This window comes from Coregonus clupeaformis, chromosome 30 (genome assembly GCF_020615455.1).
Source record: "Coregonus clupeaformis isolate EN_2021a chromosome 30, ASM2061545v1, whole genome shotgun sequence".
NCBI classification, from domain to species: Eukaryota; Metazoa; Chordata; class Actinopteri; order Salmoniformes; family Salmonidae; genus Coregonus; species Coregonus clupeaformis.
Window position 1 is genome coordinate 9,058,411 of NC_059221.1, and position 61,252 is coordinate 9,119,662.

General features: G+C 43.7%; 1 protein-coding gene across 1 annotated transcript; it reads right to left on the reverse strand.

The window, feature by feature from the left end:
• Positions 1–14,293: 14,293 nt before the first annotated feature.
• Positions 14,294–36,609, reverse strand: LOC121545992 (tumor protein p73-like). The gene is made up of 5 exons (XM_041856949.2): positions 36,494–36,609; positions 36,084–36,250; positions 31,115–31,250; positions 29,953–30,046; positions 14,294–15,905 (listed from the first exon to the last, which is right to left on the reverse strand). The coding sequence occupies exons 1-5, from the start codon at positions 36,586–36,588 to the stop codon at positions 15,519–15,521; spliced, it is 879 nt and encodes a 292-aa protein (XP_041712883.2). The 5' UTR covers positions 36,589–36,609; the 3' UTR covers positions 14,294–15,518.
• Positions 36,610–61,252: the final 24,643 nt, after the last annotated feature.

Sequence of the window (61,252 nt, forward strand, 5' to 3'; positions counted from 1 at the left end):
TGTGGGGTATGCATGGGTGTCTGAGCTGTGTGCTAGTATTTTCTCAAGTCCCTCTTTGTGGCACCTGACCACACGACTGAACAGTAGTCTAGGTGTGACAAAACTAGGGCCTGTAGGACCTGCCTTGTTGATAGTGTTGTTAAGAAGCCAGAGAAGCGCTTTATTATGGACAGACTTCTCCCCATTTTAGCTACTGTTGTATCAATATGTTTTGACCATGACAGGTTACAATCCAGGGTTATGCCAAGCAGTTTAGTCACCTCAACTTGCTAAATTTCCACATTATTCATTACGAGATGTAGTTGAGGTTTAGGGTTTAGTGAATGATTTGTCCCAAATACAATGATTTTAGTTTTGGAAATATTTAGGACTAATTTATTCCTAGCCACCCACTCTGAAACTAACTGCAACTCTTTGTTAAGTATTGCAGTTATTTCAGTTGCTGTAGTAGTTGACGTGTATAGTATTGAGTCATCCGCATACATAGACACACTGGCTTTACTTAAAGCCAGTGGCATGTCGTTAGTAAAGATGGAAAAAAGTAAGGGGCCTAAACAGCTACCCTGGGAATTCCATTAAAGAACACCCTCTGTTTTCTGTTAGACGAGTAACTCTTTATCCACATTATAGCAGAGGGTGTAAAGGCGTAACACATACATTTTTTCAGCAGCAGACTATGATCGATAATGTCAAAAGCTGCACTGAAGTCTAACAAGACAGCCCCAACAATCATTTTATCATACATTTCATCAGTTATTTGTGTAAATGCTGTGCTTGTTAAGTGTCCTTCCCTATAAGCGTGCTGAAAGTCTGTTGTCAGTTTGTTTACTGTGAAACAGCAATTTCCCTGGTCAAACACAATTTTTTCCAGAAGTTTACTAAGGGTTGGTAACAGGCTGATTGGTCGGCTATTTGAGCCAGTAAAGGGGGCTTTACTATTCTTGGGTAGCGGAATGACTTTAGCTTCCCTCCAGGCCTGAGGGCACACACTTTCTAGTAGGCTTAAATTGAAGATGTGGCAATTAGGAGTGGCATATGTGTTTATGCCAGATGTAAAAGGTAATACATTTTAAAAGTTTATTCGACAGAGGACGTTTACAAGGTCCTAGGAAGGTCTGGATTGCTGTCTTCTGACTTAATAAAATAAATAAATAAGTAATGTAAACATATACAGTACATATTTCTTAAAGTAATTCTAGTGCCCGATTTCGGGGACTGTCAGTTTAAGAGGTTAAATGATCAATATTTAGGCTATATTGAAGCGTTCTAGGTGTGCAAGGAATAGCCGCTCGGATTGGAGAGGAGGCAGAGCGCGTGTTAAGCTTTCCTTAATTAACTGGGCCTGCCGGGAGCATATGTGGCCAGATTATTATAGGACGACTTGGGAGAATGATGATCTGCAACAGACAGCGCATTCAGTATCAGAAGTAAAAATACAGCCAGACCGGCCTGCTACTATGCCTTTCTATAAACTGTCGAGAGTAGACCCACAACTGATCCAAATGGAATGAAACATTCACAGGGTTTTTGCACCGTTATTCAAATGACATTTTCACTACAGCCTAGAGTAGAACTTTGTACTCACTTGAAAACAGTAATGCAATTATTCGTTGCATTGTGTTTTAGGCTAGTCTAGGTAGGATAATTGTATTGTCCCTAAACAAGATCAATAGGGAACTTTTTGTGTCTTATGTCCTCACTGTTCTTTCATGCGCAATGATGCACCTGGCCTCTCCGCTGTTTATGTACATTTACATTTTAGTCATTTAGCAGACGCTCTTATCCAGAGCAACTTACAGTTAGTGAGTGCATACATTCTTTTTTATTTTTCATACTGAGCCCCCGTGGGAATCGAACCCACATCAGCTATTCCTATTTGTTCTTGTGGATTCATATTGAAAATGTATGCAACTTTGAATGCTTTTATGCGTTGTATGATTGCTAGTTAGCATATTTCAGATCTGTACAAACGATCCACCCACCACTATTTTTCACTATGAATTGTGGATAAAGGGCAAGATAGTGTTAGACTGGTAGACTATATTGACCTGTGGTATAGTAAAAATGAGCACATGGAAAATCGTAGTGCATAAGGGAAGTACGAAAACGCCTTGATATAGGGGAGGGGGCATGCAAGCAGATGAGGAAATTTGGCTAGGATGGAAGAAATTATATAGTAAAACCTGCAAAAGACCGAATGTAAACCTGTGAAGAAATGCACTACCCTACCCTGTGCCCAATAAAAAACCTCACAACCCTCCCCAAAGCAAAAAAATAAAGTTTGACAACCCTCCCCTATTTTGGACTACCCCCTTTCGGTCCGTCAGCTGGCTCATAGTTCAATGGTTGTGAGTTCTAATCCCACATGGGGCAGATATAAAACAAATCTTCAAATCCTTTATTTACAATATTTATCCCGTGCCCACACACTTTTAATTCGGTCGGCCTGGGAGTAGTTGTAGGTTTCTATACAGTACCCAAGAGCAATCTGTGAGTTAATTTTACTGCATGAACACTGGATTTAATTGAGGCCCTACATTTCATTTTCAATGTTACGTTTTTGTAGCACCCCGTGGGGGATTTGAACTTACGCCGCAAGTGGCAATATATGTCAGAAATTTAGCGCTTTACCACTGTGAGATAACTGTCCAGAGCAATAGTTCCTTGCGATGCACATTATTTTACTATCAGAGCATGCCAGTGAGAAACAACTACGTTTACCCACCCCCAAAATGAATATTTATGAGCAGTCCCCCACCCACAAATTTCACCTGAATGCATTTTGTGAAAATCAGAAGGGGTTGGGCAAAGGCTGAAATTGGGGTTGAGAGTTACCCTTTAAGCATTTTGGGTCAGTATTCATAATGTTGTTTTCCGATCATGTGTGGATTTAGGTAATTTCAACATGAACATGCCTGTGTCCACATTGTACCTGACCCTACTGTATGTGAAAAATGTATCTATAGCACTACTGCCATGTAGTGGCCATTTCAGGAGGTTGTAATATCTACTTCACTTGTATTCTTTACTGTCCCAATCAGAAGGCAAGTGACTATCGTGTCTGTAGGCTACCCTTGTGGTGACTCTCAGTAGATAGTAAATGTACACAAAGTATAATTCAACACAACAGTACTGGTTATTTTAATAAACACACTAGACTACAATGTAAACAACCAAGAATATGATATATCAGACATATGACATACACTGTGTACAAAACATTAGGAACCCCTGCTCTTTCCGTTATATAGACTGACCAGGTGAATCCAGGTGAAAGCTATGATCCCTTATTAAATGTACTTCAATCAGTGTAGATGAAGGGGTTAAAGAAGGATTTTTAAGCCTTGAGACAATTGAGATGTGGATTGTGTATGTGTGCCATTCAGAGGGTGAATGGGCAAGACAAAAGATGTTAGCCTTGAACGGGGTATGGTAGTAGGTTCCAGGCGCACCGGTTTGAGTGTGTCAAGAACTGCAACACTGCTGGGTTTTTCATGCTCAACCGTTTCCCATGTGTATCAAGAGTGGTCCACAACCCGAAGGATATCCAGCCAACTTGACACAATTGTGGGAAGCATTGGAGTCAACATGGACCAGCATCCCTGTATAACACTTCCGACACCTTGTGGAGTCCACGCCCCGAAAAATTGAGGCTGTTTATTCTGAGGGCAAAAGGGGATCCTAATGTTTGGTACACGCAGTGTATATCCAGAATTAGGAATTTAAACATGTGTTTGTGTCACGGTTTCGGCCGAGGCTGCTCCTCCTCCTGGTTCGGGCAGGCTTCGGCGTTCGCCGTCCCCGGAGTACTAGCTGCCACCGCTCTATGTTTCTGTATTTGATTGCTTTTGTCTGTCTGTCACACCTGTGTCTGTTTGGGTGTTGATTACGTGTCTTATAAGTTCCTTGTTTTGCTCTAGGGTAATTGTGTGTTGTTATTTTGTTGCCACTTTGTCGATGCTACGTGTTTGTATTCCGTTTTGTTTCATGTTTAGTGTTTTACGCGTGTGCGTAATTTTCCCTCGCCACTTCGTGTATTTTCGAGGTCGGGGTTTTCTACTCGTGTGTTTTAGACGATTAAAGTCTCGTTGGACTAAACCTCTGTTTCCTGCGCTTGACTCCTCCACCACATCCACATCGGTTTAGTGACAGAACAACACACCATCATGGAGTCAGCAGGAACAGCGGCGGCACCCGAATCCCTGCTGGACCGGATCAACTTCCAGGACGCCATGATCCGGCAACTCGGGACCGTCATGGACGAGGTGTCCAACACTCTGTGCCGATTGGTGAATCAAGAGGTGGCCAAGGACCCTTACAACAACTCATCACCAACGGCCAGTCCTCCTCTCTCAGCACCGGAACCCAGAGGCATTCGGCTCTCGCTCCCGAGGGCATATGACGGTTCTGCAGCCGGGTGTCAGGGATTCCTCCTGCAGGTGGAACTTTACCTTGCCACCATACACCCGGCGCCCTCGGGATACGAGAGCGTCTCCGCCCTCATCTCCTGTCTCTCCGGCAAGGCGTTGGAGTGGGCCAACGCCGAATGGAGGGGAATAGACGCCGCTACCATCACCTACGCGGAGTTCTCCCGCCGCTTCAGGGCTGTCTTCGATCATCCACCTGAGGGGAAAGCGGCGGGAGAGCGTCTATTCCACCTCCGACAGGGGGAAGAGGAGCGCACAGGAGTTCGCACTGGAGTTCCGGACACTAGCGGCGGATGCGGGGTGGAATGAGAGGGCCCTCATCGACCAGTACCGGTGTAGTCTACGAGAGGACGTTCGCCGGGAGCTGGCCTGCAGGGACACCAACTTGTCGTTTGACCAGTTGGTGGACATTTCCATCCGTCTGGACACCCTGCTGGCTACCCGCGGACGTCCCCGAGTGGGGGTCGTCCAGTCCACCCTCCAGCACCCCCGAGCCGATTCCCATGGAGCTCGGGGGTGCTGGCGCTAGAGAGAGGAGGAGAGGGAACCCGAGGGGGGCCATCCCTGCACCACCTGCGGTCGTGGAGGACACACTGCGGCCAGGTGCTGGGGAGGGTCTCCTGGGAGAGGTGACAACAGGCCACGCACTGGGGAGTCATTTCAGGTGAGTAGGCGCCCCACTTACCCAGAGCTCTCTGTTGGTCACATGAGTATTCCTGTGAGGTTTCCACAGGTGGCACCTCATTCCCAGCATAAGGCGCTAGTAGATTCAGGCGCAGCTGGGAACTTTATTGATCGGGCATTTTGTAGTAGGTTAGGAATTCCCCTTCGGCCGGTAGAAGCTCCATTTGCTGTCCACGCCTTAGACAGCCGGCCGTTGGGGTCGGGCCTGATCAGGGAGGTCACAGCACCACTGACGATGACGACGCAGGGGGGTCATGAGGAGATCATTCAGTTTTATCTGATTGACTCTCCTGCGTACCCCGTGGTGTTGGGCCTTCCCTGGTTAAGCACCCATGATCCTACCATAGCGTGGCAACAGAGGGCTCTTATGGAGTGGTCTGCCCAGTGTGTAGGGAGATGTCTAGGTGTTTCCGTAGGGGCGACCTCGGTAGAGAGTCCGAACCAAGTGCTCGCACTGCGCATTCCCCCGAGTATGAGGATTTAGCACTCGTGTTTAGCAAATCGAGGGCAACACGGCTACCTCCTCATAGACGGGGGACTGTGCGATAAATCTCCAAATAGGAGCGGCTCTTCCACGGAGTCGTGTGTATCCCCCTGTCTCAAGAGGAAACAGCGGCTATGGAGACATACATACAGTGGGGAAAAAAAGTATTTAGTCAGCCACCAATTGTGCAAGTTCTCCCACTTAAAAAGATGAGAGAGGCCTGTAATTTTCATCATAGGTACACGTCAACTATGACAGACAAAATGAGATATTTATTTCCAGAAAATGACATTGTAGGATTTTTAATGAATTTATTTGCAAATTATGGTGGAAAATAAGTATTTGGTCACCTACAAACAAGCAAGATTTCTGGCTCTCACAGACCTGTAACTTCTTCTTTAAGAGGCTCCTCTGTCCTCCACTCGTTACCTGTATTAATGGCACCTGTTTGAACTTGTTATCAGTATAAAAGACACCTGTCCACAACCTCAAACAGTCACACTCCAAACTCCACTATGGCCAAGACCAAAGAGCTGTCAAAGGACACCAGAAACAAAATTGTAGACCTGCACCAGGCTGGGAAGACTGAATCTGCAATAGGTAAGCAGCTTGGTTTGAAGAAATCAACTGTGGGAGTAATTATTAGGAAATGGAAGACATACAAGACCACTGATAATCTCCCTCGATCTGGGGCTCCACGCAAGATCTCACCCCGTGGGGTCAAAATGATCACAAGAACGGTGAGCAAAAATCCCAGAACCACACGGGGGGGACCTAGTGAATGACCTGCAGAGAGCTGGGACCAAAGTAACAAAGCCTACCATCAGTAACACACTACGCCGCCAGGGACTCAAATCCTGCAGTGGCAGACGTGTCCCACTGCTTAAGCCAGTACATGTCCAGGCCCGTCTGAAGTTTGCTAGAGTGCATTTGGATGATCCAGAAGAGGATTGGGAGAATGTCATATGGTCAGATGAAACCAAAATAGAACTTTTTGGTAAAAACTCAACTCGTCGTGTTTGGAGGACAAAGAATGCTGAGTTGCATCCAAAGAACACCATACCTACTGTGAAGCATGGGGGTGGAAACATCATGCTTTGGGGCTGTTTTTCTGCAAAGGGACGAGGACGACTGATCCGTGTAAAGGAAAGAATGAATGGGGCCATGTATCGTGAGATTTTGAGTGAAAACCTTCCATCAGCAATGGCATTGAAGATGAAACATGGCTGGGTCTTTCAGCATGACAATGATCCCAAACACACCGCCCGGGCAACGAAGGAGTGGCTTCGTAAGAAGCATTTCAAGGTCCTGGAGTGGCCTAGCCAGTCTCCAGATCTCAACCCCATAGAAAATCTTTGGGGGGAGTTGAAAGTCTGTGTTGCCCAGCGACAGCCCCAAAACATCACTGCTCTAGAGGAGATCTGCATGGAGGAATGGGCCAAAATACCAGCAACAGTGTGTGAAAACCTTGTGAAGACTTACAGAAAACGTTTGACCTGTGTCATTGCCAACAAAGGGTATATAACAAAGTATTGAGAAACTTTTGTTATTGACCAAATACTTATTTTCCACCATAATTTGCAAATAAATTCATTAAAAATCCTACAATGTGATTTTCTGGATTTTTTTTTCTCATTTTGTCTGTCATAGTTGACGTGTACCTATGATGAAAATTACAGGCCTCTCTCATCTTTTTTAAGTGGGAGAACTTGCACAAATGGTGGCTGACTAAATACTTTTTTTCCCCACTGTAACCGAGTCCTTGGCACAGGGATACATACGGTCCTCTACTTCCCCAGTCTCCTCGAGTTTCTTCTTTGTGAAGAAGAAGGACGGGGGATTGCGCCCGTGTATTGATTATCGTAGTCTCAATCAGATCACAGTTAAATACAGCTACCCACTTCCACTGATTGCGACGATGACGGAATCATTACGCGGAGCGGTTCTTCACAAAGTTGGATCTTAGGAGCGCGTACAATCTGGTGCGCATTAGGGAGGGGGGATGAATGGAAGACAGCATTTAGCACCACCTCGGGTCATTACGAGTATCTCGTCATGCCATACGGGTTAATGAATGCTCCTTCAGTCTTCCAATCCTTTGTTGACGCAGATTTTCCGGGACATGCATGGGCAGGGGGTAGTAGTTTACATCGATCGACATCCTAGTGTACTCTGCTACTCGAGCCGAGCATGTAGCCCTGGTGCGCCGAGTGTTGAGAAGACTGTTGGAGCATGACTTGTATGTCAAGGCAGAGAAATGCCTGTTCTTCCAGGAGTCCGTCTCCTTTTTGGGTTATCGGTTGTCCGCGTCTGGTGTGGAGATAGAGGTAGACCGGGTATCGGCCGTGCGTAATTGGCAAACTCCAACCACTGTAAAAGAGGTGCAGCAGTTCTTGGGTTTTGCTAATTACTACCGGAGGTTTATTCGGGGTTTTGGACAGGTTGCAGCTCCCATTACGTCCCTGCTAAAGGGGGGTCCGGTTCGTTTGCAGTGGTCGGCTGAGGCGGACAGGGCATTTGTCAAACTGAAGAACCTGTTCACCTCGGCTCCGGTGCTGGCGCATCCGGATCCTCTTTACCATTCCAGGTTGAGGTAGACGCGTCCGAGACCGGTATTGGGGCAGTCCTGTCACAACGGTCCGGCGCGCCACCTAAACTCCGCCCCTGTGCTTTCTACTCTAAGAAGCTCAGCTCGGCGGAGCGCAACTATGATGTTGGGGACAGGGAGCTGTTAGCCGTAGTCCAAGCCCTAAAGGTGTGGAGGCATTGGCTTGAGGGGGCTCAACACCCTTTCCTCATTCTGACTGATCACCGTAACCTGGAGTACATCCGGGCAGCTAGGAGATTGAACCCTCGTCAGGCTAGGTGGAATATGTTCCTAACCCGGTTTGTTTTTAAGATCACATACATCCCAGGGTCCCAGAATGGTAAGGCAGACGCCCTGTCCCGGCGGTATGACACGGAGGAGAGGTCCAACGAGCCTACTTCCATATTGCCGGAGTCTTGTTTGGTGGCTCCGGTGGTATGGGAGGTCGATGCGGAAATCGAGCGGGCACTGCGTACCGACCCTACTCCCCCCGAGTGTCCTGTGGGGCGGACGTACGTTCCGCTCGAGGTCCGTGATCGTCTTATTTATTGGGCTCATACATCACCCTCCTCTGGACATCCAGGTATTGGCCGGACCGTGCACTGTCTTAGCATGAAATACTGGTGGCCAACGTTAGCTAGGGATGTGAGGGTTTATGTCTCCTCCTGCTCGGTGTGTTCCCAGTGTAAGGTGCCTAGACATTTGCCCAGGGGTAAGCTACATCCCCTGCCCGTTCCACAACGACCATGGTCCCACCTATCGGTGGATTTCGTAACAGACCTACCCCCCTCCCAGGGGAATACCACCATATTGGTCGTTGTGGATCGGTTTTCCAAGGCCTGTCGTCTCCTTCCCATGCCGGGTCTCCCTACTGCCCTACAAACCGCTGAGGCCCTATTTACCCATGTGTTCCGGCACTATGGGGTCCCCGAGGATATTGTGTCTGACCGAGGTCCCCAGTTCACTTCCAGAGTTTGGGGAGCGTCATGGAACGGTTGGGGGTCTCGGTAAGCCTTACCTCGGGGTACCACACAGAGAGTAATGGGCAGGTGGAACGTGTCAACCAGGATGTGGGTAGGTTTTTGAGGTCCTATTGCCGGGACCGGCCGGAGGAGTGGTCGAGGTTCATCCCCTGGGCAGAGATGGCCCAGAACTCTCTCCGCCACTCCTCCACCAACTTAACACCTTTCCAGTGTGTTTTAGGTTATCAGCCGGTCCTGGCACCGTGGCACGAGAGCCAGATCGAGGCCCCTGCGGTGGACGAGTGGATTCGGCGCTCGGAGGAGACGTGGGGACGCTGCCCATGTCCATCTGCAGCGTGCCATCCGTCAACAAAAAGGCGAGCGCCGATCGCCACCGCAGTGAGGGACCGGTGTAAGCACCGGGAGATCGAGTCTGGCTCTCGACTCGAAACCTGCCCCTCCGCCTGCCCTGCCGGAAGCTGGGTCGGCGGTTTGTGGGGCCCTTCAAAGTCCTGAGAAGATTGAACGAGGTGTGTTACAGGTTATAACTGCCAATTGAGTATAAAAATATTAACCCCTCGTTCCATGTGTCTCTTCTCAGGCCGGTGGTAGCTGGCCCACTCCAAGAAGATGAGATAGGAGAGACCCCTCCGCCCCCTTTGGACATCGAGGGGGCCCCGGCGTACAGGGTCCGGACCATCTTGGACTCGAGGCGCCGGAGGAGTGGTCTCCAGTATCTCGTGGAGTGGGAGGGGTACGGTCCGGAGGAACGGTGCTGGGTGCCCAGGAGGGACATACTCGATCCATCCCTCCTGACTGAGTTTCACCGTGGGCATCCCACGCGCCCGGGTCCGCGTCCTCCTGGCCGTCCCCGAGGCCGGGGTCGGCGCGCGGCTGGATCCGCGCGTCAAGGGGGGGGTACTGTCACGGTTTCGGCCGAGGCTGCTCCTCCTCCTGGTTCGGGCAGGCTTCGGCGTTCGCCGTCCCCGGAGTATTGCCACCGCTCTATGTTTCTGTATTTGATTGCTTTTGTCTGTCTGTCACACCTGTGTCTGTTTGGGTGTTGATTACGTGTCTTATAAGTTCCTTGTTTTGCTCTAGGGTAATTGTGTGTTGTTATTTTGTTGCCACTTTGTCGATGCTACGTGTTTGTATTCCGTTTTGTTTCATGTTTAGTGTTTTACGCGTGTGCGTAATTTTCCCTCGCCACTTCGTGTATTTTCGAGGTCGGGTTTTTCTACTCGTGTGTTTTAGACGATTAAAGTCTTGTTGGACTAAACCTCTGTTTCCTGCGCTTGACTCCTCCACCACATCCACATCGGTTTAGTGACAGTTTGTCTAATGTCTCTCTACAGTCCCAGTCAAAAGTCTGGACACACCTACTCATTCCAGGGTTTTTCTTTATTTTTATTATTTTCTACATTGTAGAATAATAGTGAAGATATCAAAACTATGAAATAACATATATGGAATCATGTAGTAACCAAAAAAGTGTTAAACAAATCAAAATATATTTTATATTTTAGATTCTTCAAAATAACCAGCTATTTTGAAGAATCTAAAAAGCAGCCAACAAGTGACATTCTCTCAACCAGCTTCATGAGGAATATGCTGAGCACTTGTTGGCTGCTTTTCCTTCACTCTGTGGTCCAACTCATCCCAAACCATCTCAATTGGGTTGAGGTCGGGTGATTGTGGAGGCCAGGTCATCTGATACAGCACTCCATCACTCTCCTTCTTGATTGAATAGCCCTTTTTTTGGGTCATTGTCCTGTTGAAAAACAAATGATAGTCCCACTAAGCGCAAACCAGATGGGATGGCGTATCGCTGCAGAATGCGTGTGCAAAGCTGTCATCAAGTTAAAGGGTGGCTACTTTGAAGAATCTCAAATATAAAACTTTTTGGGTTACTACATGATTCCATATGTGTTATTTCATAGTTTGATGTCTTCACTATTATTCTACAATGTAGAAAATAGTAAAAATAAAGAAAAATCCTGGAATGAGTAGGTGTGTCCAGACTTTTGACTGGTACTGTAGAGAGACATTAGACAAACACATGTTTTTCTACATTTAAGAAAGAAGTTGCTCAAACATGTTCCTGTAAATTACACTTTTTAATATTCACTATTTACAAGAAAAAGCAACCTCAAATAAGAAATGGATGGACATCAATATAAACAGCAATATTGTTACATTGTTACACCTGTGTTATAAAAAAAAGACACTTGACACGATCTCTCCATCAGTATCAAAACAAAGTGACAATCTACCATTTACAAGTTATGACATTGGCCTAATACTGATTATAACATTACATTATTTTTATCCTCTATTCTTTTAAATAGCAATAAAGTAATTGATTCTGTTACCGGCTAATCTCTCGTGGACAGACTACGTAAACATAGCATCTGACCAATTACGGAAGACTTTTGTTCTGGGTTAATCAAGATTAGTTACCAGCTTACTCTTTGGCATTAAGGGAAGGTATCTGTTCTTGTGGACTCAAGGACTGCTTTCCACTGAGTATTGGAAATGGCATTTTTCACAAAATGAACATGAACATATGACAAATGTATTGTCATGGACTTTCAACTTTTGCCAATGTCCTATGCACAGGATAAGAGTGTCTGCTGTCAAATGGTGTCCAAATAAGAGACCACACAACATAATGAACATTTTGGCCCACTTTGTGAAATGAAACTGGAGTCATTCAGTGCAACCCAACTTCATGCTAAACCATCAAGTACAAGTGCATCGTGGTAAAGTATGGTATTCAATACTGAACATGATCTACTATACATGACTATTTGAATCAATATCTACAAGCAAGTGCCATGCCAGTGGAAGATAATATAAGAACACATACAGAAAGGAAAGGCTTAGTATGTAAAAACTGTTTATATCTAATGTTATGATTATGTATCTTCACTTGAGATATATACAATAACAAAATTGAAATCCAACTTCATACAATATATAATGCTATATAAGAAATGTAGTGAAATACATCTACTGAATGAATTGTTCATCTGGTTGTGCATAGCAGGGTTTGAATCATTACCTAAATTCATGAATTACATGTAACATAAATTTTATAGCACATTGGGAGTGTGTTACTACTAATAAAGCGTTTGAATACTACTAACAACACATTTGAATACACATTTTTATTTTATGTTAAAGTCTGGGATTTTGATAGCTGATGGTCAATTCTCTGATTGTCCTTTTGAAACGGGAATCAGTGTGCTGCTAACAGCTTAGCTCCTCCACTGTCCGACCGCCCCATACTGGGCTCGAAACAGTGATCCTCTGCTTCGCAACACACGTGACCGCCTTCCTTGACAACTTTCCAATGGTTTGAGCCACCCAAAAGGTAACGATTGGATGGCTCCATCCGCAACATTTCAAGCTAGCTGTGGATTGTATTTACTGCATGTTCTTAACTCAGTTACACTTATACACTCACTGCCATGATTGTCTACAAATTAATTCAGTCAATCTGATTAATGCCATACGCATTGCCCACCAGGTACAGTTTAAGTCGGAAGTTATCAGTTTAACAGTCATTAAAACCCGTTTTTCAACCACTCCACAAATTTCTTGTTAACAAACTATAGTTTTGGCAAGTCGGTTAGGACATCTACTTTGTGCATGACACAAGTAATTTTTCCAACAATTGTTTACGGACAGATTATTTCACATATAATTCACTGTATCACAATTCCAGTGGGTCAGAAGTTTACATACACTAAGTTGACTGTGCCTTTAAACAGCTTGGAAAATTCATGGCTTTGGAAGCTTCTGATAGGCTAATTGACATCATTTGAGTCAATTGGAGGTGTACCTGTGGATGTATTTCAAGGCCTACCTTCAAACTCAGTGCCTCTTTGGTTGACATCATGGGGAAATCTAAATAAATCAGCCAAGACCTCAGAATTTATTTTTTAGACCTCCCCAAGTCTGGTTCGTCCTTGGGAGCAATTTCCAAACGCCTGAAGGTACCACGTTCATCTGTACAAACAATAGTACGCAAGTATAAACACCATGGGACCACGCAGCCGTCATACCGCTCAGGAAGGAGATGCGTTCTGTCTCCTAGAGATGAATGTACTTTGGTGCGAAAAGTGCAAATCAATCCCAGAACAACAGCAAATGACCTTGTGAAGATGCTGGAGGAAACAGGTACAAAAGTATCTGTATCCACAGTAAAACAAGTCCTATATCGACATAACCTGAAAGGCCACTCAACAAGGAAGAAGCCACTGCTCCAAAACCACCATAAAAAAGCCAGACTGCGTTTTGCAACTGCACATGGGGACAAAGATCATACTTTTTGGAGAAATGTCCTCTGGTCTGATTAAACAAAAATAGAACTGTTTGGCCATAATGACCATGGTTGTTTGGAGGAAAAAGGGGGTGCTTGCAAGCCAAAGAACACCATCCCAACCTTGAAGCACGGGGGTGGCAGCATCATGCTGTGGGGGTGCTTTGCTGCAGGAGGGACTGGTGCACTTCACAAAATAGATGGCATCATGAGGAAGGAAAATTATGTGGATATATTGAAGCAACATCTCAAGACATCAGTCAGGAAGTTAAAGCTTGGTCGCAAATGGGTCTTCCAAATGGACAATGACCCCAAGCAAACTTCCAAAGTTGTGGCACAATGGCTTAAGGACAACAAAGTCAAGGTATTGGAGTGGCCATCACAAAGCCCTGCCTCAATCCTATAGAACATGTGTGGGCAGAACTGAAAAAGCGTGGGTGAGCAAGGAGGCCTACAAACCTGACTCAGTTACACCAGCTCTGTCAGGAGGGATGGGCCAAAATTCACCCAACTTATTGTGGGAAGCTTATGGAAGGCTACCCGAAACGTTTGACCCAAGTTAAACAATTTAAAGGCAATGCTACCAAATACTAATTGAGTGTATGTAAACTTCTGACCCACTGGGAATGTGATGAAATAAATAAAACCTGAAATAAATCATTCTCTCTACTATTATTCTGACATTTCACATTCTTAAAATAAAGTGGTGATCCTAACTGACCTAAGACAGGGAATTTTTACTAGGATTAAATGTCAGGAATTGTGAAAAACTCAGTTTAAATGTAATTGGCTAAGGTGTATGTAAACTTCCGACTTCAACTGTACCTGAGCGTGACTTTCCTAAACATGCATAGCTCTATCTAATACTGATACCGCTTTGTTTCAAACAACAGATACATCTACTTTGATCTATTTAGCCTGGCCAATTGACTGTACAGGGTGGGTTCGTCATTCCATACAATTGTATCGACAATCAGGGTAGTTATCCAATGTGACACAGGAGAGAATCATTTCGTAGATGCAATACATAAACTACTATAGATACTAGACTCAGATAGTACGAGTTGCCCACCGATCAAAACAAAGTGTTAGTGGGTTTGAAATGTAAGATAAATGTGTGCTTCCGATATGTAACTACGATGCTCTGACTCAGGAGTGATAGAGAATAAACACAATACGATGATCGTGACCATGTTTTGATACACTCGTGTATGTACTACATTTTAATTTTAAATTGAAACTCTTCAGTCTTTTTTAACAGTTATACCTTAAGGAATCGAAATACACATTAACCTTTTTAATTTGACGACAAATCTAATACAACATTTTACAGAACATATGTACATATTTACAACAAAACAAAAACAATAAATAAGTCCACTTAGATCTAATTGAGTACAGGTATATGATGGCTTGTTCAAAGGAAACGGAATTTAGCCAAAAAGATGACATTGTAAGAATTTTTGTTTTAGGCTCTCTGTACTGACTTAGTTGTGACTATGTCAACTGAGTTTGTAAACTGTACTAACTTAGTTATATAAAGGTAAATGTGGTGTGAATGTGGAGTTAACTAAAGATGTGTGTCAGCATGCTTGGTCTGTAGCAGAGGACCACATCGAAGCGTCAATGTCTCCAGAAACATCATGGTTGATCAGCTGCACAATGGGCTCGTCACCATGCCATTATGTCAATAGCACAGTCCAGAGTTCCAGCCGAGACAGATATGGTTGTTATGTAGTTACAAAATCGTCTAATAGAATCCAATGTTTTATAATAGTGTCATCTCAGTCTCTATCTCTTGAATGGAACACGAGTGCAATGAAACATTGGAAAGGCCCACAAAAAAAAACACACAAAAAAGGCGCTACATATTGTTTGTCCTCAGCCCCTGCAAAGTAATATACAAAAAACAAACAACACCAAACCAGAGCACTGATGAATGTCAGAACAGAAAAGTCATCACTCTCCCTCTATTCCTCTCTCTCCCTCTCTCTCTTATTGAACACAAGAGTCCTGTTCTCTTTCTCTCCCTCTATGTCTCTCTCTCTCAGCGGATGTCGCTCTCCATGAACTCCTCCTTGACGGAGTGCTTGTTGCTGCACGACACTTTGCAGTCGGGCATGTCAAAGCCGAAGTCGGCCCACTCATCTGCCGCAGATGCGACTGCCTGTGGCCCGCCTCCCGGGCGGTTGGATGGGATGGTGATGGTGTGGCGCACGCGGAAGTGCACAGCCTCCATGATGCGCTGGCGCTGTAGCTCGCCACCGGGAACGATGGCCACATTGCTGCTGGAGCGGAGGAGCTGCTGGCCGTAGTTGTTGTGGTGATGGTGGGAAGGGGGTTGAGGTCCCAACCCGCCCCCCTGCTTCATGTCCTGCAGTCCCCGCCAAATGGCCAGGCGGAACTGCTCGGGGATCTTCAGAGCACCCAGGTCCTAGAGGGGTGGGGTGAGGAGAGAGAGAGAGAGAGAGAGAGAGAGAGAGAGAGAGAGAGAGAGATGAGAAAAGGAAAATATTAACAGAATGGGAGACAGAGAGAAAAGAAAAGATGGAAGATGGTAAAGACGTAGAGAGTGAGAGAAAGAAAGTAGGAGAGTGAATGGTAGAGACAGAGAGAAAACTATAGCTAAAACTATAGTTACTTTTCAAGCTAATTTTCAAGCTAGCTATTAAGCTAAAACAGAAAAGGCTATCAAATAGCTGAGAAAAACATTTTTGCTACTTGTACTACTTTTCTTTTACATTTTAGAAGAAGAAAATTAGCTGCTGATTTTTGGGGGGGATGCTGTTGCAGGAAAAATACGGAGAGTGGTACGTAGTAATGTGTTGTATTGGTTTTGCCCCAAACATAACTCTTTGTATTCAGGACAAAAAGAGAATTGCTTTGCCACATATTTTGCAGTATTACTTTAGTGCCTTGTTGAAAACAGGATGCATATTTTGGAATATTAATTTTTTGTACAGGCTTCATTCTTTTCACTCTGTCAATTAGGTTAGTATTGTGGAGTAATTACAATGTTGTTGTTCCATCCTCAGTTTTCTCCTATCACAGCCATTAAACTGTAACTTTTTTTTAAATCACCATTGGCCTCATGGTGAAATCCCTGAGCAGTTTCCTTCCTCTCCGGCAAATTAGTTAGGAATGACGCATGTATATTTGTAGTGATTGAGTGTATTGATACACCATCCAAAGTGTAATAATAACTTCACCATGCTCAAACGGATATTCAGTGTCTGCTTGTGTAAATACATTTTTATAACTTCTTTGAGAGGCATCGAAAAACCTCCCTGGTCTTTGTGGTTGAATCTGTGTTTGAAATTCACTGCTTGACTGAGGGACCTTACAAATATTTGTATGTGTGGGTACAGAGATAAGGTAGTCATTCAAAAATAATTTTAATTGCACACGGAGTGAGTACATGCAACTTATGTGACTTGTTAAGCACATTTTTACTCCTGAACATATTTAGGCTTGTCAAAACAAAGCGGTTGAAAGTTATTGACTAAAGACATTTCAGGTTTTCATTTTTAATTAATTTGCAAACTTTTTGAAAAACATAATTCCACGTTGACATATGGGGTATTGTGTGCAGGCGAGTTACAAAAAAATCAGGATGTAACAACAAAATGTGGAAAAAGTAAAGGTAACAACAAAATGTGGAAAAAGTAAAGGGGTGTGAATACTTTCTGAAGGCAATGTAGATCTGTATGTGACTTAGCTGAGGAGGAATTTTGAGAAAATAAAACCTGTACATTTCATAAGAGCGGTAACGGAACCCACCACACTTTTTTTTTGTAGATATGTAGCTCATATAGACAGTGAGGTATTGAAAAGAAGACCCATAACTTAAAATATTCTTAGAAAATCAGTGCAATGGAAAATTGAAATTCTAATTGATAGCCTATACTATGGAGGAGGGAGGACTGTGACCTAACATCAAGTGGCTTTACAGGTATATGTCATTTGGTTAAGAAACTATTGAAAAATAAATATGTACGTGAAAAAATTACTTCAGCTGTAATAGGATACATACAGTGGGGAAAAAAAGTATTTAGTCAGTCACCAATTGTGCAAGTTCTCCCACTTAAAAAGATGAGAGAGGCCTGTAATTTTCATCATAGGTACACGTCAACTATGACAGACAAATTGAGAAAAGAAATACAGAAAATCACATTGTAGGATTTTTTATGAATTTATTTGCAAATTATGGTGGAAAATAAGTATTTGGTCACCTACAAACAAGCAATATTTCTGGCTCTCACAGACCTGTAACTTCTTCTTTAAGAGGCTCCTCTGTCCTCCACTCGTTACCTGTATTAATGGCACCTGTTTGAACTTGTTATCAGTATAAAAGACACCTGTCCAAAACCTCAAATAGTCACACTCCAAACTCCACTATGGCCAAGACCAAAGAGCTGTCAAAGGTCACCAGAAACAAAATTGTAGACCTGCACCAGGCTGGGAAGACTGAATCTGCAATAGGTAAGCAGCTTGGTTTGAAGAAATCAACTGTGGAAGCAATTATTAGGAAATGGAAGACATACAAGACCACTGATAATCTCCCTCGTTCTGGGGCTCCATCCCGTGGGGTCAAAATGATCACAAGAACGGTGAGCAAAAATCCCAGAACCACACGGGGGGACCTAGTGAATGACCTGCAGAGAGCTGGGACCAAAGTAACAAAGCCTACCATCAGTAACACACTACGCCACCAGGGACTCAAATCCTGCTTAAGCCAGTACATGTCCAGGCCCATCTGAAGTTTGCTAGAGTGCATTTGGATGATCCAGAAGAGGATTGGGAGAATGTCATATGGTCAGATGAAACCAAAATAGAACTTTTTGGTAAAAACTCAACTCGTCGTGTTTGGAGGACAAAGAATGCTGAGTTGCATCCAAAGAACACCATACCTACTGTGAAGCATGGGGATGGAAACATCATGCTTTGGGGCTGTTTTTCTGCAAAGGGACCAGGACGACTGATCCGTGTAAAGGAAAAAATGAATGGGGCCATGTATCGTGAGATTTTGAGTGAAAACCTCCTTCCATCAGCAAGGGCATTGAATATTAAACGTGGCTGGGTCTTTCAGCATGACAAAGATCCCAAACACACCGCCCGGGCAACAAAGGAGTGGCTTCGTAAGAAGCATTTCAAGGTCCTGGAGTGGCCTAGCCAGTCTCCAGATCTCAACCCCATAGAACATCTTTGGAGGGAGTTGAAAGTCTGTGTTGCCCAGCGAGAGCCCCAAAACATCACTGCTCTAGAGGAGATCTGCATGGAGGAATGGGCCAAAATACCAGCAACAGTGTGTGAAAACCTTGTGAAGACTTACAGAAAACATTTGACCTGTGTCATTGCCAACAAAGGGTATATAACAAAGTATTGAGAAACTTTTGTTATTGACCAAATACTTATTTTCCACCATAATTTGCAAATAAATTCATAAAAAATCCTATACAATGTGATTTTCAGGAATTTTTTTTCTCATTTTGTCTGTCATAGTTGACGTGTACCTATGATGAAAATTACAGGCCTCTCTCATCTTTTTAAGTGGGAGAACTTGCACAATTGGTGGCTGACTAAATACTTTTTTCCCCCACTGTAGATACTCAAAGGGGAGGAATTTTCAGAAAAATTAAAGGTGTACCTTTCATAATAGAGGTAAAGGAACCCAATGCACTTGTCTGTAGATCTGTAGCTCATATGGATAAGACGGTATTGAAAGTTAGACCTAACTTAATGAAAAATGGCAAGTTACAACGTATATTTGTAGCAAACAGAGCGAGCAGTGGCGCGAATGAGAGCCATGAGCTACCGCTTGCTCCTCATCTCCCTACAGTGCAGTGGTGCACATCAATTATATTTCAGATAGTGTCAACATAATACACATTTCATGCATTTGGAGTAGAATGTCTTTTTAAAAATCACCAGAAGTGACCTTGTCATTCTATTAAAAAAGGCAGTGGCTACGGATAAGGAGTTTTCGCCCATGCCGAGTTCTAAGTTGACATATGGAATTGTTTTAAGATGGTAATATATGGATCATTTAGCTATTAGAGTTAGAATTTTAGGACCCCTTTAGCTATTCCCCAAAAATATATAACAAATATTTGATAAAATATAGAATTTGGCACTAAATAACACATTCATAAATAAATGTCAAAAAAGACAGTACAATTTTTTATCACAAGGAACAATGCTTTGAACTGTCTGTCCTATATCTAGGAGATATAAGAAAGCTCTGGAAATATTATGATATATATTTTTTTACACATATTTAATCCCTTTTTTTGGTAGGCACAGAACTAGTATTTGATCCCCTGCTGATTTTGTACGTTTGCCCACTGACAAAGAAATGATCAGTCTATAATTTTAATGGTAGGTTTATTTGAACAGTGAGAGACAGAATAACAACAAAAAAATCCAGAAAAACGCATGTCAAAAATGTAATAAATTGATTTACATTTTAATGAGAGAAATAAATATTTGACCTACTCTCAATCAGAAAGATTTCTGGCTCCCAGGTGTCTTTTATACAGGTAACGAGCTGAGATTAGGAGCACACTCTTAAAGGGAGTGCTCCTAATCTCAGCTTGTTACCTGTATAAAAGACACCTGTCCACAGAAGCAATCAATCAATCAGATTCCAAACTCTCCACCATGGTCAAGACCAAAGAGCTCTCCAAGGATGTCAGCGACAAGATTGTAGACCTACACAAGGCTGAAATGGGCTACAAGACCATCGCCAAGCAGCTTGGTGAGAAGGTGACAACAGTTGGTGCAATTATTCACAAATGGAAGAAAAACAAAAGACCTGTCAATCTCCCTCGGCCTGGGGCTCCATGCAAGATCTCACCTCGTGGAGTTGCAATGATCATGAGAACGGTGAGGAATCAGCCCAGAACTACACGGGAGGATCTTGTCAATGATCTCAAGGCAACTGGGACCATAGTCACCAAGAAAACAATTGGTAACACACTACGCCGTGAAGGACTGAAATCCTGCAGCGCCCGCAAGGTCCCCCTGCTCAAGAAAGCACATATACAGGCCCGTCTGAAGTTTGCCAATGAACATCTGAATGATTCAGATGAGAACTGGGTGAAAGTGTTGTGGTCAGATGAGACCAAAATCGAGCTCTTTGGCATCAACTCAACTCACCGTGTTTGGAGGAGGAGGAATGCTGCCTATGACCCCAAGAACACCATCCCCACCGTCAAACATGGAGGTGGAAACATTCTGTTTTGGGGATGTTTTTCTATTAAGGGGACAGGACAACTTCACCGCATCAAAGGGACAATGGACGGGGCCATATACCATCAAATCTTCGGTGAGAACCTCCTTCCCTCAGCCAGGGCATTGAAAATGGGTTGTGGATGGGTATTCCAGCATGACAGTGACCCAAAACACACGGCCAAGGCAACAAAGGAGTGGCTCAAGAAGAAGCACATTAAGGTCCTGGAGTGGCCTAGCTAGTCTCATGACCATAATCCCATAGAAAATTTGTGGAGGGAGCTGAAGGTTCGAGTTGCCAAATGTCAGCCTCGAAACCTTAATGACTTGGAGAAGATCTGCAAAGAGGAGTGGGACAAAATCCCTCCTGAGATGTGTGCAAACCTGGTGGCCAACTACAAGAAACGTCTGACCTCTGTGATTGCCAACAAGGGTTTTGCCACCAAGTACTAAGTCATGTTTTGCAGAGGGGTCAAATACTTATTTCCATCATTAAAATGCAAATCAATTTATAACATTTTTGACATGCATTTTTCTGTTTTTTTTGTTGTTGTTATTCTGTCTCTCACTGTTCAAATAAACCTACCATTAAAATTATAGACTGATCATGTCTTTGTCAGTGGGCAAACGAACAAAATCAGCAGGGGATCAAATACTTTTTTCCCTCACTGTACATACACTTAGGTTGGAGTCATTAAAACTAGTTTTTCAATCACTCCACAAACTTCTTGTTAACAAACTATATTTTTGGCAAGTCGGTTAGGACATCTACTTTGTGCATGACACAAGTAATTTTTCCAACAATTGTTTACAGATTATTTCACTGTATCACAATTCCAGTGGGTCATAAGTTTAAATACACTAAGTTGACTGTGCCTTTAAACAGCTTGGAAAATTCCAGAAAATGATGTCATGGCTTTAGAAGCTTCTGATAGGCTAATTGACATAATTTCAGTCAATTGGAGGTGTACCTGTGGATGTATTTCAAGGCCTACCTTCAAACTCAGTGCCTCTTTGCTTGACATCATGGGAAAATCGAAATAAATCAGCCAAGACCTCAGAAAAGAAATTGTAGACCTCCCCAAGTCTGGTTCATCCTTGGGAGCAATTTACAAATGACTGAAGGTACCACGTTCATCTGTACAAACAATAGTACGCAAGAATAAACACCAGGGGACACGCAGCCGTCATACTGCTCAGGAAGGAGACGCGTTCTGTCTCCTAGAGAAGAACGTACTTTGGTGCGAAAAGTGCAAATCAATCCCAGAACAACAGCAAAAGACCTTGTGAAGATGCTGGAGGAAACAGGTACAAAAGTATCTATATCCACAGTAAAACTAGTCCTATATCGACATAACCTGAAAGGCCGCTCAGCAAGGAAGAAGCCACTGCTCCAAAACCACCATAAAAAAGCCAGACTACGGTTTGCAACTGCACATGGGGACAAAGATCATACTTCTTGGAGAAATGTCCTCTGGTCTGATGAAACAAAAATAGAACTGTTTGGCCATAATGACCATCGTTATGTTTGGAGGGAAAAGGGCGTGCTTGCAAGCTGAAGAACACCATCCCAACCGTGAAGCACGGGGGTGGCAGCATCATGCTGTGGGGGTGCTTTGCTGCAGAAGGGACTGGTGCACTTCACAAAATAGATGGCATCAGGAGGAAGGAAAATGATGTGGATATCTTGAAGCAACATCTCAAGTCATCAGTCAGGAAGTAAAAAATTGGTAGCAAATTGGTCTTCCAAATGGACAATGACCCCAAGTATATTTCCAAAGTTGTGGCAAAATGGCTTAAGGACAACAAAGTTGGAGTGGCCATCACAAAGCCCTGACCTCAATCCTATAGAAAATGTGTGGGCAGAACTGAAAAAGCGTGCGCGAGCAAGGAGGCCTACAAACCTGATTCAGTTACACCAGCTCTGTCAGGAGGGATGGGCCAAAATTCACCCAACTTATTGTGGAAACTTGTGGAAGGCTACCCGAAACGTTTTAAATACTAATTGAGTGTATGTAAACTTCTGACCCACTGGGAATGTGATGAAAGAAATAAAAGCTGAAATAAATCATTCTCTCTACTATTATTCTGACATTTCACATTCTTAAAATAAAGTGGGGATCCTAACTGACCTAAGACAGGGAATTTTTACTATGATTAAATGTCAGGAATTATGAAAAACTGAGTTTAAATGTAATTGGCTAAGGTGTATGTAAACTTCCGACTTCAACTGTACCTCCATACTCCATTTTTCTTTTTACCGTTTACATTCAGACGAATCCCGTGACACTTGTGGCAGTCGTAGAACAGAACCGAGAACAGCATCATATTTGTGAGAGCCTACTTTTTCCATAGAGTGGTCATAGTCTGACAAACACCGCTGTAGCTCGGCCACCTTCCACCGCAGATACGGAGGCGAATGAAGTGGATATAGATGCAGCCCATGCAAAAAATATGTCTCTAGCTTAAACTGATGTGTTGTGATTTGGATGTTTTTATTATGTTACTTAGATTGAGGCACCAGTGTGTCAATCGACTCTATGGGGTATTAAACGGATACTTCAGGATTTTGGCAATGGCCCTTTATCTACTTACCCAGTCAGATGAACTGGAAACACTCGGTTTGTTATTTTAACTAAAACAAAACCAATCTTTGTTAAACATAAATACCGAATTTGTTTTTGCATGGATTCCACGATGTGGTTAGCTTATAACAGCTAGGACCACTATTTCTTGTCCCGGAATACCACTTAACTGACAGGTTAAAGTCTGCTTGAAAGAGCCGCTAACCTAGCTAAGCTGCTAACGTTAGCCAGCAAGATAACGAAGTTAGTCCCAGATGAGTTTTCCAATGGAGCCGTCTTTGTCTGGAGAAGTAAATTAACAGTTTCCTAGCGCTGTATCTACTACACTTTGTTTCAGGACAAACTAGATTACTCAGAGTTCCATTGCGGCAATTGTTTGCTTGGCGAGGATTATAGGCTTGAGGTGGCTTCCTTGATCACACAGGTAGCCAGCCTATGTAAGAAACTGGGGAAAACGCAGATTGGAATGCTTACCTTTTCTACGCCGGTGGCTGGACAGCATTCACGCATGTTGGATGCATCTCAGTTTTGTCGTTTGTCGTTATCCGACCGCCGGTGTTGCCCGGAGTTCGTTCGCCAGGGGAGCCATCGCCAGCCTTTCCTCCCCCATCTGATAGTGGAGTCGAAGTAGCACAGCAAGACGAGCATGGCAATCAACGATGGTCGCATGTCACGAGCCATGGAAGCCGAAGACAGCAGCCTCCTGCAAAGCGGTTTACTCTCCCAAGAGAGGCCCTGAGCGGATACAAACAACCAATAGTTTCGCTGCCCTGTGGCCTGATCTTCCTGTACCTTCGTCACTGGGGGTACCTGTTTCTGCGGCCGCTGTGCCTACTCCTTCCCCTACGATTTCGAAGTCGACGTCAGCAACCTTGCGTCCCTGCTCTGGATCTGTCGGAGGCCTGCACCATCCTGTGAAGCGTGGGAGTGGGCGGATTTCCTCGTCTTTCTAGCCAGCCATGATTTTGGGCAACTCCATGGTAAGAAATGTGACTGTTCCCGGTGCAAAAAAAATGTCCAATCCCGGAGTTCGAGTAAATTACATTACTAAGCTGCTCCCGAATGTACTACGCCAGGACTTGGACAACGATTCTATCGTAGTCCATGTGGGTTATAATGACATTATGAAGGGCAGCTCTGATCAGTTGAAACTGGATTTCAAAGAGCTGATTGACTCTCTGCTAGACACTAATAAAATACCCATCATATCTGGCCCTGTGCCCTCTGAATCGTGGCATTGAACGCTTTAGCAGGATTCTTTCTCTTCACAACTGGCTACGTGATTATTGCAGGTCAATGGGTGTAACTTTTGTTGACAATTTCGATACCTTTTGGAAACAAAACACGTTTTATAAGGAGGATGGGATCCACCCAAATCATTTGGGTTCCTGGATCCTTGCACAACATTATAAGGCTGCACTGAGACAATGACTTGGCAATGACCCAAGCCCAGCTCAGTTAATCCCTACCATTGTGTCGCTGAGTCATCATAATGCTTTAGCAAAGGTACATTATACCAGGGGCATTGGTAGACACAATGTAAGTAATCTAATTGATGTCCTTCCAACTGCCCTGAATGACTCTGCTGATCCAACAACTATTGTATGCAGCAATCATGTGCCTATGAACCAGATTTATGCTGTTAGCACTGAGGCGGTGTGCCCTAGTAGGAAGTCCACTGTGTGCAGCTCACCCTGCACTAATATAAATACAATACATTTGATGATACAGTGGTAGCAATACAAGGTTATAACATTTACAGAAAATACAGAAATGCCAGTGGTGGAGGTGTTGATATTCATATTCAGAACCACATTCCTGTTAAGATTAGAGAGGATCTCATGTTAAATACTGTTGAAGTAATATGGCTACAGGTTCATCTGCCTCAACTAAAGCCCATTCTTGTGGAAATCTGCTATAGACCAACAAGTGCTAACAGTCAGTATCTGGATAACATGTGTGAAATTCTTGATAATGTATGTGATATCAACAGAGAGGTATATTTTCTGGGTGATTTAAATATTGACTGGCTTTCATCAAGCTGCCCACTCAAGAAAAAGCTTCAAACTGTAACCAGTGCCTGGTTCAGGTTATCAGTCAACCTACCAGGGTAGTTACAAACAGCATAGGAATGAAATCATCAACATGTATTGATCACATCTTTACGAATGCTTCAGAAATGTGCTTGAAAGCAGTATCCAGATCCATTGGATGTAGTGATCACAATATAGTAGCCATATCTAGGAAAACCAAAGTTCCAAAGGCTGGGCCTAATATAGTGTATAAGAGTTCATACAATAATTTTTGTAGTGATTCCTATGTTGTTGATAATAATATTTGTTGGTCCGTGGTGTGTAATGAGGAGCAAACAGACGTTGCACTTGACACATTTATGAAATTGCTTATCCCAGTTACTAATAAGCATTAAGAAAATGACTGTAAAAAATGTTAAATCCCAGTGGATTGATGAGGAATTGAAAAATGGTATGGTTGACAGGGATGAGGCAAAAGGAATGGCAAACAAGTCTGGCTGCACAACCGATTGGCAAACGTACTGCAAATTGAGAAATCATGTGACTAAACTGAATAAAAAGCAGAAGAAACTACACTATGAAACAAAGGTAAATTACATAAAGAATGATAGCAAAAGTCTTTGGAGCAAACTCAGCTCCATCATTCAAAAAGGCAAACTCAGCTCCATCATTCATTGAATCAGATGGCTCATTCATCACAGCCTGTTACCAACCCTTAGTAAAGTTTTGGAAAAAATGGTGATTGACCAGATACAATGCTATTTTACAGTAAACAAATTGACAACAGACGTTCAGCACGCTTATAGGGAAGGATATTCAACAAGCACAACACTTACAAAATTGACTGATGATTGGCTGAGAGAAATTGATGATAAAAAGGTTGTGGGGGCTGTTTTGTTAGACTTCAGTGCGTCTTTTGACATTATTGATCATAGTTTGCTGCTGGAAAAACGTATGGCTTTACACCCACTGCTATATTGTGGATAAAGAGTTACCTGTCTAACAGAACACAGAGGGTATTCTTTAATGGAAACCTCTCCAACATAATCCAGGTAGAATCAGGAATTCCCCAGGGCAGCTGTCTAGGCCCCTTACTTTTTGCAATCCTTACTAACGACATGCCACTGGCTCTGAGTAAAGCCAGTGTGTCTATGTATGTGGATGACTCAACACTATACACATGAGCTACTACAGTGACTAAAATGACTGCAACACTTAACAAAGAGCTGCAGTTAGTTTCAGAATGGGTGGCAAGGAATAAGTTAGTCCTAAATATTTCCAAAACGTAAAGCATTGTATTTGGGACAAATCATTCACTAAACCCTAAACCTCAACTAAATCTTGTAATAAATAATGTGGAAATTGAGCAAGTTGAGGTGACTAAACTGCTTGGCATAACCCTGGATTGTAAACTGAAGTATCCCTTTAAAGCTTAAAATCAAATCAAATCAAACCAAATTTTATTGGCCACATGTGCCGAATACAACAGGTGTAGACATTACAGTGAAATGCTTACTTACAGCCCTTAACCAACAATGCATTTATTTTTTAATAAAAAAAGTAAAATAAAACAACAACAAAAAAGTGTTGAGAAAAAAAGAGCAGAAGTAAAATAAAATAACAGTAGGGAGGCTATATATACAGGGGGGGTACCGGTGCAGAGTCAATGTGCGGGGGCACCGGCTAGTTGAGGTAGTTGAGGTAATATGTACATGTGGGTAGAGTTAAAGTGACAATACTTAAATTATTAACAGAGTAGCAGCAGCGTAAAAAGATGGGGTGGGGGTGGGGGGGCAGTGCAAATAGTCTGGGTAGCCATGATTAGCTGTTCAGGAGTCTTATGGCTTGGGGGTAGAAGCTGTTGAGAAGTCTTTTGGACCTAGACTTGGCACTCCGGTACCGCTTGCCGTGCGGTAGCAGAGAGAACAGTCTATGACTAGGGTGGCTGGAGTCTTTGACAATTTTGAGGCCTTCCTCTGACACCGCCTGGGATAGAGGTCCTGGATGGCAGGAAGCTTCGCCCCAGTGATGTACTGGGCCGTACGCACTACCCTCTGTAGTGCCTTGCGGTCGGAGGCCGAGCAGTTGCCATACCAGGCGGTGATGCAACCAGTCAGGATGCTCTCGATGGTGCAGCTGTCTCATCGTTGTCGGTGATCAGGCCTACCACTGTTGGGTCGTTGGCAAACTTAATGATGGTGTTGGAATCGTGCATGGCCATGCAGTCATGGGTGAACAGGGAGTACAGGAGGGGACTGAGCACGCACTCCTCCTCCCTTCACGTGTCACTCTTTACTCACCCTCTTCTGAACCATGACTCTGCCTCATATTTCTGAACAGCTGAAATAAAAACCTGCAACGATTTGAACGAACATTCCAAAACATATATTATGAAGGCTACAACCTTCTCTGTCTGTCTGCTGTAACGGATACAGTCGCACAAGCAGGACACAGTCCCAACACTTTGGATAAAAAACATTCAGCGTTTTGTGTGATGATGTAGGCTAATCTTTATAGTTGCTGCCAAATCGTAGTTTCTGAAAAAAGAACACTACTTGACTGCCTGTCTGCCCCCTACGTAGCTTAACCAATGTTTGTAATGATGATGAAAAAATAACATTCAATCTCTAATTAGACTGCATGTCTGTGTTTCGCTGCGTTCCAACTCTGGGCTGCCGAATGTTCTAGGCAGCAGAGTGTGTATCCGGACTGGTGAAAAGCGTCTGACAATGGACAAGTTCGTTTTGCATCGCTCTGTGCCATGGTTATGCCATATATGCTGATATTGTGGTGAGAGTAAATAGCTGCATGTAACTCAGCAGCTAAGAGGAACATGAAATCGCTGGACTGCCTGTTTGCTATACTGACAGGAAAGTTTGTACAAACATGTTGATAATGTATTTTGTGTAAAACATGTCAATAGTTGCATGTAGCCTACTCCCCTCCTGATAAAATAACATGAAATCCCATTTATGTTTACTGAGGCATGGAGTGCAATAGTTCAAACAGTTTTGTGTACAACATGAAGTTTGTAGGCTACACCAGTGACCAGACAAAGGCGATCAGGGAGGGGGGAGCGGCAGCGGAGCACTTAGCACAGCAGCTGCTTAGGCAAATTGGTATACAGAAACTCTGTAACCGCAGCCACCCGGTGGCGAGCGTGAGACTGAGGAGACCCTGTCTATCATTCAGAGTTTTGATGCAGAGTGTTTGCCGGATAATGTCATGCTAGTGTATATGAGTTATCCCATGAGAGCTTTAGTTCCGAACCCACTAAAGTGTTTCAGGTGGCAAGTTTATGGTCATGTTGCAGCAGTATGTAGGAGGGAGATTCTGAGGTGTGAGAAGTGTGCAGGAGGGCATGGGACACGGGAGTGTGTAGTTTCGGTGGAAAAAGTGGAGTGTTTCAATTGTGAGGGTGGCCATGTTGCTGGGGATCAGAAATGTCCTGTGCGAGTGAGACAGGTTGAAGTTTCTGGGGTGAGAGCAGTGCAGAAAGTATCATATGCTGATGCAGTAAGGAAAGCAGAGGATGGTGGACAAAGGGTGAGGGAGCCTGAGAGGATCCATGTGACTAGTAGGCCAGTACAGAGTGACCCGAACGCTTTGTGCTTTAGTAAGGTTGGCTTCTTGGTGTTTATTGCTATGGTCATTAATTGTACCGCTCAGATGGAAAGGAAATCCCAGAAGATTGAATTGGTAGTAGCAGCAGCAAATACGTTTTTGGGTGTCAGAGATTTTAGTGCCGAAGAACTACAGGGGGTTTTGAGAGAAGGTGTTCCAGCCTCCCAGGCCGACGGCCTGGTGTAGGATCTGTTAGGGACAATGTAGTGGAAAGTGGAAAGTGGTGGTGGGGTGTGTGGGGGACAGTGGTATATACACTGAGTGTACAAAACATTAGAACAGCCTCAATTCGTCAGGGCATGGACTCTACAAGCTGTCGAAAGCGTTGCACAGGGATGCTGGACCATGTTGACTTCAATGCTTCCCACAGTTGTGTCAAGTTGGATGGATGTCATTTGGGTGGTGGACCATTCCTGATGCACACGGGAAACTGTTGAGTGTGAAAAACCCAACAGCATTGCAGTTCATGACACACTCAAACCGGTGCGCCTGGCACCTACTACCATACCCCGTTCAAAGGCACTTAAATATTTTGTCTTGTCCATTCACACTCTGAATGGCACACAAACACAATCCATGTCTCAATTGTCTTAATGCTTAAAACTCCTTCTTTAACCTGTCTCCTTCCCTTCATCTACACTGATTGAAGTGAATTGAACAGGTGACATCAATGGGATCATAGCTTTCAACTGGATTCACCTGGTCAGTCTATGTCATGGAAAGAGCGGGTGTTCCTAATGTTTTGTACACTCAGTGTATATTATTATTGTTGTTCAAACATATTGTTCATTTATGTAATATTTCATATATATTGCTTTGGCAGCAGTGGCAACAACCCATCCGTGCAAATAAAGCATTTACTGAATTGAATTGAGAGCGAGAGCGGAGCGAGAGCGAGAGACCTCAGGCCTCAGGCACACTGACCCAACCAAACTTGACCCCTCCCTCCAGGACTGGATTGATTTACACATGCTTAATTACAGAGCGAGTGAGTGAATGGGGCTTTTACCTCTAAGGACAGAGTCTGGAGGTGGTAGCGACTCTGCATGCCCTGCGACGTGAAGTAGTCGATGCAGCTCTGGCAGCCCAGATTGTTTAGAAAGCTGTGTGGAGAGAGAAGCAGTGCCATTTAGATTCAAGACCAGAGTTGGTGTCCACTCCAACACAGCCAAATGTAAGGTAGGGAGACACTCACAGAAAACATTTAATTGCTGTCTACTGCATGTGATTAAAATCCACTACCACAGTTAACTGTCATTAAGAAATGGTTAAAAATGCCTGCAATTAGCTAGTCTGCACCTTTCGTAAAACTAAAATGATGGCTTACTGTCCAATAAGGAACAGAGAATATTACAATAAATTACGAACTATTTCTCTATGCCTGTGGTTATTCATTTCATTCGATTAAAATGCATGCAATTGTATTAGTGATTGATAAAAGCCAATTTGTTCATTGAAACCTTTATTAGAAATAAATGAATATACAATTCTCATCTACATACAATAAAAAAATAAAAATAAATGCTTAATGTACAAAACAGTACACAACAATAACCATGTTCATTCTAATGCTGCTATTTGTCTAGGAAACAGTGCAAAATGAAATCCGTAACATTATGAAAAAACTATGTTTTATATGAATGCAATGCAATGGTATTAACAGATTATCAGGAAAATATGAAAATGGTTTTAATGTTCCAACACCGATTACCCTTGTATTGTGCATGTGTTTTCCAATCTTTTGTTGAGGAGTAATGTAAATTTAACCAACTCATTAAATCTTGGTGGACTTTTTCTTTTCATTTACCTACAGTTTTATACAGTTAAATGTTAATGGTTGAAGTAGGCTCAGAAAATGGCTGTGTTCTCTGTGAGAGAAACAATATGACCCAAATGATTCTAGGCTGCTCTGGGACATATTGTAGACAGAGAAACCATGGATGATGAGAAAAACTACCCTCCATGTTGGCACCAAACATGTCATGACAGCGCCATTCCCATTTCAATCCTTACCAGAATATAAGGAACTTTTGATGCCAGGATGGCGACTGCACAGATCTCAAACCGAAATGTCCTAGTGGTATATCTATCCATCATAGATGGCTCTGACTGTTGGCTTTTGTTAGTGGGAGAGAAAGAGAGAGAGAGAGTATCATTGGAGGGTGAGGTACCTGACTAGGCTGGGGTCAGGGTTATACGGAGGGGGAGGGGTGTAGTGCGAAGTGGACACCATGGACTGGACGCCCCCGTGTCCCCCGTTCATGTCACCGTTGGTTTGCATGTGGTGACTGTTGAGAATGTTGGGACCTGTGTGAGAAAGGACCGGAACAAATCAATAGGAGCAGTCAACAGGACAGCGTTCTCAGAATGATGTCATTCAAGGTTTTTCAGTGGTTTTCCATAGTAGCGTCTAATGACTGGCCACGTTCGAACATTCTGAAATGAAACGAGAGCGCTTTCAGAAACAAACATAGTGCCTTCGGAAAGTATTCAGACCCCTTGAGTTTTTCTGCATTTTGTTACGTTACAGGCTTATTCTAAAATAGATTAAATAAATAAAGATCCTCATCAATGTACACACAATACCCCATAATGACAAAGCAAAAACTGGTTGTAAGAAATGTTGGCAAATGTATTAAAAATAAAAAACAAAAATACCTTATTTACATGAGTATTCAGACCCTTTGCTATGAGACTTGAAATTGAGCCTGTTTCCATTGATCATCCTTGAGATGTTTCTACATCTTGATTGGAGTCCACCTGTGGTAAATTCAATTGATTGGACATGATTTGAAAAGGCAAACACAGTTGATACTGCATGTCAGAGCAAAAACCAAGTCATGAGGTTGAAGGAATTGTCCGTAGAGCTCCGAGACAGGATTGTGTCGAGGCATTGATCTGGGGAAGGGTACCAAAACATTTCTGCAGCATTGAAGGTCCCCAAGAACACAGTGGCCTCAATCATTCCTAAATGGAAGAAGTTTGGAACCACCAAGACTCTTCCTAGAGCTGGCCGCCCGGCCAAACTGAGCAATCGGGGGAGAAGGGCCTTGGTCAGGGAGGTGACCAAGAACCCGATGGTCACTCTGACAGAGCTCCAGAATTCCTCTGTGGAGATGGGAGAACCTTCCAGAAGGACAACCATCTCTGCAGCACTCCACCAATCAGGCTGGAAGCCACTCCTCAGTAAAAGGCAGATGACAGCCCGCTTGGAGTTTGTCAAAAGGCACCTAAAGACTTCTCTGGTCTGATGAAACCAAGATTGAACTCATTGGGCTGAATGCCAAGCGTCACGTCTGGAGGAAACCTGGCACCATCCCTACGGTGAAGCATGGTGGTGGCAGCATCATGCTGTGGGGATGTTTTCCAGCGGCAGGGACTGGGAGACTAGTCAGGATCGAGGCAAAGATGAACGGACAAAGTACAGAGAGATCCTTGATGAAAACCTGCTCCAGAGCGCTGAGGACCTCAGACTGGGACGAAGGTTCACCATCCAACAGGACAACGACCCTAAGCACACAGCCAAGACAAAGCAGGAGTAGCTTCGGGACAAGTCTCTGAATGTCCTTGAGTGGCCCAGCCAGAGCCCGGACATGAACCCGATTGAACATCACCTGGAGAGACCTGAAAATAGCTGTGCAGCAACCACCCCATCCAACCTGACAGAGCTTGAGAGGATCTGCAGAGAAAAATTTGAGAAACTCTCTAAATACAGGTGTGCTAAGCTTGTAGCGTCAAACCCAAGAAGACTCCATGCTGTAATCGCTGCCAAAGGTGCTTTAACAAAGTACTGAGTAAAGGGTCTGAATACTTATGTAAATGTGATATTTTAATTTTTAATTTTTAATAAATTAGCAAACATTTCTAAAAACCTATTTTTGTTTTGTTATTATGGGGTATTGTGTGTAGAGTGATGAGGGGAAAAAAACAATTTAATCAATTTTAGAATAAGGCTGTGACATAACAAAATGTGGAAAAAGTCAAGGGATCTGAATACTTTCGAAGGCACTGTTTATGCGTGCGCACACGTGCACGCACACACACACACACTCACCAGTGGCGGTCAGTGCTGTTTAAGATGAGGGAGGACGATTTTTTTTTTAATGAGCATGGCCTTACTTCTATTACAGCATATTGGATGACTCCCATTCATATTCCATTCACCAAGTTCAATGTAACAACGAAAGGTTTAGGCTACTACATAACATTTTCCCTATACCCATTATGAGGTTGCTACAACCTAGCCTATGAATGAATACAACGTAGCCAAATTTGAGGTGACAGGCAGTGACACATGGACATTCAATACCGCCTTGCACACTCTTACCTGCATCTAGCTGATATAAGGTGTAATCATTAGTCCAACGGTTGCAAACGAGAATTTCTATTGTACAAATTCAGGTATGTTTATCCCCGTTTTGCTCCTTTTGCTTCCATTTAAGAAACTTTTTTCAACAGAATCGGCTGAATGAATACACCCCTGATCACAGATAAACAGGGGGAAAAAAGTATTTAGTCAGCCACCAATTGTGCAAGTTCTCCCACTTAAAAAGATGAGAGAGGCCTGTAATTTTCATCATAGGTACACGTCAACTATGACAGACAAATTGAGAAAAAAATATCCAGAAAATCACATTGTAGGATTTTTAATTAATTTATTTGCAAATTATGGTGGAAAATAAGTATTTGGTCACCTACAAACAAGCAAGATTTCTGGCTCTCACAGACCTGTAACTTCTTCTTTAAGAGGCTCCTCTGTCCTCCACTCGTTACCTGTATTAATGGCACCTGTTTGAACTTGTTATCAGTATAAAAGACACCTGTCCACAACCTCAAACAGTCACACTCCAAACTCCACTATGGCCAAGACCAAAGAGCTGTCAAAGGACACCAGAAACAAAATTGTAGACCTGCACCAGGCTGGGAAGACTGAATCTGCAATAGGTAAGCAGCTTGGTTTGAAGAAATCAACTGTGGGAGCAATTATTAGGAAATGGAAGGCTCCACGCAAGATCTCACCCCGTGGGGTCAAAATGATCACAAGAACGGTGAGCAAAAATCCCAGAACCACACGGGGGGACCTAGTGAATGACCTGCAGAGAGCTGGGACCAAAGTAACAAAGCCTACCATCAGTAACACACTACACCGCCAGGGACTCAAATCCTGCAGTGCGAGACGTGTCCCCCTGCTTAAGCCAGTACATGTCCAGGCCCATCTGAAGTTTGCGAGAGTGCATTTGGATGATCCAGAAGAGGATTGGGAGAATGTCATATGGTCAGATGAAACCAAAATATAACTTTTTGGTAAAAACTCAACTCGTCGTGTTTGGAGGACAAAGAATGCTGAGTTGCATCCAAAGAACACCATACCTACTGTGAAGCATGGGGGTGGAAACATCATGCTTTGGGGCTGTTTTTCTGCAAAGGGACCAGGACGACTGATCCGTGTAAAGGAAAGAATGAATGGGGCCATGTATCGTGAGATTTTGAGTGAAAACCTCCTTCCATCAGCAAGGGCATTGAAGATGAAACGTGGCTGGGTCTTTCAGCATGACAATGATCCCAAACACACCGCCCGGGCAACGAAGGAGTGGCTTCGTAAGAAGCATTACAAGGTCCTGGAGTGGCCTAGCCAGTATCCAGATCTCAACCCCATAGAACATCTTTGGAGGGAGTTGAAAGTCTGTGTTGCCCAGCGACAGCCCCAAAACATCACTGCTCTAGAGGAGATCTGCATGGAGGAATGGGCCACAATACCAGCAACAGTGTGTGAAAACCTTGTGAAGACTTACAGAAAACGTTTGACCTGTGTCATTGCCAACAAAGGGTATATAACAAAGTATTGAGAAACTTTTGTTATTGACCAAATACTTATTTTCCACCATAATTTGCAAATAAATTAATAAAAAATCCTACAATGTGATTTTCTGGATTTTCTTTTCTCATTTTGTCTGTCATAGTTGACGTGTACCTATGATGAAAATTACAGGCCTCTCTCATCTTTTTAAGTGGGAGAACTTGCACAATTCGTGGCTGACTAAATACTTTTTTTCCCCACTGTACATCCCTGCCGGCCATTCCCTCCCCTACCCTGGACGAATTGTGCGCCTCCCCATGGGTCTCCCGGTCGCGGCCGGCTACGACAGAGCCTGGATTCGAACCAGGATCTCTAGTGGCACAGCTAGCACTGTGATGCAGTGCAATAGACCACTGCGCCACTCGGCATAGCTAATAGAACTAATGCGTTAGTAAACCCACTACAATCATGCAGTAACGTTACAGTGTACAGTCAGTAAGCAGTTAGACCGGCGGGCCCCGGTGGCAATAAATTAGTAATCCCAAAAGCTTACCTTGACTTGGAAGAGTTCCAGTGTTGTGTTGGAAAGTCATAGCCAGCTAGCTAACATAGCATCCCTCTGTTTGAGCAGGGTGTTTCATTAGGCTAAACTAGCTAGTTGCATTTGCTATCTAAGTAAGTGAAACTGAAAGTGGAAGAAAATGACAAATCTCTCTCTCTCGCTATTTGTCTCTTGCTTCTCCTTCATTTTGGAAGAAATTAATTTGTTCAAAACTGTTCAACTATTGTCTTTCTCTGTCTTTGAGTCAACTACTCACCACATTGTATACACTGCAGTGCTAGCTAGCTGTAGTTTATGCTTTCAGTTCTAGATTCATTATCTGATCCTTTGATTGGGTGGACAACATGTCAGTTCATGCTGCAAGAGCTCTGATAAGCTGGAGGACGTCCTCCGGAAGTTGTCATAATTACCGTGTAAGTCTATGGAAGGGGGTGAGAACCATGAGCCTCCTAGGTTTTGTATTGAAGCCAATGTACCCAGAGGAGGACGGAAGCTAGCTGTCCTCTGGCTACACCATGGTGCTACCCTACAGAGTGCTGTTGAGGCTACTGTAGACCGTCTTCGCAAAACCGTCTTCGTGATTATATTTAGTATAGTTTTATCTAAAAAGGGTAACTTTTTAAATCTTTTACCATTTTCATTTTTATGAAATTCACTGAGGAGGATTGTCCTCCCCTTCCTCTGAGGAGCATACACTGACTGACACACACACACACACACACACACAACCTATCCTCCACCACACCACCACCCACATCACATACACATTCTCCCAACACACCCATGTGCCCCATGCTGGAGTTGGGGAGGAGGTTCTGCTGGGACTGGTGTCCCAGTCCTAGCTGGTTGACGTAGGGCATTTTGCTGTCTAGCCCCCCGTGGACCCTGTGCAGCTTGTTCATGTTGGACAGGGAAGAGCCATAGGAGGAGGGGGACGCCACGTGGCTCCTGGGAATAAGAGGGAGGAGAGGGAGATGAGTGTAAGAGTGTAAGATTTGTATGTGTGTAAGACAGCAGAGGTGTAAGCGTGGATGGAATGAGTATGTTTGGTTTTAAGTGTGTGTGTGCAACTGTGTCTGTGTGTGTATGTTTGTGTGTGTGTACATGTGTGTATGAGTGCACACGTGTGCGCATGAGTATGCGCATGTGTGTGTGTGCGTGCATTTTTGTGCATGTGTGTGGCTGACTAACTGTCTCTGGAGCAGCTGCTCCTGCTGTTGTCTGTAGGAGTCCACCAGCTGCTGTGGTACGAACTCCACCAGCTCTAGACTGTCCTTGATCTTCATCAGTAAGTCAAAGTTCTCTCTGCCGCGCACCTGCACACACACACACAAACGCATGCTCAAATGCACACACACCTCCATTGTCATCAACAACCTTTACCATAACTAAGCCATTCAGTGCTCAAATAAACCATACAATGCCTTCAGAAAGTATTCACACCCCTTGTCTTTTTTCATATTTTGTTGTGTTACAGCCTGAATTTACATTTAGATTTTGTGTCACTGGCCTACACACAATACCCAATAAAATCAAACTGGAATTATGTTTTTACAAATGCTTACAAATGAAAAGCTAAAATGTGACTCGTTTGAGGAAACTAGGAGTATGTTGCAGGTCACTACTTCACAGGAGAGCCATTTGAAAATCAAAAATTGAACTTTCATGTCCCTTAACCTCTTAAGGATCGGACACTTTTTTTCAATTTTAGCCTAAAATGACATACCCAAATCTATCTGCCTGTAGCTCAGGTCCTGGAGCAAGGATATGCATATTATTGATACCATTTGAAAGGAAACACTTTGAAGTTTGTGGAAATGTGAAATTAATGTAGGAGAATATAACATATTAGATCCCCCCCCCCAAAAAAATAATAAAATAAAATAAAATAAAACATTGTATAATAATAATGTCCCACTGGCTATAAGGTGAATGCACCTATTTGTAAGTCGCTCTGGATAAGAGCGTCTGCTAAATGACGTAAATGTAAATGTAAATGGTAAAAGATAATACAAACAAAAAAACATGCGTTTTCTATTTTGTTTTTGTTCCATCTTTGAAATGCAAGAGAAAGGCTACAATATAATATTGCAGTTTATGCGCAATTTAGATTTTGGCCACTAGATGGCAGCAGTGGCTGTGCAACGTTTCAGATTGATCCAGTGAAGCATTGCAATACTGGACTATTTTGTATCAAGTCTGCCCAAATGTGCCAAATTGGTAAATTGATACATTTTCAAGTACATAACTATAGAGAACATACAAAAATGATATAGTAATAAGTTTACACACTCCCAGGAATGTCATACATGATGGATCATTAGCTTATACACTAACTTACACACATCTAGATTGCCGGGTGGGTGTGGAGCCAGAGACAGCAAGGGTTCAAACTTTAGAACCCAGTTCCTACATTTGAATATAAAAATGGATTTTATCAAGCAACACTACACTACATTTTATCTCTGGGACCCTCAGGATGACAAATCAGAGCAAGATTATTGAATGTAAGTACATTATTTACCTTCAGAGGTGAATTTATCAAACCAGTTGCCGTGATAAGTTTTTGTTGTTGTGCACTCTCTTCAAACAATAGCATAGTATTTTTTCACTGTAATAGCTACTGTAAATTGGACAGTGCAGTTAGATTATCAATATTTTAAGCTTTCTGCCCATATAAGACATGTCTATGTCCTGGAAAGTTTGCTGTTACTTACAACAGTCATGCTAATCACATTAGTTCAACCGTCCCGTATACGGAACGACAATCCCATAGCGGTTAATAACAAACTTGTATGCCATCTGTAAATACGAATACAATTGTTAAATTACAAGCCTAGTTTGTTAAGCCACAGAAAAAGACAGAAACATTCCCACTAGCCATGATTGGCTGAGATAATGAGTGGGCTGGACATGCCGAGAGAGGAGTTCGGATTGGTCTGCCATATAGCACGATTCTGTCTATTTGAGCTGGTCAGTATGTGTAGATAATCCTGTCTAACGCGGCTTTAAAAATAAAATGTATCGTGTAGTGGAGCTGCATAAGTGTTGCTCTCCACTTTCTGGAGGATCGAGTTTTGAAATCAGTGGAATTAGAGTATGATAGCTAAAACACCTGTCTACGGATTACATCTTCAAACGAAGGGCAACCATGGCATCCGTGACAGGGAGACGTGTCCATCATGCATGATGCATATGGGTAAGATAGGCTTGCTAGCTAAGTTACGTGTATAATGTTATTATTCTTATCTTAGAGCCATTTGCTTTGCTAGTTAGAGCCTAATGTTAGCTAGCTAACATTGAACCTGGTTGGTTTGCTTCCAGCAGATTCATGCAGGGTAGTAACGTCATGAGTTGGCACTATGGTTCATTGTTTAACTAGCTAACGTTAGCTGGCTGGCTCGCTAGCTAACGTTACGTGACATGTATGATCTTACATGTTGTTTACCTAGCTAGGTTAATTGTTTACCTAGCTAGCTAGCTACATGTCTTAACAAAAGACTCCACTATGCAAGTAATCATTTCGGGTGTGTTTGTAAATTCAGTCTAAGTATGCCAGAGCGTAGAATAACTCATTAATTTATGAACGCACAACACCTGTTGAATATGGCTGGTGTCAGTAAATGTCGGCAAAAAAGCGTAATTAAATTGTTGCCAGCAGAACCAGAATCCCAATTGTGTGTCTGAAAGTAAATAGCAAGCTAGCCAATGTTAGCAGTTAGCTTGAGTGCTCGACTGCCATTGTGAGGTCAGAACGCTCGGATCAACCCAACTCATCAGCCAGAGCGTCAAGTGTGCGCTCTGAACGCTCCGAGAGCGAAACAAGATGGGTGGGGCTAAAGCTTAAGAGGGTGTGAACGATGCTGAATGGCTGATGACAAAGAAGAGCTCTTCACTAGGTACCAAAACATTCAAAGGCCATTTTTCTCAAAAGTGAGATTACAAGTTTATCAACTTTCAAAGCATAATTACTTTCCCATTTTTCCCATAAATGCAGTATACGATATACCATTTTGTAGCTCTGTGTCTCTACTTTTATCCAATGCAAAAAACACAATTTCAAATTTTGCTACATAAGACCGAATCAAGGCGGTCAGTCACAAATGTCTTGAATCAATAAGTATTCAACCCCTTTGTTATGGCAAGCCTAAATAACTGTTCTTGCCATAGGCAAGCCTAATTTGAACTGTTCTTGCCATAATATGGACTTGGTCTTTTACCAAATACGGCTACCTTGTCACAACACAACTGATTGGCTCAAACGCATTAAGAAAGAAAGAAATTCCACAAATTAAGTTTTAACAAGGCACACGTGTTAATTGAAATGCATTCCAGGTGACTACCTCCATGAAGCTGGTTGAGAGAATGCCAAGAGTGTGCAAAGCTGTCATCAAGGCAAAGGGTGGCTATTTGAAGAATCTCAAATATAACATCTATTTTGATTTGTTTAACACTTTTTTGTTTACTACATGATTCCATAATTGTTATTTCATAGTTTTGATGTCTTCACTATTATTCTACAATGTAAAAAATTTTACAAAAATAAACAAATACACTTGAATGAGTAGGTGTGTCCAAACTTTTGACTGGTACTGTATATGTTGAAGTCAGCTCTTACAGGTATATAGTAGATCTCCTCTTCGCCATGCCGCCGTCTCTTCGTGTCTGGACTGGGAATGTTTGGAGGGGTCTGTTTGAAAGCTACAAGTTGGCAGACAATGATTTAATTTCATGAAAATTAGGAATATCATTTTTACAAAGACATTCCTAATATATGATATGCATAAGCTTCCCTTGGCTAGGGCTCTCTTGTGAGAAAAAGCTGTCAATCAGAATGTGACTTGCCCACTGAATAGATAAAGGATCAATGTGCATCTAAAATAGCACCATATACTCCATATAGCCCTTATATATAATGCCCTTGGGCTCTCATCAAAAGTAGTGCTCTATATTGGGATATAGGGTGCCATTTCAGACACAACCCAAAAAAACTACCAAAGATATTGTAAAGGTGCAGAGAGAGAGAGAGAGAGAGAGAAAGGGGCGACTCACTGCGCTTGTGGGCGTTGTTGTCATTCTCGGACACGCTGTCACTCAGGGCGTGCTTCTCTCGGAAGTGGTTTTCGTCTGCCTTGCGATCTCGCCCTGGACATGCACATATCCGCCCTTCAAATGACCTTCGTCCCAGCACCTGACCGCTAATTATGACATGGGCAATTCCACAGTAACGGAAATGCGCTGAGACTCAGAGTTTTCACTTAAAATGTATGCCAAAGAAAAACCATTGATTTCAAAGTTTAACAAACCATATGCACAATGACTACTTTTAAAAATGTACACTGACATTTTTTGCAAAAACAAATTTACTGGAAGAACTGTGCAGATGCAAAATTTGGTAACAGAATTTCAGTAAAATCTCGTGCTTATCAAATCGCATAATAAGTTGCAGGGACTGATTCCCCTTTTTCAATAATAGTGGTTAACATGATTTTTGAATGACTACCCCATTAATGTACCCCACACATACAATTATCTGTGAGGTCCCTCAATCGAGTAGTGAATTTCAAGCACAGATTCAACCACCTTCATCGCTGGGACTGCCTGTGTCTGCGACGGCGGTGATAACTCAAACTACACTGACTCCAGCAGCGGCTTCTTCGTCGAGTTCGGCTCCTTTCCCTCTCTCTGGATCTGACGGGGCACTGCCTGCTGTGGGAGGTCTGGACCTATCGCAGGGAGCAGCGAGCGTACACTCTCCTGCTTCTCGTGGGCCCGTGAAAGGCTCAACAAATTGTGTGAGGGGTGGGACTGAGCGGATTTCTAAATTCCCTTCTCCGGCCGTTGAATTGGGCAGTTCAACGGTGAGAAATGTCACACTACCTGGAGCAAAAACGTTGTGCTATCCAGGAGCACGAGTACAGCACATCAATAAGGTGCTCTAAAACATTTTAAACCAGCATCTGGAAATCGAGTCTATCATAGTTCATGTGGGATTCAATGATATTATGAATGGCAGCTCAGAACAGCTGATGATTATTTTAAATAACTAATTGAGTTTCTACTTGACACCAACAAATGCCCCATAATATCTGGCCCTCTGTCCTGAACGGTTCAGAAGACTTTTAGCCCTCCATAACCGGCAACGAGACTTTTGCAGCTCTGTGGGTGTAACATTTATTGACAATTTTGATATCTTCTGGAAACAAAGCTTGTATTATAAGTAGGATGGGATCCACCCAAATCATTTGGGTTCCTGGATCCTTTCACTAGCATTATAAGGCTACGTTGAGACAATGACTTATCAATGACCCAAGTCCAGCTCATTTAATCCCTACCATTGTGTCGCTGAGTTGTCATAATGCTTCAGCAAATGTACATTATCCCAGTGGCGCTGGAAGACACAATGTAAGTAACCTAGTTTATGTCCCTCTTCCTGCCCTGAATGCCTCTGCTGATCCTACAGCTATTGTATGCAGTAATCATGTGACTATGAACCGGAGTTATACTGTTAGCACTGAGGTGGTGTGCCCTAGTAGGAAGTCCACTGTGTGCAGCTCACCCTGCACTAACGTCAATAATCTAAGCATGTCTACCTCTACTAAGCTTCCCAGTAAAGCAATATAAACAATCAAGCATCCCAGAAATGTGCTAAAAATAGGTTCATGAAATCAATAATTTGCTAGTAACAGATGAAATTCTCTGAAACTCACTTAGATAATACCTTTGATGATACAGTGGTAGCAATACATGGTTATGATATCTACAGAAAAGACAGAAATGCCAAAGGTGGAGGTGTAGCCGTTTATAATTCAGAACCACATTCCTGTAAATCTTAGAGAGGATCTCATGTTAAATATTGTTGAAGTAATATGGCTACAGGGTCATCTGTCTCACCTAAAGCCCATTTGATGGGAAGCTGCTATAGACCACCGAGTGCTAAAAGTCAGTATCTGGAAACGTGTAAAATGTTTGATAATGTATGTGATATCAATTGAGAGGTATATTTTCTGGGTAATTTAAATATTGACTGGCTTTCATCAGGCTGCCCACTCAAGAGAAAGCTTCAAACTGTAATTAATGCCTGCAACCTGGTTCAGGTTATCAGTCAACCTACCAGGTTAGTTACAAACAGCACAGGAATGAAATCATCAACATGTATTGATCACATCTTTACTAATGCTGCAAACAAAAGCAGTATCCAAATCCATCAGATGTAGTGATCACAATATAGCCATATCTAGGAAAACCAAAGTTCCAAAGGCTGGGCCTAATATAGTGTATAAGAGGTCATACAATACGTTTTGTAGTGATTCCTATGTTGTTGATGTAAAACATATTTGTTGGTCCGTGGTGTGTAATGAGAAGCAACCAGACGCTGCACTTGACACATTTATGAAATTGCTTATCCCAGTTACTAATAAGCATGTACCTATTAAGAAAATGACTGTAAAAGCTGTTAAATCCCCGTGAATTGAACAATTGTATGGTTGAGAGGGATGAGGCAAAAGAAAATGGCAAATAAGTCTGGCTGCACAACCGATTGGCAAACGTACTGCAGATTGAGAAATCATGTGACTAAACTGAATAAAAAGAAGAAGAAACTATGCTATAAAACAAAGATAAATGACATAAAGAATGATAGTAAAAAGCTTTGGAGCACCTTAAATGAAATGTTGGGCAAAAAGGCAAACTCCACTCCATCATTCATTCAATCAGATGGCTCATTCATCACAAAACCCACTAATATTGCCAATTACTTTAACTATTTTTCATTGGCACGATTAGCTAATTTTGGCATGACATGCCATTAACAAATGCGGATACTAAACATTCAAGTATTTCTTGCATTGTAATTTTGAATTCAGTAAAGTGATTGTGGAAGAGGTGAAAAAAGTATTGTTGTCTATCAACAATGACAAGCCACCGGGGTCAGACAACTTGGATGGGAAATTACTGAGGATAATAGAGGACGATGTTGCCACTCCTATTTGCCATATCTTCAATTTAAGCCTACTAGAAAGTGTGTGCCCTCAGGCCTGGAGGGAAGCAAAAGTCATTCCCCTACCTAAGAATAGAAAAGCCCCCTTTAATGGCTCAAATAGCTGACCAATCAGCCTGTTCACAACCCTTTGTAAACTTTTGGGAAAAATTGTGTTTGACCAGATACAATGCTATTTTACAGTAAACAAACTGAAAACAGGCTTTCAGCATGCTTATAGGGAAGGACATTCAACAAGCACAGCTCTTACACAAATGACTGATGATTGGCTGAGAGAAATGTATAATAATACGATTGTGGGGGCTGTTTTGTTAGACTTCAGTGCGGCTTTTGATATTATCGATCATAGTCTACTGCTGGGAAAACGTACAATAAAGAGTTACCTGTCTAACAGAACACAGGGGTTGTTCTTTAATGGAAGCCTATCCAACATACTCCAGGTAGAATCAGGAATTCCACAGGGTAGCTGTCCTTACTTTTTTCAATCTTTACTAACGACAGTGTGGATAACTCAACACTATACACACTACTACAGCAACTGAAATTACTGCAACACTTAACAAAGAGCTGCAGTTAGTTTCAGAATGGGTGGCAAGGAATAAATTAGTCCTAAATATTTCAAAAACTAAAAGCTTTGTATTTGGGACAAATCATTCACTAAACCCTAAACCTCAACTAAATCTTGTAATGAATAATGTAGAAATTGAGCAAGTTTAGGTGACTAAACTGCTTGGAGGAACCTTGGATTGTAAACTGTCATGGTCAAAACATATTGATACAACAGTAGCTAAGATGGGGAGATGTCTGTCCATAATAAAGCGCTGCTCTGCCTTCTTAACAACTATCAACAAGGCAGGTCCTACAGGCCCTAGTTTTGTCGCACCTGGACTACTGTTCAGTCGTGTGGTCAGGTGCCACAAAGAGGGACTTAGGAAAATTGCAATTGGCTCAGAACAGGGCAGCACGGTTGGCCCTTAGATGTACACAGAGTGCTAACATTAATAATATGCATGTCAATCTCTCCTGGCTCAAAGTGGAGGAGAGATTGACTTCATCACTACTTGTATTTGTGAGAGGTATTGACATGTTGAATGCACCGAGCTGTCTGTTTGAACTACTGGCACACAGCTCAGACACCCATTCATACCCCACAAGACATGCCACCAGAGGTCTCTTCACAGTCCCCAAGTCCAGAACAGACTATGGGAGGTGCACAGTACTACATAGAGCCATGACTACATGAAACTCTATTCCACATCAAGTAACTCATGCAAGCAGTAAAATTAGATAAAGAAAACATAAAAATACAACTTATGGAACAGTGGGGACTGTGAAGCAACACAAACATAGGCACAGACACATACATACAAATACACAATAACATACTGTAGCGTTTTCTGTGCCGGGTTCTTTGTAAGGCGGGGTTTACACATAGAGCCACACAACACAAGTCCAAGTAAAGGGTTAAACCTGTTTATTATTATCAGGCTTTGGCAGTGTTCTTGATATATAAAACCAAAAACAAACAAAGTGAACACTTCGCTATCAGTGGAAGGTCCTCCAAGCTTTTTCTTTGGTGGTTCAAGCCTTGTTGTAATCATATTTTCCTTTCTTCTTTAAAACCTCCTTCTCCACCGTACGCTGTGTCTCTCCAATACCCTCCTACTCCTTCACCTGCCGGGGTCCAAAAAAGACAAAGAAAGAAACCCAGGGTGCATTTAAATAGAGAAACTGATTGGTTTCACCTGTCTGCAGTTTGGCTCTGATTACAACCGGAGACAGGTGTGGCTGTTCTGGCACAGTCTAGAAGTTTCCACTGAGCTGTCCGTGGCACTTCCTATGGGGAATACTTCGCATTGCTGTCCGTGGTCCTGGCAGCCAAAAAACAAAGAAACCTTGCAGGCACATAACGTCCATCCACAACACAACCCCTGAAACCGCTACATACCTTCCCCCTCAGCGTTGACCCTGTGGTCAGAGCGGTCGAAGAAAACATGGCATGCATACGAGACATGGCATAAGCATTACCATGTAGTGGTAATAGTGGAAAGACTGGAGGCTGAGGAACCAACGGATGATCTGGGCGTTAGTGTCTTTATTCTGCTTCATCCAGGTAATGGGCGCGTGATCTGTCATCAATACAAACTTGCGGCCCAGCACATAATATTTCAAGAACTCCAGAGCTCATTTAATCGCCAAACACTCTTTTTCCACTGTTGCATATTTGCTTTCACAGGGAATCAACTTACGGCTAATGTACAGCACCGGATGTTCCTCTCCATTAATTTCCTGCAAGAGTACAGCTCCAATTCCAGTGTCCGATGCATCTGTCTGTACAATCAGAGGCTTCGAGAAATCCGACGAATACAACACAGGTAACCGTTTTCAGTTTTTGAAATGCCTCTTCGGCCGCAGGGTTCCACTGTACCATGGCAGGTTGGGCATTCTGGGTCAGGTCACACAGGGGTCCTGAAAATTCTGGATGAAGCGTCTGTAATAACTGGTTATTCCCAGGAAAGCATTTACCGGTTTCTTATTTACTGGTCGAGGCCAGTTCCTGATCGCAGCGACCTTCTTCTCTTGTGGTTTGATCAACCCTTGCCCTATGGAATAGCCCAGATACTTTGCTTCACTTACCTCCAGCGTGCATTTCTTTGGGTTGGCCGTGAGTCCTGCTTGCCGAAGGGCGTCGATGACCGCTGTTAATCGGATTAGGTGCTCCTCCCAAGTGTGGCTGTGGATTATCACATTGTCCAGATATGCTGCAGTTTAGGATTGATGAGTGCGCAGAATGCTGTCCATCAGCCTTTGGAACGTGGCTGGGGCTCCATAAAGTCCAAAGGGCAGTCGCACATATTGGAACAGGCCGTCTGGAGTAGAGAATGCAGTCTTCTCACGAGCTGCAGGGGTCAGAGGAACCTGCCAATACCCCTTGGTTAGGTCAAGTGTACTAATAAACTGTGCATCTCCCAGTCTTTCTATCATCTCATCTATTCTCGGGATGGGATAAGCATCAAATTCTGAAATGGCATTCAACTTACGGAAGTCATTTCAGAATCGTACTGTACCATCTGGTTTCAACACCAAGACTATCGGGCTGAACCACGCACTGTGTGATTCTTCAATGACTTCCAGCTCCAACATCTTCCTCACTTCTTCTTTTATTGCCGCTCTCTTCAGCTCTGGCACCCGATAAGGTTTTTGATGGACCCGTATCCCCGGAGGCATGATGATGTCATGTTGGATGTGATGGGTGTGTCCTGGTAAGGAAGAAAACACATCTCTATTTTTCATAACCAACTCACGGTACTCCTGGATCTGGGAAGGCGAAACATCTCCATGGGCAATCTCTTCCAGCAGGTTCTCTGAAGAAGAGGAAGTGTTCGAAAATACTGAAGTCTGTATTCTTGTCCCCCCCACAGTGCTTCTTGACTTACCCACTTTTTTTAACCGGTTAACATGACACACCTGTGCAGGCTTCCTTCTCCCTGGCTGACGGATGAGGTAGTTCACAGGCCCCATTTTCTGCAACACCTCATAGGGACCCCACCATGTGGCCAGGAATTTACATTCCGTCGTGGGTACAAACACCATAACCCGATCCCCTGGGGCGAATTCTCAGGGTTGAGCGAGACGATTATACACTCGACTCTGGGCTTCTTGTGCCTGCTGTAAATGTTCCTTCACAATGGGCATTACACTGTTTATGCATTCTCTCATTTCTTCCATGTGTTCTATGACAGTGTTGTGGGGGCTGGGCTGTTGTTCCCTGGACCTGTAGGAAAACAATAGCTCAAATGGTGAAAAACCAGTGGAGGCCTGGAATACCTCTCTTATGGCAAACATAGAAAATGGCAGCAGCTGATCCTAGTTTCGCCCATCCCGCTCCATGGTCTGTCTGAGCACAGATTTCAGGGTTTTATTAAATATCTTGACTAGGCCGTCGATCTGGGGGTGATATACAGAAGTGCGCAGTTGATGATTTGAATCAATTTACATAAATCTTTCATCACCTTGGACATGAACACCGTGCCTTGGTCCGTCAGGATTTCTCGGGGTAAACTTACCCGGGAGAACATCTGTAGCAGCTCTCTGGCGATGCTCTTGGTGTTGGCACTACGCAGGGGAATGGCCTCGGGATACCTGGTGGCATAATCTACCACAACCAGTATATGTTGAAAGCCTTTCGCAGACCGTGGTAATGGTCCATTTAAAATATAGCAATTCTATCGAATGGCGTGTCCATCACTGGCAACGGGATTAATGGATTTCGAAAATCAGGAAGGGGAGAGGTTCTCTGACAGTCAGGACACCCCTGGCAATACCTTACCACATCCGCATACAACCTCAGCACTGTTCGCCGAAACAGGGTTGGAACCAACAGCTGCTCCACTGTGACATCATTGGACTTCGTGACCTGGTATAAGAGATTATTTGTCATGGAACATTTTTGAAAAGTGAGTACATTAGCAGGATTTATAGGTATACCATATATTACCTTGACATTCTGTCTTACGTTCTGTAGTGTGGGGTCTTCCAGCTGAGCAGTACCAAACTTTCCCCCATATTGTGTTAACTCAGGAGGACAAATCTCGTTGGCATAAGAATTTCCATGCCCTTTGCCCTGCTCTTCCAGTTCCTCCTCTTCCCCCGTTTCTGGACCATTTATCCCCACTGGGTTTCCTGTCTCTTTGTCATTTTCTTCCCCTTCTTCTCCCAGGAGAACGCAAGTGTTGGCTACAGGAGTCGGGCAGGTAAGTACCAATTTGTTCATTTTACTTTCATAGGACCGCAAGGTCTTTGGTAGCGGTTTCATTTTCTTTTCACTGGAAAATGTAAATGGTACCTGGCATGCCATATTACCTTCTCCTTTGTCCTGTAGTCCTTTCCACAATTCTTGAAACCAGTCGAAACCCAGTAGCACGGGATATGGTAGATTTTCAATCAACCCTAGGTTACCTCTGAACCGCTCTCTGGTGGTGTTAATCTCTACATCTGCAGTTGGATACGTTTTGGTGTCCCCGTGTACACAGGTGATGTCCATGGTTGGAGCTGTAGTCCTCTGTGGCTGGATTAGTAGTGAAGCATGATGAGTGAGACCAGGCTCCCGGAGTCTAGAAGAGCATCTACTTCTTTCCCTTGTACCTGCACCTGACTGAGGTGCGGTGGGTGGCGGTGGGCTTGGACATGGCCAGAAATGACGTGGCAGTAGTGTAGATTGGAAATGTCAACCTGCATGAGTTCCTCCTTCTTGGGACAGTTCCATGCGATGTGTCCTGTTTCGCCACAGCGGTAGCACTCCCGGGTGTCGGTATCAACCCCTCTATTCCTCGTCTTTGCTTCAGATTGGAAAACATGGTCCTGGCGCCCACGTTCCCCATCCGCCCTTTGGATTCTTTCTTTCCAAACCCGGTGTGGCTGCAGTTGGGATGTTTTTCTTCCTCCTTCTTTGAGGCTTCCCTTTTCATGGGTGGTTCTGTCCAGACGGCTGGGTTTTAGCAGTTCGTCAGTTGCTCGACATCTCTCAATGAGGTCCACCACTCCGTCCGCTGTGGTGGGACTGTCCTGGCTGACAACCTTCTTTAGCTCGTAAGGTAAGCCCTGGATGTAGTGGTCAATCACTATTATTTTCATGATGGCCCCAGTACTGAGGATTGCGGGCTCCAGAAATTGTTTTGCTAGGTGGACCAGGTCAAACATCTGTGACCTGGGTGCCTTCTGGGGTTGATATGTCCAAGTATGGAACCTCTGTGCCCTCAAAGAGACAGTGACTCCCAACCGTGCTAATATTTCCTTCTTCAGTGTGTCATAGTCATTAGCTTCTGTTGCTTCCAGATCAGACCACGCCTGTTGTGCTTCCCAACAAAGAAATGGAGCCAGTATTCCTGCCCACATTATCTGTGGCCATGCCTCTCGTTCTGCCGTGTGCTCAGATGTCTTTAGGAAAGCCTCAACGTCATCATTTTGGGGTAATTTTCTGCAGATACCGAGTGGCCATGATGGGTAGACCTGCGGTCTGTTGAGCAATTTTCACCATGTCCATATTCATCTGCAGTTGACACTTCCTTTGCTCCTCCAATAACAAGCGATTGGTTTCCGCTTGCTGCCAATTTGGTTCTTGTTGCATGTTATTGAAAGTGACTAATTGCTTCAACAGATCTTCCATGATTGTTTGCCCTTAAAACAAAAAATAACTAAATCAACTTTTTTTTAAATAATAGATACAAATGCAAATACAATGCCTTGCAATGAAGGGACCGATTGGTAGATGTGACATAAAAAAAGAAAAAGCAGATTCTGGATATATCCCTTCGAGCATGGTGAAGGTATTAATTAGGCTTTGGATGGTGTATCAATACACCCAGTCACTACAAAGATACAGGTTTACTTCCTAACTCAGTTGCCGGGAGAGGAAGGGAACTGCTCAGGGATTTCACCATGGAGGCCAATGGTGATTTTAAAACAGTTACAGTTTAATGGTTGTGATATGAGAAAACAGAGTATGGATCAACAACGTTGTAGTTACTCCACAATACCAACCTAAATGACAGAGTGAAAAGAGGAAGCCTGTGCAGAAAACCAAATATTCCTTGGAAAAGAGACCCTTAAACCCTGACTTGGACTACACACCTTCTCCACTGAATAACAGGCTAGTGATTGCTTTGCAACACTTGCAGTTAGCCACTGATTCCTTCCAAACCACTCACATTGTTGAATTTGTGATTTCCAACTTGTTGTGTTATGTCCAATACGTTTTATCTATAATTGACAAAGATTTAAAAATATTTGCCAGTAGATTGTCGACATAATTCATGATGATGACCGCTTGTCTAGCTTGCTAGCTAAGATTTTGAAAGTATGATGTTGACATGATCAGTCCAATCAAAGCTACGGTAGATATAATGTGATTTAACATTTTATCAGTGGCCAATGACCTTGAGCCTTCTTGGAAGGGCACTTCTAATGTAAATCTATGGCTGCACCCAAGGGGCTTGAATTTTCTAGCTCTCCCTGTAGATTTTGTGGTGACGTAGTGTCCCCATGAGCGACAGATCTCTGAGCCAATCAATGCGCAACTACAGAACATTACCAACCCCTACGCTCTGTATTTTCCGCTGGCTGCCCCACCATCACAGAAAGCACTGAGCTGGGCTGAAAGACCTGCATTTTGGAGCTGCCTTACTCAAGAAAGCGAAAAAGCGACCATGTTTGTATGCGGCTTTATTAACGCAATGTTATTGTTTTACATTGTTTGCAAACTGATATGTGACACGTATTAATGCCAAAATAACATGCAAAACATACAACAAAAAGCTAAACAGGTAGCTGCCCCACCTACCCTGAATGACGGTCGCCACTGAGTGGCCTAGTTACAGTTTTGACTTACAGTACCAGTCAAAAGTTTGGACACACATACTCATTCAAGGGTTTTTCTTTATCTTTACTATTTTCTACATTGTAGAGTAATAGTGAAGACATCAAAACTATGAAATAACACATATGGAATAATGTAGTAACCAAAAGTGTCAAACAAATCCAAATATATTTTCGATTTTTTGATTCTTCAAAGTAGCCACGGTTTTCCTTGATGACAGCTTTGCACACTCTTGGCATTCTCTCATCCAGCTTCATGAGGTAGTCACCTGGAATGCATTTCAATTAACAGGTGTGCTTTGTTAAAAGTGAATTTGTGGAATTTATTTCCTTCTTCATGCGTTTGAGCCAATCAGTTGTGTTGTGACAAGGTAGTGGTGGTATACAGACGATAGCCCTATTTGGTAAAATACCAAGTCCATATTATGGCAAGAACAGCTCAAATGAGCAAAGAGAAATGACAGTCCATCATTACTTTAAGACATGAAGGTCAGTCAATCCGGAAAATGTCTTCAAGTGCAGTCCCAAAAACCATCAAGCGCTATGATGAAACTGGCTCTCATGAGGACCAGCACAGGAAAGGAAGACCCAGAGTTACCTCTGCTGCAGAGTATAAGTTCATTAAAGTTACCAGCCTCAGGAATTCCACCCCTAATAAATGCTTCACAGAGTTCAAGTAACAGACACATCTCAACATCAACTTTTCAGAGGAGACTGTGTGAATCAGGCCTTCATGGTCGAATTGCTGCAAGGAAACCACTACTAAAGGACACCAATAATAATAAGAAGAGACTTGCTTGGGCCAAGAAACATGAGCAATGACATTAGACCAGTGGAAATCTGTCCTTTGGTCTGGAGTCTAAATTGGCGATTTTTGGTTCCAACCGCCATGTCTTCGTGAGATGCAGAGTAGGTGAACGGATGACCTCTACATGTGTAGTTCCCACCATGAAGCATGGAGGAGGAGGTGTGATGGTGCGTTGCTGGTGATAGTCTGTGATTTATTTAGAATTCAAGGCACACTTAACCAGCATGGCTACCACAGCATTCTGCAGCGATTCGCCATCCCATCTGGTTTGGGCTTAGTGAGACTATCATTTGCTTTTTAACAGGACAATGACCCAACACACCTCCAGGCTGTGTAAGGTCTATTTTACTAAGAAGGAGAGTGATGGAGTGCTGCATCAGATGACCTGGCCTCCACAATCACCCGACCTCTAACCAATTGAGATGGTTTGGGATGAGCTGGACCGCAGAGTGAAAGAAAAGTAGGCAACAAGTGCTCAGCATATGTGGGAACTCCTTCAAGACTGTTGGAAAAGCATTCCAGGTGAAGCTGCTTGAGAGAATGCCAAGAGTGTACAAAGCTGTCATCAAGGCAAAGGGTGGCTGCTTTGAAGAATCTAAAATATAACATATTTTGATTTTTTTTAAACTTTTTTGGTTACTACATGATTCCATATGTGTTATTTCATTGTTTTGATGTCTTCACTATTATTCTACTAGGTTAAAAATTGTAAAAATAAAAACCCTTGAATGAACAGCCTGGAGGTGTGTTGGGTAATTGTTCTGTTGAAAACCAAATTATAGTCCACTAAGCCTCACAAAGACACAGCGGTTGGAACCAAACATCTCTGATTTGGACTCCAGACCAAAGCACAAATTCCCACTGGTCTAATGTCCATTGCTCGTGTTTCTTGGCCCAAGCAAGTCTCTTCTTCTTATTGGTGTCCTTTAGTAGTGGTTTCTTTGCAGAAATTCGACCATGTAGGACTGATTCACACAGTCTCCTCTGAACAGTTGATGTTGAGATGTGTCTGTTACTTGAACTCTGTGAAGTATTTATTTGGGCTGCAATTTCTGACGCTGGTAACTCTAATGAACTTATCTTCTGCAGCAGAGGTAACTCTGGGTCTTCCATTCCTGTGGCGGTCCTCATGAGAGCCAGTTTCATCATAGCGCTTGATGGTTTTTGCGACTGCACTTGAAGAAACTTTCGAAGTTCTTGAAATATTCCGTATTGACTTATCTTCATGTCTTAAAGTAATGGACTGTTGTTTCTCTTTGCTTATTTGAGCTGTTCTTGCCATAATATGGATTTGGTCTTTTTACCAAATAGGGCTATCTTCTGTATAACCCCCTACCTTGTCACAACACAACTGATTGGCTCAAGCACATTAAGAAGGAAGGAAATTCCACAAATTAACTATATGTCACGATCGTCTGGGTAAGGAGTAGACCAATACGCAGCGTGTTGAGCGAACATGATTGACTTTATTATACTAACGCACAAAAACCAAAACAATAGACGACTCGTGAAGTCCACAGTAACAATGACCGTAAAGGAACAAAAACCCACAACACCCAAGGGAAAACATACAGTTCAAATATGGCTCCCAATCAGAGACAACCCACAACAGCTGACACTCGTTGCCTCTGACTGGGAGCCACTTTGGCCAACATAGACATAGAACAACATAGAATGAACACACCCTGGCTCAACATAATGAGTCCCAGAGCCAGGGTGTGACAGTACCCCCCCCCTAAAGGCGCGGACTGCGACCGCGCCTCAACTAAAGCAAAACAGGGGAGGGCTGGGCGGGCATACCTCCTCGGCGGCGGCTCCGGCTCCGGGCTTGCCCACCACCCTCCAACAACCCCCCCATAGCGCCCCTGGTCCGGTCTGGCCCCGCTGGCTGGAGCTGGACTGGACGTAGCAGGAGCGGTAGGCTTCAGCTCCTTAGTGGAGCAGTAGAGCGGTACCTGAATTGGCACCGATGACCCAGGCACGGGTTGTGCCGGACTGACGACTCGCACCCCTGGCTTGGTGCGAGTGGCAGGAACAGGCCGGGCAGGGCTGGCGACGCACACCGTAGGCTTGGTGCGTGGAGCAGGAACAGGCCGGGCTGGGCTGGCGACGCACACCGTAGGTTTGGTGCGTGGAGCAGGGACAGGCCGGGCTGGGCTGTCGACGCACACCGTAGGCTTGGTGCGTGGAGCAGGAACAGGCCGGGCAGGGCTGGCGACGCACACCGTAGGCTTGGTGCGTGGAGCAGGGACAGGCCGGACAGGGCTGGCGACGCACACCGTAGGCTTGGTGCGTGGAGCAGGAACAGGCCGGGCTGGGCTGTCGACGCACACCGTAGGCTTGGTGCGTGGAGCAGGAACAGGCCGGGCTGGGCTGTCGACGCACACAGTAGGCTTGGTGCGTGGAGCAGGGACAGGCCGGGCAGGGCTGACGACGCACACCGTAGGCTTGGTGCGTGGAGCAGGGACAGGCCGGACAGGGCTGGCGACGCACACCATAGGCTTGGTGCGTGGAGCAGGGACAGGCCGGGCTGGGCTGACGACGCACACCGTAGGCTTGGTGCGTGGAGCGGGAACAGGCCGGGCTGGGCTGTCGACGCACACCGTAGGCTTGTTGCGTGGAGCAGGGACAGGCCGGACTGGGCTGGCGACGCACACCGTAGGCTTGGTGCGTGGAGCAGGGACAGGCCGGACTGGGCTGGCGACGCGCACCGTAGGTTTGGTGCGTGGAGCAGGGACAGGCCGGACTGGGCTGGCGACGCACACCGTAGGCTTGTTGCGTGGAGCAGGGACAGGCCGGACTGGGCTGGCGACGCACACCGTAGGCTTGTTGCGTGGAGCAGGGACAGGCCGGACCGTACTGGGAACACACACCACTGGCTTTAAACGGGGATCAGGAACGGGCCGGACCGGACTGGCAATACACCTCAGTCCCTCTCGCCGTGCCTCTACGACTTCCTTCCCTCCTCTCGCCAATGGCTCCCGTAACCCGGTGGCCTTCTCTCCTCGTCTCCTATTTCGCCCTGTGGCAGCCTCCTGCTGCCCAGTCGCCCACGCCGTGTGCCCCCCCCTAAAAAATTCTTGGGGGTGCCTCCCGTCCGTCCGACGATGGCACTGCTGACGCCGCTGCTCCTCTCCTGCCTGGGTCTCCCCCTTCATAGCCCTCCGGTACCGGACGGCCTCCTCCTCGGTAATCTGCCCCCAACCGAGGAGGACATCCACCAGCGTCACCTCCTGCGTTTGTTCCTGGACACGCTGCTTGGTCGTTGTATGGTGGGTTTTTCTGTCACGAGTCGTCTATTGTTTTGGTTTTTGTGCGTTAGTATAATAAAGTCAATCATGTTCGCTCAACACGCTGCGTATTGGTCTACTCCTTACCCAGACGATCGTGACACTATAAAATATATTTTGATTTGTTTAACACTTTTTTGGTTACTATGTGATTCCATATGTGTTATTTCATAGTTTTGATGTCTTCACTTTTATTCTACAATGTAAAAAATAGTAAAAATTAATCAAAAACATTTGACTGGTAGTGTATGCAAAAAGTATTTCAGCGGATTTTGTGCGTTTCTGTAAATTTTTGTGTAGTTTAATTTGTGTGGAAAGACACACATTTTTGTGCTATTTCATTCAGACTGTAGGAACATTTTGGAACAATCTTTTGAAAGTTATTAGAACAATGCATGATGGGTAATGGTGTTCTACACTGCCTTTTTTAGTATCACACTAATTTATTTATATGTAACCCTCTCACCAGGCTCGAATTTGACTCTCACGATATTACCTTAGAATATCTGAACAGCATGGGATATTAGGTGAGAAGGACATCTCCAATAAGAATCCCTATTGTAAACTTGCTAGGGTGATGACAACTAGGGTATTAACTTCAGATAAAATGATTATAGATTTTGTTATTATTATAAGGATATGCTATAAGTAAATGACTCCACCGATGCATCAGACATAAGGTTCAAGATCTATATTATCACATTTTCAATGTACCACTTCAAAAGAAATACAGATAATAAACCCCAATGATTTTTCCACAACCCATGTCCAAATTTTTTGCAAGCTTGCTTAAACCCTTGCCATGCGTTGGAGCGAAAAAAAATTATGACATACATAAAGTCCCAAAGTACCCCACATTTGTAGTTACTCACTACTCGTAGATATTGCCTCAGTAAAGTATAGCAGTTCCGAGCAGGTGTCCTCACAAGATCCACAGCAAACACAGCTATCAATGCAGCCAATGCTCCGTAGCAGCAACAGACATCCCTTGGAAACCCAAACTCGTCGATCGTCCACAAGCAATTCTCTCCAGGTCTCGCACGATGCTAGGCTAACCTTGAGGATGTTGAATGTCTCCACAATGCGAAGGCAGCTTCAGTCTCCACTAGGTCTTTCTTAACAAAATAATAATACTCTCTCTAAAATCAGGATTTCCCTTCAAAACTCTGTAGGTATGTTTTTGATCTCTCTTTATCGTCTCCTTTAGTCGTTTTTCTTCACCAACACCGATAACGTCTCTCCTCTCTTTCCTTTTCACCCTCTCTCTCTCCTTTTCCCCAGGCCTCCTGTTAACCAGTCAACTCTCCCATTGGCCACAACTTAACAAGCTATCTCATTGGTCAAATCTTAACAAGATACGTGGGAAACTTAAACTTAAAATTAAACCAACCTTTTCACTTGTACATTAAATAAATATTGCTTCAAAAGAAATCCATTAACGACATTACAAATCAGGATCAATTTGATCACCTTTTAAATCTAATACCAATTAATTAAAACAAATAAACTCTATACTTGGTTTTAGCAAGGGTATTACTCTCCCCCCACCAAAATAGGCATGTCCTCATGACTTGTTAACATACAAGTGAAATGTAATAACAAGTAAACGTGTCAACTCTTAACTCTGTCTACAACCTACAGCTGGGACAAAACTTGTTAGATAATTGAAAAGGAGATACATTTGTGTTTCCCTTATCCGATCCACTTGTACAGCATGGAACAATATCTGACAACTGGGGCAATACTTGGAACTCCAGGTTTATCATAGGTAAGTAGTACAGGAGCTTTCTTTATTCTCTAAGATCTTCTTATTCATGGTCCTTCTATTTCCTCCGAAGTTTCCACTTCTTCTTCAACTTCTCGTTCCTCTTCTGAAATCTCTTCAACTGAGTTAGATGCTTCATTATCATCTGCTTCAACTCCAGTTGCGACCTCAGCTTCTTGACTGGACTCTAATACTTCTGCAACTGTCATTTGATTCCAGACTATGTCTAAGTCCAAGCTAAATGGTTCCGACATCTCTTCCACTTCTCAGCTTCTACAGTTTGTATTAGGCACTCCATACCATACTCCGATGTCCTTATCTTCTGAGTTAAAATCCTTCTCATCTTCTGGATTCTTAACCTCTTCAACTTTCTCATCGTTCCGAGGAGTACAGTTTCCAGGCAACTTTTCATTTCCCTTTCTCTTCCTCCTTCTTTGCAGGGTCCTTCTACTAGGAGTTGGTTCTATGTTAACCACAGGTTCTAGGCACACTTTCTGCCCCAGTGGTAGCAGGTGGTTCCGATGAAGAATCTTAATGGGTCCATCTCCACTTTCAGGCGTCAAACGGAAACACAGGTAAGTTTGACATCTGACTTTCCACCACATATGGCGTAGAGGCCCAGCGATCTGCCAGCTTATGTTTTCCTTGCAGTCCTAGACTCTGTCTCCAGGCACAAGTTGCGGATCTTCTTATCATATCGCTGTTTGTTTTCTTGGTTTTGCTTTCCAGCAGTGCTCTCAGCAAGTTTGAAAGTAGCTTTTAACTGTTTCTTCATATCAGATAAATACTCAATGTAAGCTTTCTCTGAAGAGCTATCATTTGAGACTACAAAACAGATATCAACGGGCAATTTAGCTTCACATCCAAACATAAAAAAATATGGGGAGTAGCCAGTCGCTTCATTCCGAGTACAGTTACACGAGTGCACTAGATGCCCAACATACTGACACCATTTGTTCAAGAGTTCCAAGCATGTTCAACAAGGTTCGGTTGAATCTCTCGGGTTGTGGATCTCCCTGTGGATGATATGGTGTTGTCCTTGACTTCTCCACTACAAGCATATTCAGTAGCTCACGGATGTGTCGACTTTCAAAATCTCTACCTTGGGTAGACCATAATGGATGAAGTACCTCTCCCACAATACTTTGGCGACAGTGGATGCTTTCTGATCCTTCGTAGGAAAAGCTTGAGCATATCTCGTGTAATGATCCGTAATGACCAGAACATTTGCTGTGTTACTTGAGTCAGGCTCAATGGACAGGAAATCCATACACACAAGGTCCATAGGTCCATCACTTTGCATATGACCAAGCGGAACAACTATCTTTGGAAGTGTTTTCCTCTGTACACAGCGAGCACAGGACTTACAGTACTCTTCTACTTCCAACTTCATGCGTGGCAAGTAGAACCGGTCTCTGACAAGTCCATACGTCTTGTCAAATCCTAAATGACCTGAGTCATCATGCAGCGACGTGAGAACCATAGTTCTGAACTTCTCTGGAAGAAGTAACTGAGCACGACGGGTCTTGTTTGGCGGATGTGTGATCCTGTACATAACTCCATCTTCCATCTTAAGCTTCTCCCACTCTCTCAGGAGCAAAGAGATGAGTGGATGTTTGGTCTTGGTCACCCTGGTGATATCATGTTTATTAAGAGCAACCCACATCTCTCCTAAGCAAGGGTCTTCTTGTTGTGATGCAGAATGTTCCATAGTGCTCAATCTGGGCATGTGAGACGTCAGCATGCTCAGGTTACAGTATGCTTGAGGCACAATATGCATAGAGGCTCCCAACTGATCAATCACTCTACTATGAGATGATCCAGGAGTTACTCTAACAACATTAGACATCTGGCACATGGCTCTAACACCGAATGCAGGAAGGTCTCTCCAATCTTGTTCCACTGCAGATTGCTGATGAGGGCCTGTACTTCAGACTAAAGTCATAGGTAGACAACGCAGCCAGCCAACGATGACCAGTGACATCGAGTTTTGCGGACGTGAGGACATATGTCAATGGGTTGTTGTCTGTTCTAACCTCGAACTTGACCCCATACAGGTAATCATGTAGTTTATCAACCACGGCCCACTTCAACGCAATAAACTCTAACTTGTGAGCTGGGTAGTTGCGTTCAGAAGTGGTCAGGCTTCGACTCACAAATGCCACAGGATGCAGACCCTCACCTTGATCTTGGTACAGTACTCCACCTAACCCTTCGCGGCTAGCATCTACATGTATAATGTATGGTAACTGAGGATCAGCAAAAGCCAACACAGGAGCTTTTGTGAGGCTTTCCTTCAATGTCTCAAATGCCATTCCACCTTGATCCAAATGGTTCTGAGGGGTTGAGGTAGGCGTTCTCCTCTTCCTTAGACTTTCTTCCTTTATTTTCTGTGGGAAGATATCCACATAAGAGCTGATTCAGGGGGTAACTCTTTAGAGTAGTCTTTCACAGATATTCTGTAATATCCACAGAATCCTAGGAAAGAACGCAGAGCAGTCACAGTTTCAGGCCTTGGCCACATGGTGACAGCTTCAATCTTTGAGGGGTCTGTTGCCACTCCATTCTGGGATTTGATATGTCCAACATAGTTGACAGATGTGTGGTAAAACTGAAACTTGTCAAGGGACAGTTTTAGGCCTTCACTTTTCAAGCAGTCTAACGCCTTGAGTAACCTCTGCACGTGTTCTTCCAGCATCCTTCCAAACACGATTAAGTCGTTGAGGTAAACAAGAACTTCGAGTAGGTTAATGTCTCCAACTGTCTGTTCCATAACACGTTGAAATGTTGCAGGTGCTCCGGACACACCCTGCGGCATCCTCTCAAATTGGTAAAATCCAACTGGACAGATAAATGCAGTCTTCTCTTTATCTGTGTCGCCCATTGGGATTTGATAGTATCCGCTTCTGAGCTCTAACACACTGAACCATTTGCTCCCACTCAAACATGTCAGAGCATCCTCCACACGTGGGACTGTGTACTGGTCGGGAACAGTGTGCTTGTTGAGGGTCCTGTAATCAATACACATGCATATGGTGCCATTCTTTAACCTCACCACCACAATAGGAGATGCATAGGGGCTTCTCGACTCAGATATGATCCCAGAACTTTTCAAGTTATTAAGATGCTTCCTCATATCTTCAACATCAGCTGGGGCCAAGTGGCGAGATCTCTCCCTAAACGGTTTGTCTTCAGTATCTATGATGGTGTGGTGAGTACTCTTTGAACAACCCACATCAAACTCAACACTTCTTTCCGTTCCATCATCTTTTCACATAACCTCTTCTTCCATCCCTCAGGCACTGGAGAATCTCCAAAGTTGAATGAAGAAGATGTCAGTTTCTCAGATGAATCCTACTTACTTTTCAATGGAACACCAGGAGCAACATCTACAGGAAACATATGAGCAATAGGCGTACCTCGTTTCAGGGTGATCTCCTTTGTCGAGACATTCCTGACAGTAAGGGTGATTCTTCTTGATGACACAACTGCAACCGTCTGGATTTCAGGCCTCTCTAACAGAAGGGTTTGAGTAGAAGGTATCCCAGGAAACTTTGGAATTCCAGTAACTCTCGCCTGCCCACCAGGTGGCAGGGTGACAGGTTTTGTCTGTGCGAACCAGACCGTTCCTCTCTTCTCGTCATCATCAGTTGAGCTTTCTCTCATCCTCTCATATTCCTCCTTGATAGCAGGATGAACTTGTAGTGTGCTAAGGAAACCTTCACCTTCCTTTTCTCTGCAAACAGTCATAAGTCTCTTCACTACAGACGTATTTGTGCCGACCAGAATAGACAAGTCACCATTCATGGCCGGATCTGGACATACCAACACAAGTGCTTCAATGGTCTCTGCTATGCCCACAACCGATCCTGAGAACTCAAGCTTGAGCGACAAATAGCCATCATATGGATACTGCTCAGAGCTAAGGCCCCATATCTCTAAGTTTCCTATAGCAATCAATGGCAAATGCGTCAGGTACTTGTCATAAAAGGATCTGTAAAGTAGAGTAATCTGAGAACCACTATATAATAAAGCTTTAGCATAGATACATTCAATCTGTACAGGAACGACAGAACTTGGGCCAACTAAACAGGTAGATAGCATGTCTTTCATGTCTTCATAATTGTGGCACTTTGTGGAACGTTTCTTCACTGGGACGTCAGGTCGCTCCTTTACTGGGTCCCTCTGTAGTTTCCCATAGACCGCTTTTGTTTGATTAGGCGTGTGTTGACTTTCCTCAAGTTCTCTTCACCTTCACAGTTTCTCTTGAAATGGCCATCTTCTCCACATCTATACCAGAATACTTGGGGGTTTCTGTCGGCCTGTGTCTGTTCTTGGGATGGATTTACTCTTTTCTTTTTGCTTTTAAATGCAACATCTGACCCTTGTGTGTCAGATTGAGCTGCTGTGACGTTAGCAGATATGAGAAGTGTAATTTCAGTTTTCAAACCTTCTAGCTCTTTTCTCAGCACTTCTATCTCGGTATTAGCTTCTTTGCAAACTGTAGCAACAGGAGCAACAGCTGAGGACTTCACAACACTCTTTGTTGTGTTCCTGTCTTGAATCATGTCCTCCTCCTCCCTTACTTCCTGCAGCAGCTCAGTAAAGGTTGGTGGATCATGCAGCTTATGGGTCATGCGAATACGAAGCGCAACCATGTCATGTGAGGATGCACCTCTCACTACTTGGCCAATGCGTGTGAGATTAATCTCTG

Excerpts from the sequence above, each read along its gene's own strand:
- LOC121545992 (XM_041856949.2), bottom strand. The coding sequence starts at position 36,588 with ATGAAGATCAAGGACAGTCTAGAGCTGGTGGAGTTCGTACCACAGCAG. Across the intron at positions 36,251-36,493 it reads GAGCAGCTGCTCCAGAGACA|GAGCCACGTGGCGTCCCCCT; the intron begins GTTAGTCAGCCA and ends TCTTATTCCCAG. Across the intron at positions 15,906-29,952 it reads TCCAGACTCTGTCCTTAGAG|GACCTGGGTGCTCTGAAGAT; the intron begins GTAAAAGCCCCA and ends CCACCCCTCTAG.